The sequence below is a fragment of the Dendrobates tinctorius genome, unplaced genomic scaffold (assembly GCF_039654945.1).
Source record: "Dendrobates tinctorius isolate UK_male_01 unplaced genomic scaffold, ASM3965494v1 ptg000154l, whole genome shotgun sequence".
Taxonomy (NCBI): Eukaryota; Metazoa; Chordata; class Amphibia; order Anura; family Dendrobatidae; genus Dendrobates; species Dendrobates tinctorius.
In genome coordinates, this window is record NW_027361821.1 from 2274535 (window position 1) to 2346623 (window position 72089).

The 72089-nt window shown below is 44.8% G+C and overlaps 2 protein-coding genes and 1 long non-coding RNA gene across 4 annotated transcripts; all 3 read right to left on the bottom strand.

The window, feature by feature from the left end:
- Positions 1-7023: 7023 nt before the first annotated feature.
- On the bottom strand, positions 7024-9048 carry LOC141050891 (uncharacterized). The gene is made up of 2 exons (XR_012220553.1): positions 9009-9048; positions 7024-8917 (listed from the first exon to the last, which is right to left on the bottom strand). It is a non-coding gene; the product is annotated as an uncharacterized lncRNA (long non-coding RNA).
- A 4721-nt stretch (positions 9049-13769) lies between these two features.
- AMER1 (APC membrane recruitment protein 1) lies at positions 13770-42293 on the bottom strand. The gene is made up of 3 exons (XM_073547564.1): positions 42138-42293; positions 22277-22428; positions 13770-20672 (listed from the first exon to the last, which is right to left on the bottom strand). Exon 3 carries the CDS (start codon positions 20587-20589, stop codon positions 17317-17319), a length of 3273 nt encoding a protein of 1090 aa, XP_073403665.1. The 5' UTR covers positions 20590-20672; positions 22277-22428; positions 42138-42293; the 3' UTR covers positions 13770-17316.
- Positions 42294-58677: 16384 nt separating this feature from the next.
- On the bottom strand, positions 58678-71893 carry LOC141050892 (ankyrin repeat and SOCS box protein 12-like). Of its 2 annotated transcripts, none has more exons than XM_073547566.1 (3): positions 71485-71893; positions 66812-67578; positions 58678-59579 (listed from the first exon to the last, which is right to left on the bottom strand). In XM_073547566.1, the coding sequence occupies exons 1-3, from the start codon at positions 71685-71687 to the stop codon at positions 59443-59445; spliced, it is 1107 nt and encodes a 368-aa protein (XP_073403667.1). In that variant the 5' UTR covers positions 71688-71893; the 3' UTR covers positions 58678-59442. The 2 variants fall into 2 exon arrangements, with proteins under 2 accessions (XP_073403667.1, XP_073403666.1); XM_073547565.1 differs by having other exon boundaries at positions 66812-67581; positions 71485-71890.
- Positions 71894-72089: the final 196 nt, after the last annotated feature.

Genomic DNA, 72089 nt, shown 5'->3' on the forward strand with positions numbered 1-72089 from the left:
TATTGACAAGCCACAAAGCTTCTGGCAGAATGTCCTTTCGACAAACCTGGAGGTTTTTGGCAAGTCACAACAGCTCTTTGTTCACAGATACAAAAATTCAGTATGCGAAGAAAAGAAGATCGCACGTACTGTGAAGGATGGAGGGGGCTCGGTTATGTTTTGGGAATGCTATCTGGCACAGGGGTCTTGAATCGTTGAAGGGTACAATGAAATCTCAAGACTATCAAGGCATTCTGGAGCAAAATTTGATGCTCAGTGTGAAAAAGCTTGGTCTGAGTTGCAGGTCATGATCCTCCAACAGGCTGAGCCAAAACACACAGCTAAAAACATCCAAGAATGGCAATTAACAAAACATTAGCTTATTCTAAAGTAGCTTCTATGAGCTCTGATCTAAATCCTATTGAGCATCTTTAGAAAGGGCGGAAAAATGACTGGAGAATGCACCCTCAAACTTAAGACAGCTGCAGCAGTTTGCTCATGAAGAGTGGGCCAAAATACCTATAGACTGGGGTAGAAGTCTCACAGACTTCAGATACAGAAATCCTTTGTTTACTGAGATTGCCTCAAAAGGTGGTGCAACAAAATATTAAGAAAAGGTACCAACATTTTTGACCAGGCCATTTTCATTAGTTTTTTTTATTGTTGAACCACAATTCAAAAGCAAAATCAAATCAGTATTTGGGGTGCACACTATTTGCCTTCAAAACAGCATCAATTCTTCTACACAATTTTATAGGGACTCGTAAGGGAGGTTGTTCCAAACATCTTGGAGAAATAACTACATATATTTTGGGGATGTAGGCTTTGTAAGGTGGCTGTCGGACACCTAATAGTTGGGAGATAAACTTGAAGGAATGTTTTAGCATATATATAGGAAAATGCTCCAGCACACTAAGTGCTGAGAGAGGTTAATTGGCCATGGCAGATTGAGTGGAAGAAGCTGATGATTTGGGAGAGACTGCTGCTCACCCACCCTTGGGTGTGGTTCACTTGGTAAAATTGAGAGCTGTTTTGTCTCACAGGGGGCTGTGTGTGTGGAGGTTGCAGATCTCCTGGACTGAGTGCCTTTGCTAAAAGGCCTAATAAGCTGGACTCTAAGGCTAAGTGCACACGTTGCAGATTTAGATACGGATCCGCAGCGTTTTTGGCCGCACAGATTCGCATCAAATGCGCAGTGTAGTGCACAGCCAATGTACAGTAAATCTATGGGAAATGGAGATTTGTTGTGCACATGCTGCGGAAAAATCCAAGCAGAAACGCAGCAGGTTTTTTTCCGCAGCATGCCAATTGTTTTTGCGGATCTGCAGCGTTTCTGCACCCATTGACTTCCATTGAGTCAGGCACATCCACAGCAAAACCGCAGATGTATAAAAGATCTGCGGATTTGCTGCAGATATTGGTGCTAGAAATGCTGCAGATCGGAAGGAGGGAAGTGTATGGGCGGTGTGTGGGCGGAGCCTGTGTGCATGTCTGTGTGCGGGGCAGGGTCTGCGTGTATGTGTGTGTGCGGGTCTGTGTGTGCGTGTGTCTGCGTGTGTCCCTGTGTGTGTGCGTGTCTGTTGTGTAAGCAGCTATTGTCTGATGGGACTACTGCATTGCCGATGATGGGAAAGTAGTTCCATCAGACAATGCATGTCAAGTGTAAAAAAAAAAAAGAACATACAGTACATATACACATATATTGCAGACAGTACATACAACATATAACATACAGTACATCCTCACCAATCACCTAGTTCCTGAAGCCCTCGTTCCCTTGAAAGAAATAAACCAACCTATACATTACCTTTCTGCCATAGTCCAGTCAATATCGAGTGTCCCACGACGATCTCCCGTGTAGAACACTGACATCGGGTGATGTTAGTGCTCTACAGGGGCTCCCACGATGAACTGACGCAATGTATCCCTCTGACACTCATTATTAAATGGACTACATCGGAACAGGGAGTATTTGCTTGTTTATTATTTTTTTTTTTTCTTCAGAAGATCGAGGGCGTTGCATGGATTAGGCGTATAATAAAGATGGCAAAAGTGTGTAGTGTTTTATTTCATTAAAAGACTTTTTTCTGGCTGTCTTTTTCAACCGTTTTTTAACCCTTAACAACTATAGGATTAGTAATGGAGAGGTGTCTTACTGACACCTCTCTATTACTAACTGGGCTTAATGTCATCTTACAATACAAAGGTGACATTAACCCCTTATTACCATATGCCACAGGGCAGTGGGGTGAGGCTAAGTGCCAGAATTGGTGCATCTTACTGGGGCGGCTGGAGGCAGATGTTTGTAGCCGGTGGGGGGCAATAACCATGGTCCCTTCCTAGGCTAGGAATATCTGCCCTCAGTCATCAGCTTTCCCTCTATGGTGCAGAAAATTGTGCGGGAGCCAATGCCATTTCTTTTCACGTTTTTTTTTTGTTCAAAATTAAACATATTGTTCATTAATAAACATCGGCCTTGCTATTATCTATCTATCTATCCATAGATATATATGTATAGATATAGCTATCTATCTATAGATATATCTATCTATAGATATGTGGAGACAAATAAAGATAAATTTACATGCTGCGGTCTGGAGAGACGCGCCACATGTCTGACTCCAGGGATGAGCCGTGGGCGTCTCTGGATGCATAGTGAGCATGGATATTTATTTTTAAATCACATCCACTATGCTGTTACAGTTGGACGCTGCACATGAACTTATTACTTTTTGTTTTACCTTTACATTTTCTGGTCACGTGGTTTATGAGGCCTGCAATAAACTAGCTGGACTTTAAATAGAAATGGTCCCCATGTCTACCTCTTTAAGAACCTAAGTGACTCAACCTACTACAGCTTGTAAAAATCCTTTTGTCTCTTCATGTAATCCCAGAACGATTTGATGTCGAATGTCGATGAAGCTGCATGGGTATTAGAGAGAGACACATAACTTGTCTGGTATTAGCCCAGGATGACTTCTCCTTCTCGTTGCTTGACAGGTCTCTTCCTTATACGTGCACGGGAGAAATCCGTCAATGAACTGGAGAAGGGTGGTAAAAATCCTGTCGGTGCCTGCTCCAGACTAGTCCAGTCCCTCTCTATAGTCCCAGAATGGATTTTCCAACTTGGCTGTCTCTAAAACATAAGCGTGTTTCAGAGTAAGGGCAGAGACACACTGCCGTATTTCTCATGCGAGAATCGCATCGTAAAACCCGTAAAACTCGTACTGGCTCTCGGCGCTCCTGACCTGAGCTTGACAGCTGCATAGTAATCCATCACGTGGTAATGCTCAGCTCAGGAGCGGTGCCGGGCAGTCCGAGCAGTGCGATGCGATTCTCGCACGAGAAATACGCAGTGTGACTCCAGCCTTAAACAAACTTTTTATTGCAGTTTTGTTCTGTTTGGGTAAAATAAATCTGACAGATTCCCTTGAAAGCAGACATTGCGCTTTTTCAACTGCAGAAAATTAGCCCATCCCTTTAAATGATAAAATGACATTGTGAACTTACCTTAAGTGGCATTAATAAAAGTCAGCAAGTACATTTTCAGCTCTAAAAGGAAAAAAAAAGTACATTTTTCTTAAGGTGTTGGTGTTCAAAAACTTATTAGATCTGTAAGGTAATGTTATAGCTAAATAGCAACAGATACTTGATACCTTTTAACAAAATCCAAAAAAGCCCAAGCAACTATAAATGTAATAACAAAAATGTTATGGCCAAAAGGAATTTTATTTTTCTAGTTAAAGTTGCTGAAGTGATTTTTCATCTCCTTTTTTTTCAGTTTATAGAGGTAGAGTTCTCAATTGTCATAAACAAAAGGTAATTATTCCTCACTTCACAGCAAAGAAATTAATTTAAGCTAATCATGCTAATAATCCTAGCATGGGCCTAACAGAAACTCTATGGTTATAAAATACCAATTAAAAAGGGATTTTGCTGCAGAAACATAGTATCCCTGTTCTGCAGTCAATAAAAATCTTTAATGTCTAATTTAGTAACTTGGGAGTCAGATCCCACGGGCGCACTAATCTGCCTCATCAGTGACAGTTCAGAAACTAATTTGGCAGCTTGTCATATGTCACAGCTAATTAAGTCTTCTTCCAATTTCGCTTGTCTTTAAGTGCAACTCTTCCACTACTCTTTCCCATCTGTTTTCCGTTCCTCTGGGACAGCACAGGTTCCAATACAAAATGTTCAGAAAAGGTTGGAAACCAAGTAAAGCTCATGGAATTGTATGTGTTAGAACAGTATTTCCTAGTACCCCCTGCTCCAAACTACAATGAAGAAACACCAACCCCTATGATCATACAGAATAAGGAGCTGTAAGTATTAAACAAAAGTATTCAAAGCGATGCATGAAGATAGTGTGAAGTATTAAAAGAAAAGCATGTGCAAGTATTTAAAGGAAAGCATGAAGATAGTGTGAATATTCCTAAAGACATTACATGTAGCCCGTGGGGTATACGTTTGAAACTACAAGTTTACACACACTATATAAAAATATTCATGTTTTTCTCAATATCTGACATGAAATCAGAATAAACCTTTCCCGTTTTAGGTCAATTAGGATTGGGTGCTCTCAAGAACACTGTTATGGTACCCTCCAAAAAGCACTGTTATGGGTGCTCTCAGGAAGGCACTGTGTTATGGGTGCTCTCAGGAAGGCACTGTGTTATGGGTGTTTTCAGGAAGGCACTCTGTTATGGGTGCTCTCAGGAAGACACTGCGTTATGGGTGCTCTCAGGAAGGCACTGCGTTATGGGAGCTCTCAGGAAGGCACTGCGTTATGGGTGCTCTCAGGAAGGCACTGCGTTAAGGGTGCTCTCAGGAAGACACTGCGTTATGGGTGCTCTCAGGAAGGCACTGCGTTATGGGAGCTCTCAGGAAGGCACTGCGTTATGGGTGCTCTCAGGAAGGCACTGCGTTATGGGTGCTCTCAGGAAGGCACTGCGTTATGGGTGCTCTCAGGAAGACACTGCGTTATGGGGGCTCTCAGGAAGGCACTGCGTTATGGGTGCTCTCAGGAAGGCACTGCGTTATGGGAGCTCTCAGGAAGGCACTGCGTTATGGGTGCTCTCAGGAAGGCACTGCGTTATGGGTGCTCTCAGGGAGGCACTGTGTTATGGGTGCTCTCAGGAAGGCACTGCGTTATGGGTGTTTTCAGGAAGGCACTCTGTTATGGGTGCTCTCAGGAAGGCACTGCGTTATGGGAGCTCTCAGGAAGGCACTGCGTTATGGGTGCTCTCATGAAGGCACTGTGTTATGGGTGCTCTAAGGAAGGCAGTGTTATGGGTGCTCTCAGGAAGGCACTGCGTTATGGGTGCTCTCAGGAAGGCGCTGCATTATAGGTGCTCTCAGGAAGGCACTGTGTTATGGGTGCTCTCAGGAAGGCGCTGCATTATAGGTGCTCTCAGGAAGGCACTGTGTTATGGGTGCTCTCAGGAAGGCACTGTGTTATATGTGTTCTCAAGCAGGCACGGTGTTATAGGTATTCTCAGAAATGCACTGTTATAAGTGCTCTCAGGAAGGCACTATGTTATGGATTCTCTCCAGAAGGTACTGTGTTTTGGGTACTCTCAGGAATGCGCTGTTTTTGGGTTCTCTCAGGAAGACTTTTATGGTACCCTCCAGAAAACAGTTATTGTACCCTGCAAAAGCCACTGTTATTGGTGCTCTCAGGAAGGCACTGTGTTATGGGTGCTCTCAGGAAAGCACTGTTATGGTACCCTCCAGAAAGCACTGTTATGGTACCCTGCAAAAAGCACTTTTATGGCAGCTCTCAGAAGGCACTGTGTTATAGGTACTCTCTGGAAGGCACTGTGTTTTGGGTGCTCTCAGGAAGGCACTCTGTTATGGGTGCTCTCAAGAAGGCACTGTGTTATGGGTGCTGTCAGGAAGGCATTGTGTTATGGGTGTTTTCAGGAATGCACTGTGTTATAGGTGCTATCAGGAAGGCACTGTGCTATGGGTGTTTTCAGGAAGGCACTCTGTTATGGGTGCTGTCAGGAAGGCACTCTGTTATGGGTGCTGTCAGGAAGGCACTCTGTTATGGGTGCTGTTGGGAAGGCAGTGTTATGGGTGCTCTCAGGAAGGCACTGTGTTATATGTGCTCTCGGGAAAGCACGGTTATGGGTGCTATCAGGAATGCACTGTGTACTGACTCCTTGACAAGTCACTCTGGTGGCCTCCAGCTAGATAGGGAGCAATAACTTCTTATTCTTTGACCACTTGACTTGTGAGACTTGTTACAGGACATCAGCAGAAGCACATCTGGTGATGTTTTGTTCCAGTCAGCTGAGGGTTTGGCGGTCAGGTGACTAAAGAATAGGACATCATTGCTTCTTGTCCTGCTGGAGACCACTAAGCAGCTTGTACTAGACCAGGGGCAGGGAAACTTTTTTTCTACTAAGAGCCATTTGGATATTTATAATATAATTCATGAGTCGTATTCAGTTATCAACTTGAAAATTATCCTGGTATTTTTGGTCAAAAGGATTTACTTCCACCTAATGTGATGGTTGGAGCTGCTTCTCTTTTGTGCAGCTGTGATGATAGATGGTATTGACGATGTTGCTACTTGCAACTGCTTTTCCAGGTTTGCTTCAGTCTGAAGTGCAGGCGCCTCTTTGTGATAAGTTTTGTAAAAAACTGATGCAGTAAGTTGCTCTGAACACATGTATAATACACTAAGAAATTCATAATTGCTCATGTTGAAATTGATGCCTATACATCAGACACCTGGGCTGGAGCATATACATCACATGAGACACATGCATATAGAATAGGAGACACCTTGTGGCTGACGTATATAGGAGACACCTTGTGGCTGACGTATATAGGAGACACTTTGTGGCTGGCATATATAGAATAGGAGACACCTTGGGGCTCACGTATATAGGATAGGAGACACATTGGGGATGGTGTATATAGGAGAGGATACACCTTGGCGCTGGCGTATATAGAATAGGAGACACCTGTAATGGACTTCAAAGGTAGACCGCAACTATGAGAGTCAAAATGAGAAAACAAATCCGGAAAATCATCTTGTATGATTTGGCAAGATTTATTTTGTAAAATATGGTGGAAAATATGTATTTGGTCATTAACAATAGTTCATCTCAATATTTTGTTATATATCCTTTGTTGGCAATGACAGAGGTCAAATGTTTTCTGTAAGTCTTCACAAGGTTGGCACACACTGCTCCTCTAGAGCAGTGATGTTTTGATTCTGTCACTGGGCAACATGGACTTTCAAATCCCTCCAAAGGTTTTCTATGGGCTTGAGATCTGGAGACTGGCTAGGCCACTCCAGGACCTTTATATGCTTCTTACTAAGTCACTCCTTCGTTGCACTGGCAGTGTGCTTGGGATCATTATCATGCTGAAAGACCCATTCACGTTTCATCTTCAATGCCCTTGCTATGGAAGGAGGTTTGCACTCAAAATCTCATGATACATGGCCCCATTCCTTCTTTCATGTACACGGATCAGTCATCCTGGTCCCTTTTCAGAGAAACAGCCCAAAAGCATGATGTTACCACCCCCATGCTTCACAGTAGGTATGGTGTTCTTTGGATGCAACTCAGCATTGTCTCCTCCAAACACGATGAGTTTTGTTTCTACCAAACAGTTCTACTTTGGTTTCATCAGGCCATATGACATTCTCCCAATACTCTTCTGTATAATCCAAATGCTCTAGCAAACTTCAAATGGACCCGGACATGTACTGGCTTAAGCACGGGGACACGTCTGGCACTGCGGGATCTGAGTCCCTGACGGCATAGTGTGTTCCTGATGGCAGCCTTTGCTATGGTGGTCCCAGCTCTATGCAGGTCATTCAATAGGTCCCCCCATGTGGTTCTGGGATTTTTGCTCACCACTCTTGTGATCATTTTGACCCCACAGAGTGAGATATTGCGTGGAGCCCCAGATCGAGGGAGATTATCAGTGGTCTTGTATGTCTTCCATTTTCTTATTATTGCTCCCACAGTTCACACCATGCTGCTTGCCTATTGTAGATTCAGTCTTCCCAGCCTGGTGCAGAGCTACAATTTTGTTTCTAGTGTCCTTCAACAGCTCTTTAGTCTTCACCATAGTGGAGTTTGGAGCGTGACTGTTTGAGGTTATGATGAAAGAAATTTTTGGCACTCAACTTGTCGCAAAGTGAAGATTTTATTTGCAGTCTCAAATTTAGACGTTTCGGCTTATACAAACAAGCCTTCATCAGTATGCTGCAAATCAGATACAGGTATAGAATACAAGTCAGATGCTACATAATGTACAATCAATATGGTTCAAACATCAAGTAAATACCAAAATAAATATTCAAAAAAGTGCAATAGTGATGGGAGGGATGGGTTGAGGTATGAGGGATTAGGGAAAAAAAAGGAAAAAGGCGGAAGTATTGTAACCTACCCAGACTGCTCTCTTGGAAAGATTTGCAATGTATCTAGAGTAAACAGCATATATATGTGTGAGATAATCGTATCAATTGTGTAGACGAGAAAGCGTAAACTAATCTTAGATTTGTTACTACTCACTTAATATCTAGTCACCACTATATTGATGGTGGGGATAGTGCAATCCTTTTAAAGATTATCCTTGCGTTTATCTTGAAAAGATATAATGAAATAAAATAAAAACAAAGAAAAATGTCCACAACAAAGTGCTGCCATATGGTTGCACCTTGATAAAGTGCTAAGTGTATGTAAGATACCAACCGGCAATAATTTGTGGCTGGACTAGCAGGAAGTAATTCCATAAGAGGTTTAAATAAGAGGTCTGTAGATCAAAACAAAGGATGAGAGGAATTCACTCAATATGCTCAGAAATACATGATCATCATATCCCATATGTACCCGCTCACTTGGTGTTAAGTCTGTTGTCGCTTAGGACTCAATGCTGCATAGGATCAGGTATGTCACTCTGAGTGATGTAGCTGTATGGGACAATATATATAGTGCATGAGGGGTTAAGTCTCCCTGTAAACTATTTACATGCCTGAATGCACGCAGAGGAGATGTGCTTACCGTTAGTGGGTGGCGGCGTAATGTGTCCTGGAAAACGCGGCATAATATTATACTGCGTTTTCCAGGACACATTACGCCGCCACCCACTAACGGTAAGCACATCTCCTCTGCTGTCTCCTGCCTGATCCTGCATTTTTCAGTTAAGTTGTTCATTTGCTAATCCTTTCCATCTGATCTGGTTTTGCCTTTCTTCTTTGCTGTGAGGGTTCAGCGTGCTCCTTCTCGGGCAGTGCTGGACCCCGCTCCATGTTACAGCTTGTGTCAGTTTGTTCAGTCCCGTTATATTAGTCTCTTTTGCTTTGCTGCCAGTTCACATCAGAATGCTGATATAGTGGGGGAGAGGTCGTGAGACCTCAGTGTTTTTTGTGCATCAGACATGTTGGATTTTTTAGGGTTTTTGTGTGATTGCAGACAGTCTTTCCTATCTAGAACGTTTGGGCCCCATCATTTGCTCAGTCTATTTTCTGCGTTTGTGCCTCATCTTGTCTCACTGACAATATGTTTGGGGGCTATTTCTTTGGGGTTCTACTCCGGGGCAGTTTAGATTTCACCTTTCTTGCTTTAGGCTGTTAGTTCTCCGGCTGTGCCGAGGCATCTATCGCATCGTAGGTACGCCCCAAGGCTACTGCTAGTTGTGTTGTTAGGATTAGGGGTCTGCAATCCGCTAAGTTACCAACCTTTCTGGCTTCCTGGTGGCCTAGCCTATACCTGCCATCCTCCTCGGTGACCTATTCATAGCAGAATCACCAGCCTAAACTGTAGACTCTATGGTACTCTAAAGAAGGAAAGAATTGTAAAAAAAAAAAAAAAAAAAGGGTGTCCGAATTTTTTTTATATATCTTTTCCTCTTTTTCTCTGGGGCCGTAGGAGGATTTTTTCTTTAATGGAGACTAAGCAATTGTCCAATCGTGTGGAGCAGCTCGCTGCTGAAGTGCGGGGAATTTCTGCCTGTCTCGCTCAATCATCTGCTGTATAACCAAAGGTCCCAACTCCTGATGTGTTTTCAGGGGATCGGTCTAAATTTTTGAATTTTAAGAATAATTATAAAGATGAACCTAATGCTATTGATCAAGCTGAGATAACCTTATGGGCCTTGAACCAGGGACAGGATTCTGCAGTTATATTGTCAAAAATTCCAAAAGTGGGGGGTCCTTACTAAATGGAATGATGATGCCCTACCAGCACTCTTTCAGAAAGGTCTGGCAGAAACCTTAAAAGATGTTATGGTGGGATTTCCTGTCCCCTCTGGTCTTAACGACGCTGTCATTAGCCATTCAAATTGATCGACGTTTACGTGAACGTAAAACTACGGAAGTGGCGCTGCTGCCTTTCAAACAAACTTCTGAACCCATGCAATGTGATAGGGTTTTGTCTAGGGCACAATGTCAAGAATTTAGAAGGCGTAATAAGTTGTGCTTCTTTTGTGGGGACGCCTCTTATACTTTTTCTGTCTGCTGTAAACAAGAAAAATGTTTTGCTCACTCATTTGCGGTGGGCAGTGTACAGCCTGAGTTCCTTTTGGCAGCTACCTTGATCTGCTCCTTGTCTACATTTTCTGCTAAGGCTTTTGTTGATTCAGGAGCAGCTTTGAATCTGATGGATTTTGACTTTGCCAAACATTGTCGTTTTCCCATGGTGCCCCGTGGACCCCTATTCCTTTGAGGGGTATTGATGCTACCCCTTTGGCGGAGAATAAACCCCAGTTTTGGACCCAGGTGATAATGCGGGTCGCCTCGGACCACGAAGAGAATTGTAAATTTTTGGTGTTGCACAATTTACATATTATTGTACTGGGTTTTCCTTGGTTGCAAACCCATAATCCTGTTTTGGATTGGAAATCTGTGTCTGTGGTGAGTTGGGGTTGTCAATGTGTTCTTAGTGACACTCCTGTTTTCCCCACCTCTCCGCAGTCTCATGAAGTTCCTATTTGGCTGATTTTTCTGATGTATTTAGTGAGAATAAGTCTGTGTCTTTGCCTCCTCATAGGAGTTATGACTGCGCAATGGAGTTAATGCCCGGTTGTAAATTTCCAAGGGTCGGCTTTTCAACTTATCGGCACCTGAACATGATGCGATGCTATCTTATATCAAATCTTATATCAAGGAATCATTGGAGAAGGGTTATATCAGACGATCCGCTTCACCTTTAGGTGCTGTTTTTTTTGTGGCCAAGAAAGATGGCTCATTAAGGCCATGTATTGACTATTGTTCCCTTAACAAAATCACTGTTAAATATCAGTACCCGTTACTCCTGATTACTGATTTATTTTCCAAAGTTAAAAGTGCTTGTTGGTTTGCCAAACTTGACCTCAGGGGGGCGTATAACCTTATTCGTATCAAGCACGGGGATGAATGGAAGACAGCGTTTAAAACTCCAGAGGGACATTTTGAGTACCTGGTGCTGCCTTTTGGGCTCACTAATGCCCCTTCCGTCTTCCAATCTTTTAATGAACGATATTTTCCGGGACTTTGTGGATAAGTTTTTGATCATTTATCTGGATGATATTTTGATCTTTTCCAGTGATTGGGATTCTCATGTGGAACATGTCCGGACTGTGTTCCAGATTTTGAGGGAAAATGCTCTATGTTAAGGGATCGAAATGTCTCTTTGATGTACAGAAGATTTTGTTTTTGGGATTCATTTTGTCCCCGTCTATTGAAATGGACCCGGCCAAGATACAGGCCATTTATGATTGGGTTCAGTCCACTTCTTTGAAGGCTCTCCAGAAGTTTTTGGGTTTTGCTAATTTCTACAGTAAATTTATAAGTAATTTTTCTGGTAGTGCTAAACCACTGAAGGATTTGACCAAAAAGGGCACTGATGTGGTGAATTGGTCTCCAGAGGCTGTCTCGGCATTTCAGGAGCAGACTATAAAGTATTCAGACCCCTTTAAATTTTTCACTCTTTGGTTCCTTGCAGCCATTTGGTAAATTCAAAAAAGTTCATTTGTATTCTCATTAATGTAAACTCTGCACCCCATCTTGACTGGGAAAAAAAACCAATGTAGAACTTTTTGCAAATTAAAAAAGAAAAACTGAAATATCAAATGGTCATAAGTATTCAGGTCCCATCATATTTTCAGTTATTTAGTAACTGTAAATTGTCTGGTACAAGATATCTCAGGTCCGTGTCTAAGATGCTGTAAGGCAGCTATCCATGTTACAACTATACTTCCTGATCCAAAAAAAAAAAAAAAGTAAAAAAACCTACCCATTTATACAAAGGCACATGAATGGCACAGGTATTGTGAAATGTGCCTTCATTCAACTTTGTAACAACTTTATTTTTAGGGGAGAATTCATGATCTTAATTCTGCATCATGGGGCGGCCGACCCTAAGAGGCTCTAAATCGACAGTAAGTTCCTCCACACTGGTTTAAGGAGCTTTTACGTGAGCATTTCTTGGGGAATAAACACATTTATATGATTCTTCAGTTTGAATATTTTTGCAAACCCCTGGTGATGCACTTCTGACAATGATTTTTTAGGAACCCTTAAACATTCTCATCACCCAAAAAAACAGATTTGGTTGTTTTACCCATATAATCTAGACACTGATCAGCCAATCAGGAATGTGTTCTTATGGATACCCATTCAGCCAATTATAGGGTCAAGTAGCAATGCCCTTTACTGGACTGCATGGACACCCATAAAATAACTGTTATGCTGTTGCCATGAATAAACTGACAACTGGCTATTATCCCTGTTCCTGAGCAGAAGTGCAACAATATCAGTCTCTGAAGAGGCATTCTCCTAATATTAACACCCAGTTATCAATCTATTCACAAACGCATAGGATGAATAACAGAATGACAGCAAAACCTAGAGTTGTAAGAAATGCTCCAGAACTTATGCTTAATGGGCAATACAATCACTGACAAGACACTTCTGAAAAGCTGGCAACAGTATTCACAGTTTCAATGGCCAGCGCCAAGGCGAGAATAATAAAAATCAGTGTTACTCGCTCTTTCAGTTCCAGCACTGCGAATCCATCATAGCTCCTGTTCTGTGCAGATCGCCTGCAGCAGTGATACCACGACTACAGCACATAGAACCACCGACCGCTGCCCTCTACATTAACAGAGCTGGTATGGATACAGAGCTGGATGTGGGGAGAGTGAGAAACATCCAAGTTTATTATTTTAAACTAGCAGAAGCCAGGGAGGGTAAAGTTTTCCAAGAAAATCCTTTTAATGCTCTGTGCATTGGTCAGGACTGGAGATATTTATGTATATATTTCATGTACTGCACCCCACCCCCACCAAACCACTCGGTAACTATCTTTCATACAACATATTAAAGTAAGAGCCCTTAGTGTATATACTCTGATTTAGCCCAAATCTTAATTTCCACAAATGATAAAATTGGGATCCACATAATTAAGACTGCAAGATTCTTGAGTAGGAGGCGTACGAGTAAGTTGTAGAGCAAGTGTGTGCATCAACTATAAAGTGGGTGGAAGTTGTATTCATAATGTGCCCATTACTAATGTCTTTCAGACAAAAGGGAAACAACTCTTCGCCACACATGCTGAACCTAATGTAAAATAATCTACTGTACATATGGACGGTCCTTGCAAAATAGAAAGGGGAGTAAATTAATCTACATGGGGATTAGAGCAGCATTCTGAATAAATGGCAGCAACCTGCTCTCTAGAGAAAAACACATTAATCCACCAACCATCACATACGGAGAAGAGTCTACGAGCCACTGCATGGAGGAGAGCATCTGCACCAACTACTAAAATCACAAGACAAGTGGCTGTACACAACTTTCTTTATTTTTCTGGTTTAACCATCTTTAAAAAAAGTAACAGTAATAAATTACATTTCCTTCTGTACAACCATATATTGTATATAAAAAGAAAAGTGTTGGCTTATGAAAAGACAGGCGAATATCAGAGAATGGACACAAATGTATCCTACAGTCACTATAATGGGTAACACCAGCAAGTTCCATTACATTGAAACAAGAAGCATGCCACCACCTCCGCTGACAGATGTTGTTGGGGGTCACCACTGGAGTTTGGTCTGATTACAAAAAAAAAAAAATGTAGCAGTCCGTATAATCTGGACTTGTGACCATTGCCTGTGAAGTCATCCTGGTGGCTGCATCAGAAGACAGATCTAAAGACCATGGTGCTAGCTAGAGTCCATAGACAGCGATGCCCAATTGGAGGTCCAAACAGTAGAGCTTCTAAAATGTAGACTGTGGCAAGGCTGGGTTTATACATGACAATTCTGCTAAGAGTCAACATGCACTGCAAGAACTATACTGGACATGAATAAACTCCCAGGCTCATCCATATATCCACAATTAGAATATGGCACCGTGTGGGGTCACGTGGCACAAGTTCACACTGCTGTGTAGTGTAGAACTGTTTTACGTGAGTATTGTCAGACAGCTCAGTGGAAAAGCCTATGTTTTATCTCTCCTATCCAATTTATACACAAATTTGACAGAAGAAACTTACGAATGTCATTAAATCACAGGCAAACTGTTACAGGAGGCTCCATGCTCATGAGCATGTCCCCATCAGTCGGCAGTTTCACAGGCAGATGCCAATAATCCCTTCACACTGTTCATATTCCACGGTGTGGACTAGGTTTATAGGTAGCATAACAACCAGAATCTGTGAATTACATTAGGGCATTTCACTCGTCCCAAATGTAAGTTTACAGGGTGCTCTGCAGACATATCATTAGCAGCACAGGAAATAAATACTTGTCCATATAGCAGGGTTGTACAGAACTGCCAAAATTAACATCCAGTAAAATTGTGAAAAAAATGCAATTCTGCCATTGTGATTCGGGGGTTTAGCTTTCCAGCTTTAATTGGGCAATAAAAAAAATAACTAGTCATAAAACCCTTTTTTATTTTTTACTGTATACAACAATACTGCAGTATGTATATAGTACAAAGGTTCAAGTACCCTAGGGATACTGGGAGGAGAAGAGAAAAAAAAAAAAAAGATTGGAAGAATATTAAACCAAACATCAAGTGTGTATATCATTTTGACATCCTTAACTACACAAAAAAAAGTGGGGCGATTCTTATTTTTTGTTTGGATTAATATTCTCCCAGACTTCCCCCCCCCCCCAGCTCCCCTAGGGGACTTGAACCATTGATCACTTGTACTATATGCAGCAATACTGCAGTATTATTGTATATAGTAAAAAAAAAAAAGTGTTACTACAAAGGAGAATTAATACGGCCGGAATGGGGGAATAAGCCTTCACCAGCAAAAGATGGAGCTGATCAAGAGATTAAATTCTTTTGTTATGCACGATTTCTTCTAGACTGACAGTTGCAGCATCCTGTGGGAAAAGTTTCAACCTCCCCCCCTCCCAAAAAAACCCAAAACTATAGATATTCATATCCACGGTTAGCGTTCCACTTAAGTGCACAGATCACGCAGGGACCAGCAAAGTCTAATGGTACAACTACACTTCTCTGCTCAAGTGGTACGGACATTATTTTGCCAACTTCTGCTCTGCAATTAATAATATACAGTAGAACTTATTGCCCGTTGTATCAAAGCCTTGTAGAAAAAGCACCTTGGAAACTTTCATGTGAGGGATGTGAAATAATTAATGTCCTTGGAAAGTAAAATTATCCTATTTTACTTTACTTAAGAAAATGTATAAAATTGTGTTCATTTTTTTTTGTCCAGAATCACAATCTGCACAGGCCAAAATCGGAAAACTTCTAAGTTAAAATATTAAATTACTGATCAAATTCAGCTTTTTTTTCTATGGCCTAGCCTGGGCTTCTATTAATGGAGTGCAGATGTGTCAACTGGCATAAATGACTTTTCAAAGGGGGGTCCGACTATAAAATTCGATACTGGAATATGTTTCTTACACTGGTGCTCAGAACATGAACGACGTGACATTCATTGAGAGGCGCACACCTAATGAATTTGGTTAACCCAGCGCACCCCTTCATCCAGTCTTGATTAATCGGGGCCTAGGTGTTCATTTTAAAAACATACATCAATAGAGGATTTAGTAAAAGTATAAAATTAGGTGACAGAACCATCATTTCAAAAAGGAATGTATGAGGGAGGGGGTATGTTTCCCTTCCAAAGAAATTATGTCATTCTTCTCCATGGACTGTCTCTGGAATTACAACATGACCCTGTCAATTTCAAAATGGGGCTGAGCCGTGACATCAGACAATTGTTGGCTTTTTTATAATCTCATGCAATAATAAGTTTAGGACCATGTCTCTTGACATTCTCTAAATCAGCTTCATTTCCAACATTTATTTTTTCTTATTAACAAGTCACGATGAAAAGTTTAAAGCACTGTGGTGTAGTAATCGATTGCATTAGAAGTTAGTAGACTAAACTAGTGAAACAATCAATGCATACGAGGCATGACTCACCTCTGTACTAGTTAACCCAAGATCTAGACAACCTGATAAAATAAATAAACCACAAAATGTAGTGACATTGGCAAACATTTTGCAATGATGTGGTTAAAGCGCCATTTCCATCTCAAAGATCCTATTTCAATATGTACTATGTGTAATAATAATATTAGCAATTACCTCCAATTAGATATTCTGTATAGTTTTATTCTTCGTTGTAATGCTTACCCCATGTCCAGGGTATCGCACTCACTCAGGTATCTATGGATAAGGCCACCATGGCGTTCCTGGCCACGCTTGCCCAGTTAGTAAGGAGTTTATCACTGGCAGGGTTTTTGGGATTGCAGATAGTTAGAGTCTGCACAGTATCTCCCTGCCCGGCCACCTCACTCCTGCACTGCACATTATCAACAGTCGAGTTCTATGTGCCCTGACTACATAGCCATCCAGTCTGGAATCTCTAAAGAATTTGGTCATTGATAGTGTGCAGTGCAGGAGTGAGGTGGCCGGGCAGGGAGATACTGTGCAGGTTTGAACTATGTGCGCTTCTGAGAACCCAGCCTTATTAACTGCGCAAGTGTGGCCAGGAGCACCAAAGTGTCCGTAACCATGCATACCTGAGTGACAGAAACCCTGCACATGGAGTAAGCAATATAACATATAAAAAAAAACAAAACCCCTATACAGAATATCTAATTGGAGGTAACTAATCAATATTACACCTAGTACATATTGAAATAGGATCCTTGAGATGGGAACACCCCTTAAAATACTAAGTAAAATAAATAATGGAAAAAAAATATTGCATTTGTAAAAACAAATACAGTATGCTTCAAATTTTCTTTTGGCTTGGCTATTTAAGCCACATCAGAAGCATATATAGAAACCTTAATTCCCTACTAGGACATAGAATGAAAGTCTGATTATAAAATAATTTAGCCGTTTGAGCATTCGCTGTAGCTGTTACACCAGTCATCTGCTGATGTTCCCCTATGGTCCAAGCTCCCCTTCTTTGTCGGCCCAGACCTTTCCAAATAATCTGGTAATAAATTCAAGTCTTCTTGTTTGATTTGTTGGGGCATCGCTTGTGTAATGCCCACTGGTTTAATCCTGGTTTGTTTTTGACGGGTGTGATGATCATAAGTGTAATCTAGATTTAGTCCCCTCTGCTCTTCCAGTGGTGGGACACGAGCAAGTTTCTTTGTAGAGTTTTCTCTGGGGTATCGAAAGGAGATGGAGCCCTCTTGGGACCGTCTAGTGTTACTCTGTAAGAGGTCTGTAGTGTTCGCCATCTGTCTAGTGTTCACTGGCAGCTGGCTACTTGAACTAGAACCCGTACGCTCTCCGGTATAACCCTGTTTTGAAGGCTGAACTGGTGCATAGGATTCGAACTGTCCATTTTTTGGAACAATCTGCTGTAACATGTCACACCTAGTAAAAGCGGACGCTTCCCCAGGTATACAAGAGTCTTCACACCGCCAAGAATTCTTTCCAGCCTCCCACGGAACAAGATCATCATAGGATTTCAAGCCACTCTTGGGCAGATGCAAAGCGCCAAGCTCTAGTTCTAAAATCTCTGTGTCTAGCGACTTGCTTCTTCTGTTAAGTGAAAGTGGAACTGGACTTGAAGGAGTTAATTTATATTGGTCCAAATGACGAGGAAGACTTGTCACTCCCCAGTTATAACTATGGAAAGAATGATGAGAGTCCATCTGCATTAGTTGTTCATCACACTCAGCCAGTGACTCTTGTACATAGCTGTGATCAAAGCCCTCAAAAGATGAAACAGCATCATCTTCTGGACTTAGGTCTAGTTGTTCCTCACACTCACCTTCATTTTCTACATCTACAATATCAAAGGTCACCATAGTAGGAAGAGCATTAAGATTGTGATGGAATGAGGAGCTTGAACCAGCACTGCCAAGTCTTTCAGAAATACTTGAAAATAACATGCCATTATTGGCAAGCTCAACAAGCGTCTGAGAAAAGTTTACAACTTGCTCACAATCGTTTTCCTGACTATATCCAGAAATGGAGGAAAAGTCAGAGTCAAATACATTCTGAATGTGGTTAATAGGGGTAACATTCGAATTGGAAAGCTTGGTAACATTTGCCATCATCGTGACATTCTGGTCTTGGGTTCCAAGGCTATCAACATTCAACTCAAAACCAGAATCTTCTACAAAGCCATTTCCCTTGAGGTCCTGTACATAACTTCCCTTTTTTATATAGTCAGTTTCCTTGAAATCTTTCCAGCCAAGTTTCTCATGTTGAGCATGTAGAATTCCTTTGTCAGCTTCATCTTTGCTCACATTTGGTAATAAATATTCTCTAATATGACAGCCATTATTCTTGCCGGTTGAGCTAGCACTTCTAATTTCACATTCAGCGGTTTGCTTTTCTTTGGAAAATATTTCTTTACCTAGATGATCCATTCCTTTCATTGCCGCTTCTCGCTGCCTCTCCCAGAACAATAACTGTTTCTGAATCATGGCCAACCGTTCTTCTTCGGTCTCGGTTGCTCCCTTACTCCGATCAACATTCTGAATTAACCCATTGTCTAAGGGAAGACTAAAGTCTAAAAACTGATCAAATATTTCTGAGCACATCGTTTTGCTGTCATAGAGGGTCTCTCTACCAGGTGCAGGGCTCATTAGTCTGTCATCAGGTTCAAAAAATTCATAAAGTGCATCTCCACTGTAGCTGTCTCTAGGAAGACGCTCTTTTTGGGAAAAGCCCTCTCCACCATCGTCATCAGGGCCAGGAGTGGTAGAGTCATAGTACCCTTCATCACTATTCGGCGCAGACTCCTGTTGATCACTTTGAGGTGTTAATAATTCAGGGTTACTAAGGACACTCCTGTCGACAAAGGCATCTTCAGCTGCCATAGCATAAGCAGTAGGTTCTATTTCAGTAAAGCTTTTAGACCTACTGTCATGCTCCTTTTCATCTTCCACTTCATAGCCTGCTTCTTCATGGCCATTTTCTAACAGCTGCTGTAGGTACTCTTCCTCCATATCATCAGGTGTTGCCATTTCCTCACCACCTCCTTGATAAGTAACAAGACAAGAACTTCTCTTTGTTGCCTCTCTACTTCTTTCAACAGAAACTGAATGGTCACTGATGTTATCGATATCTTGTTCAGCAATGATATCCCCACAACCTGTAAGAGAGTCGAAACTCTTCAGGGATGAAACATCCTCAAACATCAGGCTTAGCTGGTCACCAGCAGAATTAAGAGGGTCCCTATCAACACAATCAGATTTTTCACTGTCAGCAAATAGATCTTTAGGATCAGAACAATCGATACGGCAATCAGGTTTAGAGTCACTAGTATGATCTTGGCCCAAAGAAGGGACCTCATTGGTTTCCATAAGCAATTCATCTGTTGTGTGTGGTGCAACATCAGACAAGCTTAGTGAGCATATTGGCATTTCGTCCTTGTCACATTCAGCAGTTACATTCAATGAAGACTCTGTTGATATATCGGAGTGTAGGCTGCTGATCTTTGGTTGCTCACTTTCTTCTTGCAGACCATCTTCTGATGAATATTTATTTAGCTGTTCTAATATAACACTCTGTGTTATATGGTCATATCGCTCGCACTTTTCAGGATCGGGGGTTTTGTTTTTCTTGTGACGGCGGATGCTACTAAATAACCCCTTGAGCCCTTTCTTTGGTCTGGGAAAAGAAAACGATTTATCACCATTAAGTTTTTTCTCAAAGCATTCTGTGCTTCCCATTGGGGATACATCATGGAAATTAAAGTCAAGCTTAACTGGTGACGTAATGCCAGAGTCTGCACTAAGGGAACTGGGAAGGGTACTTGTTTTGGAAAGATTATTTCCATGATATCTGCTGGTATCTGGATAACCTTCTTTATCATTTTCAGCATGCACATCACTGAGGCCATCATGGGTCTTGCTTTTACTCACTGATTTCCTTGAGTTACCTTTCCCTAAACCCTTGTGCTTTCCACCAAAGAAGCTAGGCAGCGTACAAATACTCTTTCTCCCTCCAAAGAATTTGAAGGGATTTTTTTTCTGTTTTCCAGTAGTTTGCTGGTCAACGCACAATCCCATCTGAATTGGGAGGTTATCCATTTTGGAAGATTCTCCATTATTAGTAGCCTCAATCAGTGTTTCACGGACTGAAGAGGATGGCCTTAAGCAAGAAGTTTCTTCTTGGCAACTACGGCTAGATTCCATGACAACTCTTATATGCCGATCTGAAGAAATTGTGGAGGTGCTGGAGGCCAGCTAGTATGAGCAATGAAACATTCCGTGTATGCCTGCATGGATTAAAAAAAAAAAAAATATATATATAATGTCAGTTGATTGTACATTCACATAGCTGCATCAAACAAAAGTTTCTTGCGTTTTTAAACTTTACTGACAAATTAATCAAGTTTATGCAAAGACTCAATATTTACAGTGATGACTCATTTTTTAAGACATCTGTAATTCTTCCTTGTGCAGCTGGATATAAGCTTTTTGGTCACATTCTGACTGATGGCAACTCATTGTTACCTAATCAGTGTTTGGAGTTTATCACAATTTGTGTGTTTTTTGACCCACTTTTTGAAGATTGGCCATCTGGGGAGTTTCCTGGCATGAACAAAACAAAATTCAAAGTTTTTATTTACAAAGGGACTTTTGTCTTGTGACATGGTCTCCATGCTAAAACATGGAGAGAAAAAAAAAAAAAAAACATTGCTGCAGGATTCTAGAAAGCTAAAGGTCAACTCTGTAAATGTTGAGTCTTTGGATAAACTTGATGGATTTGTCAATAAAAGTTTAAAAACTGCTTATAATTGTTCTTCAGTAACCAGAGAAGCTTGTCGCAATCACGGTATTCAGTGTAGGAGGTATACCCCTTCCTTGCCTTAGACACTGACAGTGAGGGAGAGGATGTCACCTTCCTTTACTTTTCCTCCTCCTCATCTTCCTAAAATTATACTGAACCGCCACAGGTCAGAAAATGAACTAGCGCCCACCGTTACTGACCCCTTATGGACCTCACCCCCTTGAAGATCATGAGCCACCGATTCCTGATTTTGTGGCGCAATCAGGAATCAAACTGACACCATCAACCTTCCAGAAATAGATTTTTTCAAAGCTTTTTTTCCTGATAATTTTGTAAACCTCATCATGACCCACATAAATTTGCAAGACCAGCAATTTTTGGCACAAAAATGACCTTTATCAATTTTTAACTGGACCCCTGTAGAAGCAGTAGAAATTATGACCTTTTGGGGCCTGGTCCTTCACATCGGGTTAGGTAACTTTTAACCCCTTATAATTTCCTAACAATAGTTATTTATTAACTATTTTGGGTGACATGACTATCTGGTTTAAGGGCATAAAAATTAAAAGTTTGAAAATTGCAACATTGGTCATTAAAGAGCACACAGGCTTGGGGGCCGAAGAGGTTTTTAAAACAAGAAGGGGGGGAAAAAAAAAAAAAAAAAAAAAAAAAAAAAAAAGGGTGGCCGACCTAGCAATCGCTATGTTGTCACATTATTATACAACTGAACACAAATAACAGTGAGCTTCAAACATCAACGATTATTCTTATATGCAAAAAATGTTCTAACTTTCAGTGTGCACAAGTTTACTCCCTCCCCTACCAGTGATTTTGCAAAGCTTCTACAATTGATTGCAATGTTAAAATAGGATGACAATGTAAGCTGTCAGTGATTTTTCAAAGACCTATAGACAGGTTTGATCTGTGACTAGGATCAAAAATGGACATCTCTCTGTAATTCTTTTGTGGACAGACGGAAAGCAAAAAAAACTACAGATATGTAAATGGGAAGGGTACTCTTTATATCTATGAAAAACGGATGTCTGAAGGAGACCCAACAAGGATTGCTCAATTTAAAAAAAAACTTACTGCGTAAAATGAAAGTCGAAGTAAGTGTGAGGTGTGTTCGCAGAGGAGCCAACAATCCGGACGTTCATCATCTTTTTTTAACAAATAGCTGACACATTGCAAATAATCGCTGTCACCTCAAAGCTGTCAATTACTATGGCCATGTCCTAAACCTGGTAAAAACACAGAAAAATATGGTTAGTGAGAAAGTTCTTAAATACTTTACTTGGCATCAGTCTGTAAGCACCAAATATCTAAACATCTAGATAACATCTATATAGTATGCCCCCGATTTATTAAAAGTTAATTCGGCAAGAAATCTGGCATAAATGGATTTAAGCCATGCACCTGTACTTAACGTACAAAGTGTTTTTGAGATTCGAAAACCCCAATCTTGATAATGGTTGGAGGAGAACATGTTTTTCTGGGAATGACCCTTTAATAAAGATTGAAACTATTGTATATATGAGATTTGATCTTGGTTTAGTTTCCATTTACCATATTTGGCCTTCATCAGGCAACGAATTCAGTAAAAAAAATATGATATACAACAAGAGGGTACTATGCTTACATTTCAAAGGATCTGAGGGCATTGGCTAGATACCCCCTGGGACTTATCATGAGGCACAATTGCCAGCATCAATGGTGAACTGTTCTTATGCAAGTCAGTTTATAGAATGATGAGACTGTGACTTTCATCTGAGAACTTGTTGATATGGAACATGGATGTAAAGTTTGAAAAAATTAAGGAAAGATTACCCAATGATCTATGGACTGAAACTGTATTATATTATATTATATATATTGTGATGCCAGCACTTTTTTTTTTTTTTGTTGATAAAAAAAACCTTAAAGTATGTTAAATATTTTTCTTGTTTGTAACATGTAAAATACCTAGGTATTTATAAATCACTTACAAAATGAACAACTCCCAACATAAACACAAAAAACTGAAACATCTGTAACTTGCAATTTAACTGTACTAATCTAATCCAAGGCCTTGTTCTGGAGATCCGCCAGTGTTCGCTTCCCCCTACACTTGAACTGGAGAAATTCCACAAGATCTCAGATGTGACGAATATAATAATATAAAATTCTGCTATTTAGTTCCAATAGATTAGGCGATACTCAGCTTTCCCAAGTTGAAAGTGTTTACATTCATAGAGTAGGAGAAAACCTTGCGGATCATTGGCGGTTCTGAGAACAGGACTCTGCAGAGCTGTCTTGAATGAGGTGAAGGTGCAGATGAAACCTCTGCTCAGTTCTGCGTCTATGGGACGGCTGGAGAAAGCAGTGCTCTGTACTTGGCCCTTTCTGGTAGTTCAATTTACAATATAGGTGCCACTCCATTCAAGACTGTGCTCTGCAGTGCCCTGTTGTGGGGGTTGATGGTGGTCCCAGTAGTAAGAAATCAAGCAATAGGTTATAATGTGATTTTGGGTTTAACCCTTACACCAGAATTTAATACATTGTCCATTTCAAAGAAAACAGTAAACACTGAGCAAAACTGGAGAAGTTCAGGTTTTTGTATAAGGGGGAATTATACTCAGCACTCCACCAACAGCGGCTGATTGTTCAGTGTGACAGAACAGAACATGGCAGCTTGATCATACTGTTTCCTGGCTGCTCTCTGGTACAGCAGATTAGCTCCTACTCGCTGTATTAAAGCATTTGTACTTGTTTTTCTTTTTTTAAATAGGAGCTGACCAACAGTACCCAACAAGAATGGTCCCTACACTGTGCGACAGACACCAAACTAAAATCCTACAGTTAATGCTGGTTTGAAGGCAGAGGAAAATAATGATATGATTTAGTTTTCATTTTGTTCATTCCCTTTGCATTTGGCTAGTTCATAAAATAAAAAACTAAAATCGAAGTGTTGATATCATATACAGCTCTTGCAGATATTAAGAGACCACTGCACAGTTTTATAAAAGTCAGCTTCTCAACATGTCTGACAGCCATTCCATTCCAGTGTCAGTTGAATTCCAACCAGAGTACACTTCATTCTACTTAATGCGCTTCTGATTAGGTGATCACCTGAGCCAAATCTTATTTAACCCCTTAACCCCCAAGGGTGGTTTGCACGTTCATGACCGAGCCAATTTTTACAATTCTGACCACTGTCCCTTTATGAGGTCATAACTCTGAAACGCTTCCATGGATCCTGGTGATTCTGACATTGTTTTCTCGTGACATATTGTACTTCATGTTAGTGGTAAAATTTCATTCAAATAACTTGTGTTTATTTGTAAAAAAAAACGGGAATTTGGCGAAAATTTTCGCAATTTTCCAACTTTGAATTTTTATGCCCTTAAATCACAAAAACTTAAGTAACATTTCCCACATGTTTACTTTACATCAGCACAATTTTGGAACCCAAATTTTTTTGTCTTAGGAAATTATAAGGGTTAAAAGTTGACCAGCGATTTCTCATTTTTGCAACACCATTTTATTTTTACGGACCACATCACATTTGAAGCCACTTTGAGGGGTCTATATGATAGAAAATACCCAAAAGTGACAACATTCTAAAAACTGCACCCCTCAAGGTGCTCAAAACCACATTCAACAAGTTTATTAACCCTTCAGGTGCTTCACAGGAATTTTTTGAACATTTAAAAGAAAATGAACATTAACTTTTTTTCACAAAAAAAAATACTTCATGTTCAATTTTTTTTATTTTACCAAGGGTAACAGGAGAAGTTGGACTGCAAAAGTTATTGTGCAGTTTGTCCTTAGTACGCTGATACCTGATATGTGGAGGGGAACCACTGTTTTGGCGCATGGCAGAGCTCCGAAGGGAAGGAGCGCCGTTTGACTTTTTCAATGCAAAATTGGCTAGAATTCAGATCGGACGCCATGTGACGTTTGGAGAGCCCCTGATGTACCTAAACAGTGGAAACCCCACAAGTGACCCCATTTTGGAAACTAGACCCCCCAAGGAACTTATCTAGATGTGTGGTGAGCACTTTGAACCCCCAAGTGCTTCACAGAAGTTTATAACGCCCGGGCATGAAAATAAAAAAAAAAATCATTTTTTTTCCACAAAAATGATATTTTTGCCCCCAATTTTTTATTTTCCTAAGCGCAACAGGAGAAATTGGACCCCAAAAGTTGTTTTGCAATTTGTCCTGAGTACGCTGATACCCTACATGTGGGGGTAAAACACTGTTTGGGCGCATGGCAGAGCTTGGAAGGGAAGGAGCACCATTTGACTTTTTCAATGCAGAATTGGCTGGAATTGAGATCAGACGCCATGTTGCATTTGGAGAGCCCCTGATGTGCCCAAACAGTGGAAACCCCCCAATTCTAACTCCAACCCTAACCCCAATCTCAGCCCTAACCCTAGCCCCAACCCTAACCCTAACGGGAAAATGGAAATAAATATATTTTTTAAATTTGATTATTTTTCCCTAACTAAGGGGGTGATAACGGGGGTTTGATTTACTATTTATGGCGGGTTTTTATGTTTGGCAGCTGTCACACGCTAAAAGACGCTTTTTATTGTAAAAATAGTTTTTGCATCACCACACATTGAGAGCTATAATTTTTCCATATTTTGACCCACTGAGTCATGTGAGGTCTTATTTTTTGCGGGACGAGTTGATGTTTTTATTGGTATCATGTTCGGGCATGTGACATCTTTTGATCGCTTTTTATTCCGATTTTTGGGATGCAGAATGAACAAAAACCAGCGTTTCATGAATTTCTTTTGGGGGGGGTGCGTTTACACCGTTCCGCGTGCGGTAAAATTGATAAAGCGGTTTTATTCTTCGGGTCAGTACGGTTACAGCGATACCTCATTTAGGTCTTTCTTTGTTTTGGCGCTTTTATGCAATGAAAACAATTTTATATAAAAAATAATTATTTTTGCATTGCTTTATTCTGCGAGCTATAACTTTTTTTATTTTTTCACTGATGACGCTGTATGGCAGTTCGTTTTTTTGCGGGACAAGATGACGTTTTCAGCAGTACCATGCATATTTATATGCGTCTTTTTGATCGCGCGTTATTGCACTTTTTGTTCGGCGGTATGATAATAAATCATTATTTTTTGCTTCGTTTTTTATTTTTAATTTTTAAGGGGTTCACCAATGGGACAGTTTTACAGGGCAGGTCGTTACGGAGCGGCGATACCAAATATGTGTACTTTTTTTTTTTTTTTTATTTCCAAAAAGTGAATTAGGGAGTTTTTAATTTAGCGATTTTTCTTAAATTATTTTTACACTTTTGTTTTTAACTTTATTACATTGTCCCAGGTGGGACATCACTGTCCTGTGACAGATCGCTGATCTGTCACATCACATATCACTGTGACAGATCAGCAATCTGTCACAGGCAGTGCACAAGGCTTCCTCCTTGCCTGCGCTTGGCAGGCATGAGGAAGCCAGCAACCTGCAGGCCCCCAAAGGTCCCCGTCGTCATCTTGGATCCGGGGACCTGCAGGGATGGAGCCCCCCGCAGCAGCGCTGCACATTGCGCTGCTGTGGGGGGCTCAGGGAAGCACAGAGGGAGCCCCCTCCCTGCCAATGCTTCCCTTTAACCCCCGATACACCGCGATCGTGTTTGATCGCGGTGTGCAAGGAGTTAACGTGTCGGGGGCGGTCCGTTATCGCCCCTGACACACTGTGCCGGGTGAGAAGCATACAAGGCACAGTGTCTTCCGCCCACTGTGAAATTTGGTGGAGGATCGGTGATGATCTGGGGATGCTTCAGCAAGGCTGGAATTGGGCAGGTTAATCTATGCGAAGGACGTACAAATCAAGCCACATACAAGGTTATCCTGGAAAAACAGGTGATTCTTTCTGCTCAGGCAATGTTCCCCAACTCTGAGGACTGTTTTTTCCAGCAGGACAATGCGCCATGCCACACAGCTAGGTCAATCAATGTGTGGATGAAGGACCACCACATCAAATCCCTGTCATGGCCAGCCCAATCTCCAGACCTGAACCCCATTAAAAACCTCTGGAATGTAATCAAGAGGATGATGGATAGTCACAAGCCATCAAAGAAAGAACTGCTTAAATTTTTATACCAGGAGTGGCATAAGGTCACCCAAAAGCAGTGTGAAAGACTGGTGGAAAGCATTACAGAATACTGTAGATAAGCCCCTGATAGCGGTGGCTGCAGCTTATAGTCGAAAAAATAGGTGACAGATTCCCTTTAAAAGCAAATGAGCAAAACAATGTGGAAAAGTTCACGGGTATGAATACTTTTTCAAGGCACTGTATATGATTGTGTGTGACTCCAAGCATATAAAACTAGGACATTGGCTTATGGGTGCTTACAATAGAGTAGAAGGCACAGAAAAGCAGTCAGCGACATTGTAACATTGTTCTCTGTGGTGTGCAGACATCTGGCCGTCTTCGCCACTGACGCTTTACTGTGCGCCAATTGTGATTAGCATTTCTCAAAATAGCTGGTGAAAGGAAGATGTCAGGGACATGATAAGTATTGGTAGTGGCAGGAAAAGGGTCTGGGATTCTTTCACAAGGTCTAACAAAACAGTTGTGTAGAGACTAGACATAAAGGGTAAGATGGCCTGTGAAACCAGAGAGGAACATGAGAAATTCTTCATTTATTTTGGTTGTGGGTCAGCTCTCAAAACTACATTCGGCAGCTGTTTTTAGACGCAGGGGTTACTGCAGTCCTAACAGACTAGAGTTGAGCGATACCAGCCGATACTTGAAAATATCGGATCGGAATGGATCGGCCGATCTTAAAAAAAAAGTATCGGTATCGCCGATTCCGATACCGGGAACCAATGCAAGTCAATGGGGCCAAAATATCGGAATTAAAAAAAACCCTTTCTTTCCTTGTAGGTTAATTCTACATGAAGAAAAACAACTAAGAATAATGTAGAATGTATTGTGGGAGGTGGAGGAGACATTAAACCCATAGAGGTTTAGCCCAATCAAATGGAATAGCAGGAATTAAACTTTTTTTTTTAAAGATGTTAGGAGTTACAAAGATATTGACTATGTTAGCCTCATTTATATTTTGCCAGACATGTATGTCTTCTTCTTCTTTCTTATTCTTCTTCCTTTTTTTACCTTCTTCTTATTCCTTTTTTTACATTCTTCTTCTTCTTCTTCTTCCTTTTTTTACATTCTTCTTCTTCTTCTTCCTTTTTTTACATTCTTCTTCTTATTCCTTTTTTTACATTCTTCTTCTTATTCCTTTTTTTACATTCTTCTTATTCCTTTTTTTACATTCTTCTTCTTCTTCTTCCTTTTTTAAATTCTTCTACTTCCTTTTTTTACATTCTTCTTCTTCTTCCTTTTCTTACATTCTTCATATTCTTCTTATTCAACAATTATTATTCTACATATTCAACTTCTTCATCTTCTTCCTATTCTTCTTCATCATATTCTTGTTTGTGTCAGGCATTCCTGTAGTTGTTATCTGGAAAAGTTAGAAGTTTACACCTTCCGTTCTGCCTGTCACAAAAGATTTACAACAGGATTTGTCCGCGTTCAGTTTGGCCTGCAGCAGCAGGCCTTTTCCAGGGGCACCACGAGGAGGAACGGACTCACCCCCATACACTGCTTAGTCTTCTTCTGCTTATAAATAAGATATCATTTGCTCAGAGTATTAGTCTTATGCTTAATGTTCTTCTGCTTTGTTTTTTTTATGCTTCTTTGTCTTCTCTCTCTTGTTGTTCTGCATCTTGGTGGTTGTCTTCCTGTTCTTTGTCCTCTTGAACCAGCTGACGGTACTGGCACCGGGAGGGGCAGCAGAAGGAACAAGAGCCAATGGCACTACCGAGGACCAGCTGACGGTGCTGGAACCCGGTTACTAAGCAGGAGGTACCTGTGCTACAAAGCACTACCAAGGACCAGCAGACGTTGCCGAAACTCGGATACCGAGATGGAGGCACCTAGGCCAAAGGCTCTGACGAGAACCAGCTGACGGTGCTGGAACCCGGAGGGGTAGCATAAGCTGCAAGAGCAAATGGAAATAGCGAGGACCATCTGACAGTGCTGGCACCCGGAGGGGCAGCAGAAGGAATAAGAGCCAATGGCACAACCAAGGACCAGCTGACGGTGCTGGAACCCGGTTACTAAGCAGGAGGTACCTGTGCTACAAAGCACTACCAAGGACCAGCAGACGTTGCCGGAACTCGGATACCGAGATGGAGGCACCTAGGCCAAAGGCTCTGACGAGAACCAGCTGACGGTGCAGGAACCCGGAGGGGTAGCATAAGCTGCAAGAGCAAATGGAAATAGCGAGGACCAGCTGACAGTGCTGGCACCCGGAGGGGCAGCAGAAGGAATAAGAGCCAATGGCACAACCGAGGACCAGCTGACGGTGCTGGAACCCGGTTACTAAGCAGGAGGTACCTGTGCTACAAAGCACTACCAAGGACCAGCAGACGTTGCCGGAACTCTGATACCGAGATGGAGGCACCTAGGCCAAAGGCTCTGACGAGAACCAGCTGACGGTGCTGGAACCCGGAGGGGTATCAGAAGTTACCCCTGAAAAGCAAAGTTGGCATGCCGCAAGCTGGCCGCAGTTACCGAATCACACAGTCCTACAGGGGGTGCTTGTCTTACTGGCACTATGGAACAAGCCTTTCTTACCAGAACCCGCAGTCCACATAGGAAGCACCTAAACTGCTGGCACCCTAGCCTCGGCTAACCCAACCGCAACACGACATGGCAACTTGGGGTGGCAAACTGACATTGACACTTCCCGGAAACAGCAGGCAGGGCTGGAACCAAGCTGGGCAGGAGGGAGTACCCGTGCCAAAGTCAGTTATGAGCAGCAACTGGCGATGTTGGAGCCCAGGACAAGCACTTAGCAGGCTGAGGCCTGATGTGCTGTCAATTTGGAGGCAGCAGGACAGATTGCCATCAAAACAGCAGGGGAACAGCTGACGTTACTGAACCCCACAAACACAGGAGCTAGTGTTTTACTCTGTGAAGACGGCACTTCCGAGCAACAACTGGCTGTGTTGAAGCCCAGGGACAAGCACGGAGCAGGCTGAGGCTGCATTGAAGAAATTTTAAGATCGGTTGTAGACTACTAATTTGAACCAAGCTCCACTTAGGCCTGTGGCTTCACTGATTTTCGTATTTCCCCTGTCCTCCAACCCCGCCAGTTACAGCTCCGAAGTGGCGTCTGCACAATCCACACTTGTTCCTGTGTTACAGGTGTTCAGTCCGGTCAGTTAATCCCCTGATGTGTGTCCGGCAATGTCGCCTGCTCTGTCCACATTCCCATTATGGGAATGTGGACAGAGCAGGCGACATTGCCGGACACACATCAGGGGATTAACTGACCGGACTGAACACCTGTAACACAGGAACAAGTGTGGATTGTGCAGACGCCACTTCGGAGCTGTAACTGGCAGGGTTGGAGGACAGGGGAAATACGAGAGACAGTGGAGCCACAGGCCTAATTGGAGCACGGTTAAAAATCAGTAGTGGTATGACTGTGTAGGCAGCAGGAGACTTTGCCATCTACACAGCAGGGGATCAGCTGACGTTACTGAACCCCACTGAGACACGGGAGCAAGTATCTCTTTCCGTGTGGACGGCACTTCCGAACTACAACTGGCTGTGTTGAAGCCCAGGAAATAGGAGGGTGTAGGCAGAGGCCTACTGTATTTTGAATGAGGTGACAGCAGGAGAGACTGCCATCCACAAAGCAGGGGATCAGCTGACGTTACTGAACCCCACTGAGACACGGGAGCAAGTGTCTCTTTCCGTGTGGACGGCACTTCCGAACTACAACTGGCTGTGTTGAAGCCCAGGACATAGGAGGGTGTAGGCAGAGGCCTACTGTATTTTGAATGAGGTGACAGCAGGAGAGACTGCCATCCACACAGCAGGGGATCAGCTGACGTTACTGAACCCCACTGAGACACGGGAGCAAGTGTCTCTTTCCGTGTGGACGGCACTTCCGAACTACAACTGGCTGTGTTGAAGCCCAGGAAATAGGAGGGTGTAGGCAGAGGCCTACTGTCTTTGTAATGCGGAGACAGCAGGAGAGACTGCCATCCACACAGCAGGGGATCAGCTGACGTTACTGAACCCCACTGAGACACGGGAGCAAGTATCTCTTTCCGTGTGGACGGCACTTCCGAACTACAACTGGCTGTGTTGAAGCCCAGGAAATAGGAGGGTGTAGGCAGAGGCCTACTGTATTTTGAATGAGGTGACAGCAGGAGAGACTGCCATCCACACAGCAGGGGATCAGCTGACGTTACTGAACCCCACTGAGACACGGGAGCAAGTGTCTCTTTCCGTGTGGACGGCACTTCCGAGCTACAACTGGCTGTGTTGAAGCCCAGGAAATAGGAGGGTGTAGGCAGAGGCCTACTGTCTTTGTAATGCGGAGACAGCAGGAGAGACTGCCATCCACACAGCAGGGGATCAGCTGACGTTACTGAACCCCACTGAGACACGGGAGCAAGTGTCTCTTTCCGTGTGGACGGCACTTCCGAGCTACAACTGGCTGTGTTGAAGCCCAGGAAATAGGAGGGTGTAGGCAGAGGCCTACTGTATTTTGAATGAGGTGACAGCAGGAGAGACTGCCATCCACACAGCAGGGGATCAGCTGACGTTACTGAACCCCACTGAGACACGGGAGCAAGTATCTCTTTCCGTGTGGACGGCACTTCCGAACTACAACTGGCTGTGTTGAAGCCCAGGACATAGGAGGGTGTAGGCAGAGGCCTACTGTATTTTGAATGAGGTGACAGCAGGAGAGACTGCCATCCACACAGCAGGGGATCAGCTGACGTTACTGAACCCCACTGAGACACGGGAGCAAGTGTCTCTTTCCGTGTGGACGGCACTTCCGAACTACAACTGGCTGTGTTGAAGCCCAGGAAATAGGAGGGTGTAGGCAGAGGCCTACTGTATTTTGAATGAGGTGACAGCAGGAGAGACTGCCATCCACACAGCAGGGGATCAGCTGACGTTACTGAACCCCACTGAGACACGGGAGCAAGTGTCTCTTTCCGTGTGGACGGCACTTCCGAGCTACAACTGGCTGTGTTGAAGCCCAGGAAATAGGAGGGTGTAGGCAGAGGCCTACTGTCTTTGTAATGCGGAGACAGCAGGAGAGACTGCCATCCGCACAGCAGGGGATCAGCTGACGTTACTGAACCCCACTGAGACACGGGAGCAAGTGTCTCTTTCCGTGTGGACGGCACTTCCGAGCTACAACTGGCTGTGTTGAAGCCCAGGAAATAGGAGGGTGTAGGCAGAGGCCTACTGTATTTTGAATGAGGTGACAGCAGGAGAGACTGCCATCCACAAAGCAGGGGATCAGCTGACGTTACTGAACCCCACTGAGACACGGGAGCAAGTGTCTCTTTCCGTGTGGACGGCACTTCCGAGCTACAACTGGCTGTGTTGAAGCCCAGGAAATAGGAGGGTGTAGGCAGAGGCCTACTGTATTTTGAATGAGGTGACAGCAGGAGAGACTGCCATCCACACAGCAGGGGATCAGCTGACGTTACTGAACCCCACTGAGACACGGGAGCAAGTATCTCTTTCCGTGTGGATGGCACTTCCGAACTACAACTGGCTGTGTTGAAGCCCAGGACATAGGAGGGTGTAGGCAGAGGCCTACTGTATTTTGAATGAGGTGACAGCAGGAGAGACTGCCATCCACACAGCAGGGGATCAGCTGACGTTACTGAACCCCACTGAGACACGGGAGCAAGTGTCTCTTTCCGTGTGGACGGCACTTCCGAACTACAACTGGCTGTGTTGAAGCCCAGGAAATAGGAGGGTGTAGGCAGAGGCCTACTGTATTTTGAATGAGGTGACAGCAGGAGAGACTGCCATCCACACAGCAGGGGATCAGCTGACGTTACTGAACCCCACTGAGACACGGGAGCAAGTGTCTCTTTCCGTGTGGACGGCACTTCCGAGCTACAACTGGCTGTGTTGAAGCCCAGGAAATAGGAGGGTGTAGGCAGAGGCCTACTGTATTTTGAATGAGGTGACAGCAGGAGAGACTGCCATCCACACAGCAGGGGATCAGCTGACGTTACTGAACCCCACTGAGACACGGGAGCAAGTATCTCTTTCCGTGTGGACGGCACTTCCGAACTACAACTGGCTGTGTTGAAGCCCAGGACATAGGAGGGTGTAGGCAGAGGCCTACTGTATTTTGAATGAGGTGACAGCAGGAGAGACTGCCATCCACACAGCAGGGGATCAGCTGACGTTACTGAACCCCACTGAGACACGGGAGCAAGTGTCTCTTTCCGTGTGGACAGCACTTCCGAACTACAACTGGCTGTGTTGAAGCCCAGGAAATAGGAGGGTGTAGGCAGAGGCCTACTGTATTTTGAATGAGGTGACAGCAGGAGAGACTGCCATCCACACAGCAGGGGATCAGCTGACGTTACTGAACCCCACTGAGACACGGGAGCAAGTGTCTCTTTCCGTGTGGACGGCACTTCCGAACTACAACTGGCTGTGTTGAAGCCCAGGAAATAGGAGGGTGTAGGCAGAGGCCTACTGTATTTTGAATGAGGTGACAGCAGGAGAGACTGCCATCCACACAGCAGGGGATCAGCTGACGTTACTGAACCCCACTGAGACACGGGAGCAAGTGTCTCTTTCCGTGTGGACGGCACTTCCGAACTACAACTGGCTGTGTTGAAGCCCAGGAAATAGGAGGGTGTAGGCAGAGGCCTACTGTCTTTGTAATGCGGAGACAGCAGGAGAGACTGCCATCTCCACAGCAGGGGAACAGCTGGCAGTGCTGAACCCCACTAACACTTGAACGAATGTGTTTGGCTCTGTGGAGACGACACTTCTGAACACCAACTGACGCTGTTGGAGCCCAGGATTAGGCGAGGAGCAGGCTGGGGCCTACTGGATTTTGGCAGGTGAAGGCAGCAGGAGACTTGCCATCTCCACAGCAGGGGAACAGCTGGCAGTGCTGAAACCCACTAACACTTGAACGAATGTGTTTGGCTCTGTGGAGACGACACTTCTGAACACCAACTGACGCTGTTGGAGCCCAGGATTACGCATGCCGCATGCAGAGGCCAATGGGCAGCGATTTTTATGGAGGTTGTGGACTACTACTGATTCTAACCATGCTCCACTTAGGCCTCTGGCTCCACTGTCTCTACTATTTACCCTGGCCTCCAACCCCGCCAGCTACATCTCTGAAGTGGCGTCAGCACAATCTACACTTGTTCCTGTGTTACTGGTGCTCAGTCCCGTCAGTTGATCCCCTGATGTTTGTCCGGCAAGTTCGCCAGCTCTGTCCTCATTCCCACTACTGGTTATGGGAATGTGGACAGAGCAGGAGACCTTGCCGGACACACATCAGGGGATAAACTGATGGGACTGAGCCACAGGAACACAGGAACAAGTGTAGATTGTGCTGACGCCACTTCAGAGATGTAGATGGCGGGGTTGGAGGTCAGGGGAAATAGTAGAGACAGTGGAGCCAGAGACCTAAGTTGGGCACGGTTAAAAATCAGTAGTGGTTTGAATGTTGATGGAGCTGGTGACTCTGCCGTCCACACAGCAGGGGATTAGCTGGCATTACTGAACCCCACTAACACAGGAGCTAGTGTGTTTCTCTGTGCAGACGACACATCTGAGCGACAACTGGCTGTGTTGAAGCACAGGGATTATAGTTCAGGTGGTAGAAAAATGAACACACCAGCAGACCTGGATACAGTTGCCAACCACTAATTTAGTCTGTAAGAGGAATGGCAAAGTCTTTGGAGATCCAGGCCTTGTTCATTTTCAGAAAAGTCAGCCGGTCAACATTATCGGAAGATAGTCGCGTGCGACGGTCTGTTAGTACACCACCTGCGGCACTAAAGACACGTTCCGATAATACACTGGCAGCAGGGCAAGCCAGCACCTCCAATGCATACTGGCTAAGCTCTGGCTATGTATCCAGCTTTGAGACCCAAAACTTGAAGGGGGAAGAGCCATCTGGGAGTACAGCGACAGGGCAAGACATGTAGTCTGACACCATCTGACGGAAGCGTTGCCTCCTGCTGACTCGAGGCGTCGCTGATGGTGTAGACAATTGTGGTGGACACACAAAACTTTGCCACATTTGGGCCATAGTGGTCTTGCCTTGTGCTGCGGCACTGCCTCTGCTCCCTCTTTGTGCAGAGTTTCCTCCACTGCCTCGACGCACAGAGCTGCTTTGTAAAGCACTAGCAACAATGCTGTCGGGTGGAATGGAAAACATTATGGACTGCACCAGTGACTCTTCGTACTCCCGCATTTTACGCTCCCGGTTCAACGTTGGTATGAGCCTTTGTACGCTGTCCCGGTAGCGAGGATCTAGGAGGGTGTACACCCAATAATCAGCCGAGACGAGAATGTGGGCGATGCGGCGGTCGTTTCTCAGGCACTGCAGCATGAAATCAACCATGTGCTGCAGACTCCCAACTGCCAAAGAACCGCTGTCCCCTGTTTGAGGCGTGACCTCGGCCTGCTCTGCATCACCCCACCCTCGCTGTACATACTGAGTAGAGGTTTGTGTACCTCCCTCCTCTGGAGAGATGTCTTCCTCCTCCATCGACTCCTCCTCATCCTCCTCACAAAGTGTCCCCTGCCTAGGCCTTTGTGAGGAAACACGTAGCGCAGACTGTCCAGAAGCAGATGGCATTTGGGACTCCTCATCCTCCACCTCTTCTGAAACCTCATCCCTTAGTGCTTGCAGTGTTTGTTGAAGCAGGCAGATAAGGGGGACAGTCATGCTGACTAGTGCATTATCTGCACTCGCCATCCGCGTGGATTCATCGAAGGCACGCAAAACGAGGCAGATGTCCTTCATAGAGGCCCACTCAATGGTGCTGAAGTGTGAACGGCGCACAGTGCGACTTGTTTGCGCCTGATGCAGCTGGTACTCCATGACTGCTGCCTGCTGCTCACACAACCGCTCCAACATATGTAACGTTGAATTCCACCGGGTGGGTAGGTCACATATGATGCGATGTTCCGGAAGGCCAAATCGTCGCTGCAGAGCAGCGAGGCGCGATCTTGCCGTGCTGGAACGTCGCAAGTGAGCGCACTCTATGCGGACCTTGTGCAACAGTGCAGCAAGATCCGGATAGTCCCTCAGAAAGCTCTGCACGACCAAGTTAAGAACATGTGCCAGACATGGGATGTGTGTGAGGTTGCCTAGGCCAAGAGCTGCCACCAGATTTCGGCCATTGTCACACACTACCAAGCCCGGCTGGAGATTCGCTGGCCCAAACCACACATCGCTCTCCAGCTTGATAGCATTCCAGAGCTCCTGCGCTGTGTGGCTTCGATTCCCCAAAGAAATTAATTTGAGTACAGCCTGTTGACGTTTGGCCACGGCTGTGCTCATATTGGTCGTAACAGGCTCCTGCTCTGCTGTTTCTGAGGAACTTGAGTAGGAGGAGGAGTCTATGTGTACAGACTGGAGTCCTGCAATCCGTGGCGTTGGAAGAACACGTACAGCGCCACTCTCCAGATCGGTACCCGGCTCCACAACATTGACCCAGTGGGCAGTGAGGGAAAGGTATCGTCCCTGTCCATGGTTACTGGTCCACGCATCGGTGGTCAGGTGGACCTTGCTACTAACGGCGTTTAGTAGCGCATGTTTTATTTTGCCCTCAACATGTTTCTGCAGGGCAGGGACGGCTCGCCTGCTGAAATAAAAGCGGCTGGGCACGTTGTATTGGGGGACTGCCAATGCCATTAAGTCCCGGAAGGTGTCAGTGTCCACCAGCCTGAATGACAGCATTTCAACTGCCAGAAGTTTGGCAATGCCAGCATTCAGAGACTGTGCTCGGGGATGGTTTGCCGAGTAAGGGCGCCTTTTATCCCATGCCTGTGCTACCGATGGCTGTGATGGATGGGAGCGTGCTGCTATGGGTGTAATCTGACAGGGTCTCCGGACAACAGTGGCAGAGGTTCTTCCTTGGCGATCCTGTGAGGAAGCCGAACCAGCAGTGTGTGAGCTGGAGGAAGAGGGCCCAACACGAACTGAAGAGGTGGTAGGTGGTGCTGTACGTTGGCCTACGTCTTCAGGGTGTCTCTGCAACTCCAACTCGTGCTTGGTGCGCACATGTTTCCACATATTTGTGGTATTGAGGTTGCTGACATTTCTCCCTCTTTTGACTCTCTGATGACACAGCTTGCATTTGACAAAGCAAATGTCATCTGCAACTGTGTCAAAAAAGGACCACGCACTGCAACTCTTGTGAGCGCCCGGTTTGCCTTTGGAAGGAGGAATGCTCCTAACGGGTGCCGAAGTGGAGGGTACAGGCAACCAAGTCTTCCCCCTCCCTCCTGTTTTGGCCGGTAGGGGAATCTCTTCCTCAGAGCTGCTCCCACCACCTTCCTGTTGCTCACGCCATGATGGGTCAAGGACCTCATCATCTTCCCTCCCCTCTTCAAACAGCTGGTTCTCCGGGGTTGTCTCGCCAGCACCGTACGCACCAGAAAGTGGCAACTGAGTCTCGTCATCATCTGATGCGTACTGAGGTGTGCTGACCATAGGCACTGGCCCACTCGCCTCTTCAGATTCAGAGGGACAAAGAAGTTGCGCATCACTGCATACTCCCTCTTCTTCACATTCAGGAATGCTGCTTGGCTGGCCCCCTCTTTCCAAGCCATCAGATTCCGAGAACAGAAGTAGAGACTGTGATGGCTCCTGTCCATGTCTCTCTGACTGCCTGGGCACTTTGGCAGGTGGTGAAGAGACAGATGGTTGCTCTTCGGTGCTCTGACCCTGAGAGGATGCGGAAGTAATTGAAGTCGATGCGTTAGCTGCCATCCATCCGACAACGGCTTCAATTTGTTCCTCCCGCAGCAGTGGGGTACGTTGAGGTCCTACAAAGCTGCGCATAAAGGACTGTTGCCTGCTAAAACTGGGGGATGCTGATCCACTGGTGCCCGCAGCAGGCCCAGAATCCCCACGTCCTCTACCTGTAGAATCCCCACGTCCTCTCCCTGCAGAATCCCCACGTCCTCTCCCTGCAGAAACTCCACGCCCACGCCCCCGCGCCTTACTCCCTGCCTTCTTCATCTTGCAAGACTGCTTAAGATAGGCAAAAAAGTACAAAGGGGGGCCTTAGTGTGCTTATTCCTGAACAGCTGGTTACAGGTACAAGAAACACTAATTTTATGAAGTGTGTGTGTGTGGACTAGACTTTAATAGGAGCTGATGTGGCCTACACAAGTTCAAAATGTAGTGTTTGGTGAACTTTTTATGTGGTTTCTTTGTTTGAAACAAACTCAAAGTATGTGAACAAAGAATTGAAACTGATAGTATCACCAACTTTTTGGAGCTATTACAATGCAGGCAGGTAACCTACAATGCAAAAGATGAGGCTCCCAAAAAATTGGGTAATACTAATCTGGCTGCGCCGGCAGGGCACAAGCCAGAAAAAAAGGCTCCTCTATCTACTCCTATATAGTGTTTGCAACCAACCAATGTTGATGGATACGGATGGATGCACACTAATAGGAGAAGAAAAAATGAGCTGCACTCAAAGACAAATATGTGTGAGGCAGTGACGCACGTTGAGCGTCCTACAACCAGACGTAGCTGCAGGACACTCTACTCAGCGTGAGCTGCACTCACACACAGTCAGAGACCTCTCAGACAGCCGTCAACAGTGCAGCTAAGTGGGCACTGGCACTGACAGGCTGCAGAAAGGCTCCGCTGTGTACTCCTATATAGTGTTTGCAACCACCGTAGATGGAGACGGATGGATGCACACTAATAGAAGAAAAAATGAGCTGCACTCAAATAAAAATATGTGTGAGGCAGTGACGCACGCTGAGCGTCCTACAGCCAGACGTAGCTGCAGGACACACTACTCAGCGTGAGCTGCACTCACACACAGTCAGAGACCTCTCAGACAGCCGTGAACAGTGCAGCAAAGTGGACACTAGCACTGAAAGGCTGCAGAAAGGCTCCGCTGTCTACTACTAGTGTTTGCAACCAACGTATATGGATACGGATGGAAGCACACTAGATTGAAATTATGTAAAAAATGCAGCTCAAAAAATAAAAGATGTATGAGGCAGCAGTGATCACACTGGGTGGCCTACAGCCTGACGTGGCTGCAGGACCCACTCCACAGCGTGAGCTGCACTCACACAGCCCTTGCAGACAGCTGTGAACACTGCTGCTAGGGCAAAGAACGCTACAGTGGTGGTTTATGTAGCCTGGGTAAAGCACTAGATGTTTGGTGGAATCGCTATTTCTAACTGTCCCTCACAGTCTTCTACAGCAGCCTGTCCCTAACTGAATTCACAGCAGAGTGACCAGAAATGGCGGCTGCGGTGGCTTTTATAGTGCATCATGACATCATTTCGGCAGCCAATCACAGCCATGCCAATAGTTAACATGCCTACATGCCTAACAGGATGTGCCCACACTTCGGAGGATTCCCATTGGCTTAATCAAAGCAAGCAGGCTCATAGCATGATGGGAACTTCCTATTCCGATTCCGATCCCGGAATCCGATATGACAAAAGTATCGGAATTAAGTATCGGAATTCCGATACCGCTAATATCGGCCGATACCCGATACTTGCGGTATCGGAATGCTCAACACTATAACAGACCAATCTCATAAGGAGACGTGTAAATGTGCCACAAAGTCCAGACGTGCAAATCCCTTTGTCCCAAATGGTTTTATTTTGGGAAGAATCTTGCCAACAAACAAATAGATTACAGCAGAACACATCCGGCAAAGACCAGAGTGTCAGACTTCTTACACAGAGAAGCGTTCACTGATGCTACAGATTTCGGTGAGAAAGCCATCCATCACATATGCATGGGGGGGGTTTCTCAGACGCAGATATTAGGGGAAGGAACAATCAGGTAGTATGAATGTCAGCACCTTTTGTTCGCAGAGAAGATAAGCTCTCAACTGAAAACTGGGGCATTGTAGCCAAGCTCAGAATGAACGTGACAGGAGAGTGTAGATATAGCAATTGGCCATCTGTAATCCAAGGTGTATGTCTGCATTGACTAAAGGGGGCTTCACACATAGCGATATCGCTAAAGCGTCACCGGCTCCCCCGCTGGCTATCGGTGATCGCGCGAGAACGTCCTGAGAGAGGCGTGGACGCAGGCGGGAGGACGCCTTCATCGCCTCGTCTGACAGGTAAGTAACGCCCGCTGCTGCGTTGCTGGTGAGATCTGCCTGTGAGGCAGCTCACTAGCGACCATTTAGCGATGCACCAGCGATCCTGACCGGGTCATAATGTTGTCGGGATCGCTGGTGCATCGCTAAATGTAAAGGGACCCTAAGGCTGCATCACCACACGATCACTTGGAGTTTACCGCAAAGGGAAAAAAAAAAAAAAAAAAAAATGTAAATCAAGGTGGATTTATAAACAGTCACACACTGCTTCCATGCATCAAAACCCTGAAAGTATTGGATTCAACTATGGCACCACATATATTAAAAAGAAAAGCCAGCCCATGGCTTCATCAGCAGAGTCCACTGCGTGGAAGATGAAGGGCAAAAGCATACGCCATTCATCTTCCTCTTTAGTGACAGGCGACCCTGTGTCGCAACTAAACCTGTGCCGCCTGGCGTGGTTTACAAACTGATGGCAGAGAAAACCCATTCCATTGGTAATACACTGCACGGTTGTGCAGCTTTACAGCACTATACAGCAAGGCCAGTTACCCAACTTCTTATAAGAAGCCGATCTGAACAACTGCAATTTTAGCCACCACGTAGGGACCCAGAGCCCACTTATACACACATGGGAGAGATTTTGCAACCGATTCATGGAGCAAAGAAAAAAAAAAAAAAAAAAAATGTTGCAGCACCAGCTGCCCCTGGTATATACACAGGGGGGGACAGGCTCTGATCTCTGCAGCACCAGCTGCCCCTGGTATATACACAGGGGGGGACAGGCTCTGATCTCTGCAGCACCAGCTGCCCCTGGTATATACACAGGGGGGGACAGGCTCTGATCTCTGCAGCACCAGCTGCCCCTGGTATATACACAGGGGGGGACAGGCTCTGATCTCTGCAGCACCAGCTGCCCCTGGTATATACACAGGGGGGGACAGGCTCTGATCTCTGCAGCACCAGCTGCCCCTGGTATATACACAGGGGGGGACAGGCTCTGATCTCTGCAGCACCAGCTGCCCCTGGTATATACACAGGGGGGGACAGGCTCTGATCTCTGCAGCACCAGCTGCCCCTGGTATATACACAGGGGGGGACAGGCTCTGATCTCTGCAGCACCAGCTGCCCCTGGTATATACACAGGGGGGGACAGGCTCTGATCTCTGCAGCACCAGCTGCCCCTGGTATATACACAGGGGGGGGGGGGGACAGGCTCTGATCTCTGCAGCACCAGCTGCCCCTGGTATATACACAGGGGGGGGGGGGGACAGGCTCTGATCTCTGCAGCACCAGCTGCCACTGGTATATACACAGGGGGGGACAGGCTCTGATCTCTGCAGCACCAGCTGCCCCTGGTATATACACAGGGGGGACAGGCTCTGATCTCTGCAGCACCAGCTGCCCCTGGTATATACACAGGGGGGGACAGGCTCTGATCTCTGCAGCACCAGCTGCCCCTGGTATATACACAGGGGGGACAGGCTCTGATCTCTGCAGCACCAGCTGCCCCTGGTATATACACAGGGGGGACAGGCTCTGATCTCTGCAGCACCAGCTGCCCCTGGTATATACACAGGGGGGACAGGCTCTGATCTCTGCAGTATACCAGTACCCTGTGAGGATGGCACCGCTCAGCCACGAGAAGGAGCCCCATTGTACACACGAGTGGCCTGGTTACTGCGGCCAGGACCTCGCAGAGGCAGTGACTGGCTGCACGCCCCATATGACCGTCCCCTTTCCCCCGTACACAGGTGCGCTTCTCACACAGCCCCAACCCCGTGCCCTTACCAGCCGCTCCGCTGTAGGCCTCGGTGCCTCCGCGGTGTCCTGCTCCTACTGCCCAGACTCCTGTGTCCCAGCACCGCACACTGATGCTCCTGTACTACGGCGGCCTCTACCTGCCACCACCCCCGGCCTGCGCTGAGTGACGTGCACGTGAACCAATCAGAGCTCTCAAAAACATCAACGGATAATCCAATTAGCTACAAGCCGTAACATCACAAACACTACGCTGATTGGCCTTCCGTATGACTGACAACAGATACAGCCAATCGGAAAGGAGACTGAGTGAGCCGTACTGGGTGTGGCTAACTGTGTTATTGTAGTGGTGTAGTAGTCGGCCAGTGCAGCAGAGACTGCTGTGGGGAAGAGAGGCTGCAAATAGCTGCTGTCAGAGCAACAGTGCTGAGGCACTGCCATAATCAGCACAGCCTACAGACTCAAGCACAAGTTGTGGATTTGGCCCTGCGGATCCACAGCAGTTACTGCTGCGTTGTACAGTACCTTTATAGTCAATGGAAATTGAAAAACGCAGAGCACATGCTGCAGATTATTCCGAGCGGATTAGCTGCGCTTTTAAATCCGCAGCATGTCACTTCTTTGTGCGGATTCTCGGTTTGGCACCTGCTCCATCACCAGGTGTCAAAATGCAGGCTAATCCGCAGATAATACACAGGTCATTTGACCAGCGGATTTACCAGCAGAGTTAGCTAAATTTGCACAGCAGAATCTGCAACGTGTGCACACACCCTAAGGGCATGTGCATACGATGGTGATTCTACTGCGGATCCGGCCCTGCAGCAAGAATCTCCTGCGTTGTACAGTACCATGTTATCCTATGTAAAACAAAAAACGCAGTGCACATGCTGCGGAAAAATCCGTGCGGAAACGCTGAGGGTTCATTTCCGCAGCATGTCAATTCTTTGTGTGGATCTGCAGCGTTTCTGCACCCATTCACTTGCATTGAGTCGGGCACATCCGCGACAAAGCCGCAGGTCTGAAAAAGCTCTGCGGTTTTGCTGCGGATGAAACGCTGCAGATCGGGAGGAGAGGAGTGTGGGCGGTGACTGTGTGCGTGTATGGGCCTATGTGTGTGCGGGGGTCTGTGGGGCTGTGCGGGGGTCTGCCGAGGCTGTGTGGGGGGTCTGCGGGGCTGTGCTGGGGGGTCTGCGGGCTGTCTGGGGGTCTGTGGTGCAGTCCAGAGGGGGTCTGCCGGGGCTGTGCGGGGGAGGGGTCTGTGGGCTGTCTGGAGTTCTGCTGGGACTGTCCGGGGGTCTGCGGGGATTGTGCAGGGGGGGGTCTGTGGGCTGGCCGGGGCTGTGCGGGGGTCTGTGGGGCTGTATGTCTATGCAGGCAATGTCCGATGGGACTGTATGTCTCATCGGGTTGTGCCTGCTACACTGACAGTGATTGACACATTAGCCAATGATGGGACAGTAGTAGTCCCATCATCTGGCTAATGTGTTGAATAAAAACAACGAAAACACCGAAAAAATATCCAAAATTTATTTATTGATAATTATCATACATATGAATAAATGAAATATAAAAAGGGGGGAAAAGGGCCAATGCCATGTATAAGGCACTACCGGGGACAAAAAATGTACAATAAAATGCAAATACACGTGCAAGGGTACATTATATGAGTAAATAAATGAATACATATATAAAGTGACCATGCAATAATGTACTTCCAAATTAGTACTTTAAAAGTGCTTGATGCAAAAACAGTGCAGCAAAAAATTATATATATAGTGCAGCAAAAAAATATATATGTGTGGTAAATAAGAGGGCAACCTGAAGCTCAACTAAACACAATAGAGGTGACTCAAAGGTGTAAAAAATGCCTAAAATAAGCTGTGAAAAAAATAATCAATAAAAGCTAAGTACCTCTATGCTGCAGGGGTCCCCGGGATGTGCCAGCCCCGACGCGCGTTTCAGCGTACGAGAACACTGACATCTGGTGATGTCAGTGCTCTACAGGGGCTCCAGCGATGAAATGACAGGCGGAGATAATCCTCCGCGATGTATCCCTCCGCCGCCGGGAAAGAGGTCCCGTAACCCCAACCCTAATTCTCACGCAGCATTGCTGTAAAGTGAGAGCCTGAACTCAGGTAACCTCAGTGATGCACTGCATGAGCCATTGTCTCCTGTCAGTTCATCACTGGGAGGCTCTATAGAGCAATTACATCACCTGATGTCACTGTTCTATAGTGGAAATCGTCGTGGGACACTCGTTATTAATTGGACTGCGTTCGACAGGGAGTATACAGTTGGTTTACTTTTTTACTTTTTATTATAGGAGACCGAGGGCGTCACTTGGATCTGGGCGTCTGTTGTGAGTTTATTTTTCCCTTCACCATTGAGGTCTGATGAACTCCCTCCTCTGGTGAAGGAAGGTAGTGAGGCTGATTACCAAACACCTGGGCAGCTAGATGATGACTGGGTGGCTGGAATTGAGGACTGGATATAAGGCTGCTGACGCCCTTCTTCCTGGCTGGTGATTTTCCTGCTGGATTCTTGGAGACCAGTCTGATTCCTGCATCTCAAAGCTAAGTTTTTCTGCTCTGCTTTGTACTCTTCAGTTTTGTTTTTGTTTTGCCTTGTTTTTTTGGGAGTTCTGCCATCCCCGGCCGGGGGTGAGCTGAATTCCATTTTTGTCTCTGATCTGTTGATCTTTTGCTCTGTCTTCAGAATATACCTGAGTGCTGATATAGTCTTTTGAAGCCTAGCGACTTCAGGGCCTGTTTTTCCTATCAGTCGGTTGGCTCATTTTGATAGGGTTTTTGCGGATGGCAGACAGCAGCTTTCCTATCCTGTCCTATGTAGTTAGCTTGGGCCCCATCATTTGCTCAACCTATCTTTCTATCTGTGTTAGTGTTTTCATCTTGCTTCACCGTCATTATATGTTGGTGGCTGCCTATTGCTTTGGGGTCTGCTCTGGGGCAGTTTAGTTTTTCCCCTTTCTGTCTTTAGGCTATTTAGTTCTCCGGCTGTGATCGAGGGGTCTAGGGCACCGTAGGAACCCCCCACGGCTACTGCTAGTTGTTGTGAATAGGTCCAGGGGTCTGCAATCCGATAGCTGCCAACCTCTCTGGTTTTTCTGGACTTAGCTGGTATTTTGTTTTTTCCTCCTTCGGTGACTCATCATAACAGAATCACCAGCCATACCGCAGATCCTAGGGTACGCAATAGCAGGAGAGAATTGTAAAAAAAAATAAATAAATAAAAAAGTGTCAGAATTTTTTTTTTTGTGTGTGCATATTTTTTCCTCTATATCTCTGAGGCCGTAGGGGGAATTTTTCTCTCAATGAAGATGAAGCAATTGTCTGATCGTGTGGAGCAGCTCGCTGCTGAAGTGCGGGGAATTTCCACCTATCTTGCTCATTCACATGCTGCTGAACCAAAGATTCCCACTCCTGATGTGTTTTTTGGGTATCAGTCTAAATTCTTGAATTTCAAGAATAATTGTAAATTATTTTTTGCCTTGAAGCCTAACTCATCGGGGAACTCCGCGCAGCAGGTTAAAATTGTCATCTCTTTGCTGCGCAGCGATCCCCAGGATTGGGCGTTTTCTTTGAAACCTGATCCTATTCTGAATAATGTGAACGCATTTTTTCAAGCCTTGGGGTTGTTGTATGATGAACCTAATGCTATTGATCAGGCTGAAAAGACCCTGTTGGCATTAAGCCATGGTCGGGATTCGGCAGAGTTGTACTGTCAAAAATTCCGAAAGTGGGCGGTCCTTACTACCTGGAATGATGGTGCCTTGGCAGCCCTCTTTTGGAAGGGTTTGTCAGAAACTGTAAAAGATACTATGGTGGGATTTCCTGTTCCCTCTGGTCTTGACGATTCTATGTCATTAGCCATTCAGGTGGATCGGCGTTTACGTGAACGCAAAACTACACAAGAGATGTTGCCACCTGTTGAACAAATGTCTGAACCTATGCAATGTGATAGAGTTTTGTCTAGGGCGCAACGTCAGGAGTTCAGAAGGCATAATAAGCTGTGTTTTTTTTGTGGAGATGCCTCGCATATTATTTCTGTCTGCCCTAAACGAGAGAAACGTTGTGCACACACGTTTTCTGTGGGTGGTGTTCAACCTAAGTTTCTTCTGGCAATTACTCTGATCTGCTCCCTGTCCACATTTTCTGCCAAGGCTTTTGTGGATTCAGGAGCAGCTCTTAACCTGATGGACTTGGATTTTGCTAAACGTTGTGGATATCCTATGACACCTCTGCGGACGCCTATCCCTTTGAGGGGTATTGATGCTACTCCTTTGGCGAAGAATAAACCTCAGTTTTGGACCCAGGTGGTAATGCGGGTCGCCCCAGACCATCAAGAAAATTGCAGATTTTTGGTGTTGCACAATTTGCATGATACCATTGTTCTGGGGTTTCCCTGGTTGCAAATCCATAATCCAGTTCTGGATTCGAAATCTTTGTCTGTGGTGAGTTGGGGTTGTCGGTGTGCCCTTAGTGATGCTCCTGTTTTCTCCACCTCTCCCCAGTCGCATGATGTTCCTGACTATTTGGCTGACTTTTATGATGTATTTAGTGAGAATGAGTCTGCGTCTTTGCCTCCTCATAGGAGTTATGACTGTGCAATTGAGCTGAACCCGGAGTGTAAATTCCCCAAGGGTCGGCTTTTCAATTTATCTGTACCCGAGCACGAGGCTATGCGATCCTATATTAAGGAGGCATTGGAGAAGGGTCATATTAGACCATCCTCTTCACCCTTAGGTGCTGGGTTTTTTTTTCGTGGCTAAAAAGGATGGTTCATTAAGGCCTTGTATTGACTATCGTGCCCTCAACAAAATTACTGTTAAATATCAGTATCCGTTACCCCTGATTTCTGATCTATTCTCCAGAGTTAAAGGTGCTTGCTGGTTTACCAAGCTTGACCTCAGGGGGGCGTATAATCTTATTTGCATTAAGCATGGGGATGAATGGAAGACGGCGTTTAATACTCCGGAGGGACATTTTGAGTACCTGGTGATGCTTTTTGGGCTCACTAATGCCCCTTCTGTCTTCCAGTGCTTCATGAACGATATATTCCGAGACTTTGTGGATAAATTTTTGATTATCTATCTGGATGATATTTTGATCTTCTCCAAGAATTGGGACTCTCATGTGGAACATGTTCGGACTGTGTTCCGGATTTTGAGGGAGAATTCCCTGTATGTCAAGGGATCGAAATGCCTTTTTGGGGTACAGAGGATTTCATTTTTGGGATTTATTTTGTCTCCGTCAACTATTGAAATGGACCCGGCCAAGGTACAGGCCATTTATGATTGGGTTCAGCCCACTTCTTTGAAGGCCCTCCAGAAGTTTTTGGGTTTTGCTAATTTTTATCGGAAATTTATAGCTAATTTTTCTGGTATTGCCAAGCCATTGACGGATTTGACTAGGAAGGGTGCTGATGTGCTGAATTGGTCTCCGGAGGCTGTTTCTTCCTTTCAGGAGCTGAAGCGAAGATTCACTTCTGCTCCGGTTTTGCGGCAATCTGATGTCTCACTCCCGTTTCAGGTGGAGGTGGACGCTTCTGAGATTGGTGCAGGAGCGGTGTTGTCCCAAAAAGATCCTGTGACATCTAAAATGAATCCTTGTGCTTTCTTTTCCCAAAAGTTCTCCCCATCCGAACGTAACTATGATGTGGGGAATCGGGAACTGTTGGCCATGAAATGGGCATTTGAGGAGTGGAGACATTGGTTGGAGGGAGCCAAACACCAAGTCGTGGTCCTTACTGACCACAAGAATTTGATTTACCTGGAGTCGGCCAAGCGCTTGAATCTTAGACAGGCTAGGTGGGCCTTGTTTTTCACACGTTTTGATTTTTGTGGTCTCTTTTCTTCCGGGCACTAAGAATGTCAAGGCAGACGCCCTCTCTAGGAGTTTCCTTGCTGATTCTCCTGTTGTGACTAAGCCTGCTACCATCTTAGGCGTGGGGGTAGTTCTTTCTGCCATCTCGCCCGATTTGAGACGTGCTCTGGAAGAGTTTCAGGAGGACAAACCTGAGCGTTGTCCCAGTGGAAAGTTGTATGTTCCTGACCAGTGGAGGAAGAGAGTGATGTCTGAAGTTCATTGCTCTGCATTGGCTGGTCATCCAGGTATTTTTGGTACTAGAGATCTGGTGAGTCACTCTTTTTGGTGGCCCGCCTTGTCTCATGATGTCAGGAATTTTGTGCAGTCCTGTGGGACTTGCTCCCGGTCTAAACCTTGTTCTCGCTCTAGTGGCTTGTTGATGCCTTTGCCGGTGCCCAGGAGGCCATGGACCCATATTTCAATGGATTTTATCTCTGATATGCCTGTCTCTCAGAGAATGACTGTTATTTGGGTGATTTGTGATAGATTCTCTAAGATGGTCCATCTTGTACCACTCCCTAAGTTGCCATCTTCCTCTGAGTTGGTGCCCTTGTTTTTGCAACAGGTGGTTCGCTTACACAGGATTCCTGAGAACATTGTATCTGACAGAGGAGTTCAGTTTGTGTCTAGATTTTGGAGGACTTTCTGTTCCAAGCTGGGAATTCAGTTGTCCTTCTCCTCTGCGTTTCACCCTCAGACCAATGGGCAGACGGAGAGAACAAACCAGACTTTGGAGTCGTATTTGAGATGTTTTATTTCTGCCGATCAGGATGATTGGGTTTCATTTTTGCCCTTGGCCGAATTTACTTTAAATAATAGAGCTAGTTCTGCCACTTTGATGTCACCTTTTTTTTGTAACTTTGGTTTTCACCCTCGATTTTCTTCAGGGCAGGTGGAGCCTTCTGCCTGCCCAGGTGTTGACACTGTGGTGGAGAGAATGCACCAGATCTGGGACCAAGTAGTGGATAAGTTGTCTCTCTCCCAGGAAAAGGCCCAGCGGTTTTCCAACCGGCGTAGGACCGTTGGTCCCCAGTTTAAGGTGGGTGATATGGTTTGGTTGTCATCAAAAAATATCGCTATGAAGGTGGCTTGTCCTAAGTTTAAGCCTAGATTTATTGGACCTTACAAGATTTTGGAGATTATTAATCCGGTCTCTTTTCGGTTGGCTCTTCCTGTCACATTTAAAATTCATAATGTGTTTCATAAGTCCTTGTTGAAGAGGTTTGTTGAACCAGTAGTTCCTGTGGTGGCACCTCCTGACCCTATATTGGTTGAAGGTAACATGGAATATGAGGTAGAGAAGATACTGGATTCCCGTCTGGCTAGACGGAGACTCCAGCATTTGGTTAAGTGGAAGGGTTATGGTCAGGAGGATAATTCCTGGGTCTCTGCCTCTGATATTCATGCCGAAAGATTGGTGCGTGCCTTTCATCGGGCTCACCCGGATCGCCCTGGTGGCATGGATGAGGGTTCGGTGACCCCTCCTCAAGGGGGAGGTATTGTTGTGAGTTCATTTTTCCCTTCACCATTGAGGTCTGATGAACTCCCTCCTCTGGTGAAGGAAGGTAGTTAGGCTGATTACCAAACACCTGGGCAGCTAGATGATGACTGGGTAGCTGGAATTGAGGACTGGATATAAGGCTGCCGACGCCCTTCTTCCTGGCTGGTGATTTTCCTGCTGGATTCTTGTAGACCAGTCTGATTCCTGCATCTCAAAGCTAAGTTTTTCTGCTCTGCTTTGTACTCTTCAGTTTTGTTTTTGTTTTGCCTTGTTTTTTGGGAGTTCTGCCATCCCCGGCCGGGGGTGAGCTGAATTCCATTTTTGTCTCTGATCTGTTGATCTTTTGCTCTGTCTTCAGAATATACCTGAGTGCTGATATAGTCTTTTGAAGCCTAGCGACTTCAGGGCCTGTTTTTCCTATCAGTCGGTTGGCTCATTTTGATAGGGTTTTTGCGGATGGCAGACAGCAGCTTTCCTATCCTGTCCTATGTAGTTAGCTTGGGCCCCATCATTTGCTCAACCTATCTTTCTATCTGTGTTAGTGTTTTCATCTTGCTTCACCGTCATTATATGTTGGTGGCTGCCTATTGCTTTGGGGTCTGCTCTGGGGCAGTTTAGTTTTTCCCCTTTCTGTCTTTAGGCTATTTAGTTCTCCGGCTGTGATCGAGGGGTCTAGGGCACCGTAGGAACCCCCCACGGCTACTGCTAGTTGTTGTGAATAGGTCCAGGGGTCTGCAATCCGATAGCTGCCAACCTCTCTGGTTTTTCTGGACTTAGCTGGTATTTTGTTTTTTCCTCCTTCGGTGACTCATCATAACAGGCGTGCTTATCTACTTTAGTCGTATGGGTGTGTTTTTTATTGACGCCTCTCCATTATTAACTGGGCTTAATGTCACCTTACAATAGCAAGGTGACATTAACCCCATATTACCCCATATCCCACTGTTACACAGGAGTGGGAAGAGGGGGGCTAAGTACCAGAATTAGCGCATCTTAGAGAAGTGCCATTTCTTGGGCGGCTGTGGGCTGGTATTTGTAGCCGGGGGGGGGCAATATCCATGGCCCCTTCCTAGGCTATGAATATCGGCCCGCAGTTGTCTGCGTAGCCTTTCTGGCTAAAAAATATAAGGGGACCCCACGTCATTTTTTGGGGGGGTCCCCCTATTTTAATAGCCAGTAAAGGCTATGCAGACAGCTGCTGGCTCATATTCCTAGACTGGGAAAGGGCCATGGGTATTACCCCCTTCCCAGGCTACAAATATTGGCCCCCAGCCGTTGGATTTCTCCCTCTGGCGCAGAAAATTGCGAGGGAGCCAACACCATTATATTTTTCTTTTTTTTTTTTTAAATGAAACCTATTGTTCATTAATAAACATGGATATGGATAAATCTATGGATATATCTATGGAAATATCTATGGATATATCTATGGATATATCTATGGAAATATCTATAGATACAGTGCCTTGCGAAAGTATTTGCCCCCCCTGGAACTTTTCAACCTTTTCCCACATATCATGCTTCAAACATAAAGATACCAAATGTAAATTTTTGGTGAAGAATCAACAACACGTGGAACACAAATGTGAAATTGAATGAAATTTATTGGTTATTTTAAATTTTTGTGGAAATTAAAAAACTGAAAAGTGGGGCGTGAAATATTATTCGGCCAATTTAACTTAATACTTTGTTGTGCCACCTTTTGCTGCGATTACAGCTGCAAGTCGCTTGGGGTATGTCTCTATCAGTTTTGTACATCGAGAGACTGAAATTCTTGCCCATTCTTCCTTGGCAAACAGCTCGAGCTCAGTGAGGCTTGATGGAGATCGTTTGTGAACAGTAGTTTTCAGCTCTTTCCACAGATTCTCGATTGGATTCAGGTCTGGACTTTGACTTGGCCATTCTAACACCTGGATACGTTTATTTGTGAACCATTCCATTGTAGAATTTGCTTTATGTTTGGAATCATTGTCTTGTTGGAAGACAAATCTCCGTCCCAGTCTCAGGTCTTTTGCAGACTCCAACAGGTTTTCTTCAAGAATGGTCCTGTATTTGGCTCCATCCATCTTCCCATCAATTTTAACCATTTTCCCTGTCCCTGCTGAAGAAAAGCAGGCCCAAACCATGATGCTGCCACCACCATGTTTGACAGTGGGGATGCTGTGTCCAGGATGATGAGCTGTGTTGCCATTACGCCAAACATATCGTTTGGCATTGTAACCAAAAAGTTTGATTTTGGTTTCATCTGACCAGAGCACCTTCTTCCACGTTTGGTGTGTCTCGTTGCAAACTTTAAGCAACACTTTTTATGATATCTTTGAGAAATGGCTTTCTTCTTGCCATTCTTCCATAAAGACCAGATTTGTGCAGTGTAATACTGATTGTTGTCCTATGGACAGACTGTCCCACCTCAGCTGTAGATCTCTGCAGTTCATCCAGAGTGATCATGGGCCTCTTGGTTGCATCTCTGATCAGTCTTCTTCTTGTTTTTTAAGATGAAAGTTTAGATGGACGGCCGGGTCTTGGTAGATTTGCAGTGGTATGATACTCCTTCCATTTCAACATGATCACTTGCACAGTGGTCCTTGGGATGTTTAAAGTTTTGGAAATCATTTTGTATCCAAATCCGGCTTTAAACATCTCCACAACAATATCACGGATCTGCCTGTTGTGTTCCTTGGTCGTCATGATGCTCTCAGTGCTTCAAACAGAACCCTGAGACTATCACAGAGCAGGTGCATTTATACGGAGACTTGATTACACACAGGTGGATTATATTTATCATCATTAGTCATTTAGGACAACATTGGATCATTCAGTGTTAGGCGTCAGGTTCCTGCAGTGGCTCAGCAGGAATCCAGAGCCTCACATTCTGCGGTCTATCATTGTCTATCGACCGCAGAGGATATTGCTCAGCAGTGTCAGCGCCCCAGACGCTCTGCCCAGACCTGCTCTGTGGGTCTGGCTGTTGCTGCCACCTTTGGGTCAGCAATAGCAATGCAGGCTGCTTTGCAGCAAAACGCTCCATAGGCTAAGTCCTCTCGTCGCGCAACTGGGCATGCTCACGAGACGATCTCCCATTGGAGATTGGGAGTCACATGCTCAGGTCCTTCTCCTGATCTCATTGGTCCATCTCAGAGATCTGGAAGGTCCCGGAAGCGCACGGCTATAAAAGGTCCATATGGCTGCTTGGCCATGCACTAGTATAGTCTCTAGTTGCTACTGTGTAAATGATGATGGTTGCATGAACCTGCAAATGACTCATTAACAATGGACAATCTATCGGTGGCTCTCTAGAAAGGGTTAAAGGGAAAAGTACTGGCGGGACCCCCCGACTACCACTATGGGTAAGAAAACCACCCTTGCTATATGTGGACTAGTGGTCTGTTGATGGGAGCTCAGGATTTAACATCTTAGGGTTAATTGGTGGGCCACTGAGCCTTGTACTGAGTTATAATAATCCTCCATGTTCATGGCACTATAATGTGATATATTTAGATGGGTAGTTTAACCCAAGTGCCTGATTAGGAATTGGAGGATGTTCTTTTCCCTTTAACCCTTTCTAGAGAGCCACCGATAGATTGTCCATCTAGTCCTGGTATCATATACTGATGTCGGGTGGTTTGGTCATATTGTTCTCCACTATTTATGTCTCATATTTTGTCTTTACTGATATTTTAGAGGATAAAAGAAATTTTTCGAATAAATATTTATACCTTTTTGCACGAGCTAAAGCTCTGTGTGTATTTAATTGCTGACTATATAATGGTATAATTTGGGCATTTTTGAACTCATTTGGTTCTCTGTTAGTGTGTCTGCTTATAGAGTTGCCCCTTTTGGACTTAAGTCCAACAATTTGATAAAGTACAGGTATGATATTCTGTATTCATATTTAGTGTTCGCCATTATTTAGCAGCAGTGATAACACCTTCTGCACCGTGGACTCCGAGCGGCAAACGCACTTTATTATTTATTTATTTAGTGCGTTCTGCCGTTCCTAACATTCAGAGATCAAGAATTAACTTCTGGAGTGAGTTTGCTGCACTGAAAGTAAAGGGGCTGAATAATATTGCACGCTCCACTTTTTTATTTTTACTTTCCACAAAAATTTAAAATAACCAATAAATTTCATTCAACTTCAAAATTGCGTTCCACTTGTTGATTCTTCACCAAAAATTTACATTTGGTATCTTTATGTTTGAAGCATGATATGTGGGAAAAGGTTGAAAAGTTCCAGTGGGCTGAATACTTTCACAAGGCACTGTATATCTATGGAAATATCTAATATCTATATCTTTCTTTCTTTCTCTCTGGTCTTTCTTTCCCCTCTTTTTTTCTCTCTCCTTTTTTCTGCCCCCTTTCTTTCGCTCTCTGTTCTTTTTTCTTTCTCTGTTCTTTCTTTCTCTCTCTTTCTTTCTTTCCCTCTCTAATCTTTCTTTTTTCTCTCTCTGTTCTTTATTTCTTTCTCTCTGTTCTCTTTCTTTCCCCTTTCTTTCTCTCTCTCTGTTCTTTCTTTCCTTCTTTCTCTCTGTTCTTTCTTTCTTCCCCTCTTTCTTCCTTTCTTTCTCTGGTCTTTCTTTCTCTCTGTTCTTTTTTTCTGTCCCCTCTTTCTTTCTCTCTGTTCTTTCTTTTTTTCCCCCTCTTTATTTCTCTCTCTGTACTTTCCTTCCCTCTCTCGCTCTGTTCTGTATTTCCCATCATTCTTTCTATCTCCCTCTGTTCTTTCTTTCCCCCTTTCTTTCTCTCTGTTCTTTTTTCTGTCCCCTCTTTCTTTCTCTCTCTGTTCTCTTTCTTTCTCTGTTCTCTTTCTTTCTCTCTCTGTTCTTTCTTTCCCTCTCTAATTTCTTTTCTCTCTCTCTCTCCTTTCTTTCCGTTTTCTTTTTTCTCTCTGTTCTTTCTTTTCCTCAGTACCAGTCAGTATGCCCACAGTACCAGCCATTGTGTCCATAATGCCAGCTACTGTGCCCATAAAGCCAGCCACTGTGCCCTCAGTGTGATCAGCAGTGCTAAATGGGTGCACTTCGGGCATGGACATGGGTGTGGCTAGTTGTGAAATGGGTGTGGTTGGGACGTGGCCTTAAATTTTCCGCGGCGCACTGCGCGCGCCACAGCCTTTGTCCCTCTTTCCCTTCAAAAGTTGGGAGGTATGGTTAACCCTGTAATCCCTGACTAACAGGAAACTGCAGCCTCCAGGAGAATAAAAGCATGCAATATAATACATGTTGAACATATTAAAACAGGGGTCTTCAGAGCGGTGTTACCGCCATCTTCTCCACCTTTATATGCTGAGGTGGTGATGTGCCAGAGATAAATCTTAGGGACAGTTTTGAGAGGAACATAACAACGGTAGAAGAAAGAAGATTTTGAGGACCAATTATTAGTTATGGGAAGATATAGGGAGACTAGGTTAGAGATGTATGGATGAGACAGATGGACAGCCTTGTATGTCACTAATAGAAATTAAACTGCATTCTCTGGGTAATGTGAAGTCAGAGAAGGATTTGGCAGATGGCATAAGTAGAAAAGTAGTGAGGGGAGTGGTGAAGTAATCATGCAGCGAAGCGAATCAAGTGCTTCCAAGAATTGTTTTATTCCCTAAACCTGTGTAAATGTGAAAGTAGTGTACTTTAGTATAAGTGCAGTAAAATACTGATACCCGATTTCTAGTGCCACTTTGGTCCTCTTCTCACTGATGTGACTTACATTTTTAACCCTATCACATGACATTTGACATATATGTTATTGTCTGATAGGGGTTCTCAACCAATGACGTATAGGTACATCATGGCAATCTTGCATGGCACAGGAGCTGTGCCAGTGCCGCCCCAGTCTGTTTAACCCTCTAAATGCAGTGATAATGATTGCAACTATTCCGTCCTCAGCAAATGCACGGGGTTCATATAGCTTATACGGGTAGCTAAACCGCTATACCGGGGGTCCAATAAGAAGACTGTAGGTTGAATCTGTATTTATTGAACGCGATGGTATATAGATGTACGGTGAAACTACAAATAAGACATACAATGTAATGAATCAGTATGGACACATAAAAATACATATATACATATACAGACTACCTGCGCTAACAGCTAACAGGGGAGCTGACTAAGGCTGGTTTCACATTTGCGTTTTTTTTCGTAGTATTTTAGCGCTAAATAGCGCATGCGTTTTTTTTCCCTATACTTTGCATGGGATGCGCTTATGTGCGCATACACATGCGTTTGTATGCGTTTTTCCGCGCATGCGTTTTTTTGCGGTATGCGCTCGGGCGCACAAAATGCAACCTGTTGCATTTTTTTGGCGTCCGACTTGCCTCAAAAAAACGCATGCGCGCGCAATGCGTTTTTTTACAGCAAGACACATAATATGGCACTCATTTCAGTTTGCGCTTTGCACGGTGTCTGAAAAGTATTTCCCGATTACATGTATTACAGGTTTACAGAATACTGGTATTGGCGCACGCAGGCGAAATTGCACAACAAACAGAGAGGTTTATTTTTTTCTACTAGCTCTGACAAAAAATAAAAATGTGGGGCTAAAAGAAAAATTTAGCAGTAAAAATGTAATTATTCTTTCTTCACGATCTAATGGTATAAAATTCTTTGAGGCACATGTGGTGTCTACATGCTCATTGTACAACTAAATAAATTCATTGTGGGATGTAGTTTGTAAAATAGGATCACTCATAGGGGTTCTGCTGTTCTGGCAGCTCAAGGGCTCTGCCAATGTGACATGGCACCTTCAAACCATTCTACCAAAATTTGAACTCCAATATGACGCTTCTTCCTTTCTGAGCTGTGCACAGTGCCTCAAAAGTAGTTTTCAACCACATATAGTGTATCACCGTGCTCAGGAGAAATTGTATAACAAATTGTACCATTCATTTTCTCCTATTACCCTTTTTGAAAATTAAAAACTTGGGGCCAAAGCAACATTTTAAGGGAAAAATTGTAATTTTTAACTGACTCAGCCCATTGTTATACAAATCTACGAATTGCCTGAGGGTTAAAAATGCTTAATACACCTCTAGATGAATACTTCAAGAGGGGTAGTTTTCAAAATGGGTTCACTTGTGAGGGTTTCTGCTGTTTTGGCATGTCAAATGTGACATGCCATAATTGTGCTCCAGAATTCAATTGGTGCCCTTTTCCTTCCGAGCCCTGCGGTGTGCCCAAACAGTTGTTTTCCACCAGATATTGGGTATGAGTGTACTCAGGAGAAATGGCACCACAAATTGTACTGTCCATTGTGAAGTACCTGTGGGTTCAAGGTGCTCACCACACCTCTAGATAAGTTTCTTGAGAGATGAATTTTCAAAATTTGGGTCACTTGTGGGGGGTTTCCATTGTTTAGGCACATCAGGGGCGATGCAAACGCGGCATGACATCAGCTATTTATTCCAGCCAATTAAGCAAAAGTCAAATGGTGCTCCTTTCCTTCTGAGACCTGCCGTGCGCCCAAATAGTAGTTTTCCACCACAAATGGGGGGGATCAGCGTACTCAGGAGAAATCGCACAAATTTTGTGGTCCATTTTCTTGTGTTGCCCTTGTGAAAATAAAAAATTTGGGGCTAAAGCAACATTTTTTGTGAGAAAAAAGGAACAATTTAACGTTTTTCTTCCACATTGCTTTAATTCCTGTGAAGCACCTGAAGGGTTAATAAACTTTTTGAATATGGTGTTGATTACTTTGACAGGTGCAGTTTTTAGAGTGTCACTTTTGGGTATTTCCTGTCATTTAGGCCCCTTAAAGTCAATTCAAATGTGATGTGGTCCTTACAAAATATGGTTTTGTAAATTTTTGTTGGAAAAATAAGAAATTGCTGATCAACTTTTAACCCTTCTAATTTCATAACATAAAAAAATATGTTTCAAAAATGATGTTGATGTAAAGTAGACATGTGGTAAATGTTATTTATTAACTATTTTTTGTGATATAACCATCTGGGTTAAGGGCATCTGGTTTTACGCCAATGTTGGACTCCCTTATCGCAAGAACTGCCGTGCACGTGACCGGGGGTTATCTCCGGTCACTAGGCTAGTTTTCACGGTCAGCTGACAGTAAGAACTACAGAGTAGATGATCGCCGGAGATCTCCAGTGGTCATCTACAAGCTCTGCTATATCTGGAAGTCATGCATCCAGATATAGCAGAGCTGGACTCGTCGTGGGACACTCATGATTAAATGGACTACGTCAGAACAGGGAGTATTTGTGTTGGTTTGTCATTTTATTTTTTTTTCAGGTGATCGATGGCTTCACTTGGATTTGGGCGTGCAATAAAATATTAAAAACTGTAGTGGTTTATTAAAATACTTTTTTTCTGGCTGTTTTTTTAACCCTTTAACTATAGGATTAATAATGTATAGGTGTCTTATTGACACCTCTCCATTATTAACCAGGCTTAATGTCACCTTACAATCAAAGCTGACATTAACCCATTATTACCCCATATGCCACCTCTACACGGCAGAGGGAAGAGAGAGGCTAAGCGCCGGAATTGGCGCATATTAGAAATGCACCATTTCTGGGGCGGCTGAGGGCTGGTGTTTATAGCCAGGGAGGGTCCAATATCCATGGACCCTCTCTAGGCTATGAATATCAGGGCTTATATTCATAGCCTGGAAACCTCCATGGGTATTATCCCCTTCCCAGGCTACAAACATCGACCCTGGACGTCGGCTTTCCCTCTCTGGCGCAGAAAATTGCATGGGAGCCCATAGCATTTTAAAAAAAAAATTATTCATTAAAAAAAAAAAAAGGAAAGGACATCACATATTAGGCCGGGGTCACATGCGAGAAACTCGCACAAGTCTCGCATGTCAATACTCGGCACTGCCGCCGGCACTCAGACAGGAGTGTGCAGCTGCATGTATTTCTATGCAGTCGCACGCTCCGGTTCCGAGTGCCGGTGGCAGTGCCAGGTATTGACATGCGAGACTCGTGCGGGTTTCTCGCATGTCTGACTCCGGCTTAACGCAGATTTTGTGTATGTGTGTCTTTAATTCTTTATGTACCATATTATTATGTTTATTACTAAACATCGGGCTTAGTATTATCTATAGTTAGATCTATCGATATATTTATCTATCTATCCCATATCTATTTATCTATCCCATATCTGTCGGTCTGTCTGTTATTCTTCAATGGAGTACAATATGTAAAAGAGAAGATTGGACAAGGAAATGGCATCACAATTCTTTATTTTTTTGTTAAATAGTATATCTTTATTTAGCTTACAAAAACGCATGTAAAAAAAAAAACGCATCAAAAACGCAGGTGACCTGCCAGTGACCTCAGATGCGAATTTGGTGCAGATTTCACCTGCGTCAAATCCTGAGCCATTCCTGACCGTGGAAACATACTCTTATAGTAGATAAAGTTTATCAGCTAGACACGAAATGCAGAAGAATTTCTCTATGCCCATGCTAATATTTTAATGAAGTCACAATAAAGATTTTTTGCTTTTAATTTGCTTTGCTGGATTGAAAAACCTTTTTTTCATCAGTTTTGTCTCTGTCGAGTTTTAGAAGATGTGATGAAAAGAAAGATATGGCTGATAGACACTCTTGAGATTCTGGACAGCAGAAAGGTGACATCTGGACCAGAGAGTCATCAGGATATAGGTTGTCCCAGGCCAAAAGTATAGAAGAGTAGTTATCACAGGACACCCAACGCTGAATAATGTCATTAGAATAGATGGCAAAAGTGTTGCTCTGATGAGAATACTGTAGCCATTCACTTTTCTTAAAGTGTGGTGGCCAAGTGACTGATGATTTGGCAAAATGAAGTGTGTGCACATTTCCATGTTATTAGTGCACTATGAAAGAAAAGAGCAAGTGTAAAAGAGTCAAAATACCCTCCTCTTCCTATACAGATGACATAACACCAGGATTATATAAAATTATTATTGTAATTGATCTGTCCATGTATTTATGTCTCCAGTGAGCATCAGTTGTTTTGGTGCTGTAAGTATTTCACTATCCTTTGTGGAATCTTTAGCCGATCAATGAGACGCAATTTTCCTATTTGGTTTAGCCTTCTCCTTATGGTGAGACGACACTGAGACATCAGGGATCTAGGATATTCTGCAAGGCAACACATATATATACATCAATGTTCAATATACTTGTTTGTATCAATATTATTTTACCATCTGGTCTCTATAATCATGACATCCTGTACCGCTAGCCCACCTGTTGCGAAATGGTGTATCCATAAAAATTCATTGATTCCGGACATTTTTTTTTCCTGATCTGGACACAACTGATGAAGTTGGTCCTTTTATGCATCTGATAAGAGACAACGGCACTTCAGATAGAATCTATAATTTGCCTACGGGTATGGTCTCACGCAGGGCCCGATTCATCAAAGCTTTGAAAAGTCATAAAATTTAGGGAGCAACTCAAGAGTTGCGCCTAAATTTATTGACTTTTAGCATTTTCACACCAGTTTCTTCCAAGTCTGCCAAAATGTACTCAGCTGTGGTGGAACGGGGGTTCCGCGGGGGCATGATGCCACAACCCATCTAGCGTCTCTAACTCACCTCTTCCTCTCTCTGACCACAACCTACTTACAGTCTTTTCCCTCTCCTCCTCAGGTCCACAATCCCAACCTCAAAAACTTGCACACCCTCGCAGAAATCTTCAACACCTCGATCTACACTCATTGTCTGAATCCCTCCTCCCTCTTACAGACATAAGTTCCCTACACAATGCGGATGCCGCTGCCGCTCTATATAACACCACAATAGCTGTAGCTTTGGAATCAGTTGCCCCTCTCAAACATACCAAAGCTTGCAAAATCAACAGACAGCCCTGGCACACCAGTCTGACCAAAGAACTGAGGCGGGCTTCCAGGACTGCTGAGCGGAGATGGAAAAGATCCCACTCCAATGAGGACTCGCATTCAAACAGTCCCTCACTACTTTCAAGGACACACTCGCTGCAGCAAAACAAACCTACTTTTCATCTCTCATATCCTCCCTGTCTCACAACACTAAACAGTTATTCAACACCTTCAATTCTCTCCTCTGCCCCCCAGCACCTCCTCCCTCCCCACTCATCTCAGCTGAAGACTTTTCCTCATTTTTCAAGAAGATTGATAACATCAGAGACAGTTTTGGTCAACAACCCCCAGTGCCCTACCTCCTAACTGCCCTGCCCTCCTCCTCCAAAGCCAACTTCTCCACCATTACAGAAGATCGACTCTCCACTCTACTCTCAAGATCACATCTCGCTACCTGTGCACTTGACCGGATCCCATCTCACTTCATCCCAAACCTCACTACAGTCTTCATCCCAACCCTAACCCACCTCTTCAACCTATCACTAACAACTGGCGTTTTCCCCTCAAGCTTTAAACATGCCTCAATCACACCTATCCTCAAAAAGCCCTCTATTGACCCATCCTCTGTATCTAGCTATCGCCCTATATCACTTCCCTATGCCTCAAAGCTACTGGAACAACACGTCCATCTTGAACTGTCCTCCCACCTCTCTTCTTGTTCCCTCCTTGACCGATTACAATCAGGCTTCCGGTCACACCACTTCACTGAAACTGCCCTAAGGTCACCAATGACCTACTAGCCACCAAGGCCAAGCGACACTACTCTGTCCTCCTCCTCCTGGACCGGTCCTCTTCCTTTGACACAGTGGACCATTCCCTTTTACTACAGACTCTGTCATCTCTTGGTATTACAGACTTGACCCTATCTTGGATTGCGTCATACCTAACAGACCGGACATTCAGTGTCTCCCACTCGCACACCACCTCCTCACCGCGCCCCTATCCGTCGGAGTCCCGCAAGGTTCAGTTCTAGGGCCCCTACTGTTTTTTATTTACACCTTCGGACTCGGACAGCTCATAGAATCTCAAGGCTCTCGGTATCACCTCTATGCTGATGACACACAGCTCTACATCTCTGGAGCAGATATCACCTCCCTACTAAACAGAATCTCTCAATGTCTGTCTGCTATTTCATCCTTCTTCTCCGCTAGATTTCTAAAACTTAATATGGACAAAACAGAAATAATCTTTCCCCATCTCACGTGACCCCCCCCCCCAACGGACCTATCCATTAAAGTAAATGGCTGCCCACTCTCTCCAGTCCCACAAGCTCGCTGCCTCGTGGTTATCCTTGACACTGATCTCTCTTTCAAACCACATATCCAAGCCCTTTCCTGCCGACTTCAACTCATAAATATTTCATGGATCCGTACATTCCTCAACCAAGAATCTGCAAAATCCCTAGTCCATGCCCTCATTATCTCCCGCCTTGACTACTGCAACCTCCTGCTCTGTGGCCTCCCCTCTAACACTCTCGCACCCCTCCAATCTATTCTAAACTCTGCTGCCCGACTAATCCACCTGTGCACCCGCTATTCCCTGACCTCTCCCCTCTGTCAATCCCTGCACTGGCTCCCCATTACCCAAAGACTCCAGTTCAAAACCCTAACCATGACATACAAAGCCATCTGTTAGGAATGGCGGAACGCACTAAATAAAAATAAATTATAAAGTGCGTTCGCCGCTCGGGGTCCAGCGTGCAGTAGATGTTACACTGTTGCTAGGCAATGACAGACAAGCAATATGGCGGTATAATGCGCACGGGTTAGACTTCACCCGAAGTGCGCAAAGCGGGCTCTGTTCACACACAGAGGCGCCGCAACATAAACATACGAAAACGCTGAGCCTGTTAGTGTCACAGACCACAGGGAAATGCACACACGGTATCTGGTCACAGGAGCAGGACCCAAGGCAGAGGAGCTGCGTCCGTCTAGACCTACCGTGTGTGCGGCGTCGCTACTGCAGACGCCAAGGAGGGCTACAACTGCAGCGCGGCGTAGGGCACAGCCGCTAGTCGACAAAGCTAGGAGGCAGGCACAATGTCGGACGCTAGAGTAGAGGTGCGGAGAGCACAGTGGCCTAAGGCTTGCCACTGACTGGCGCTGACTGCTGCACTAATTCCCTAACCACATGCGTAATATCAGAGGGAAGGGGTTTCAAATGAGTCAGTCACCAGAGTCATACATCTGTCACCATTCACACATTAGCTTGAAAAGTCTATACTAGCGCATGGCCGAATGGTCATGCGTGCTTTTTATAGCCGTGCGGGACCCTCCAGATCAACGAGATGAACCAATGAGATCTGGAGCAGGACCTGGGCATATGACTCCCGATCTCCAATGGGAGATCGCCTCATGAGCATGCCCAGTAGGAGCACAGAGGAACTTAGTCTCTGGAGCGGTCTGCTGCAAAGTAATCTTCTCTGCAGTAGATAGACAGCAGGAGACTGCAGAATTTGAGGCTCTGGATTCCTGCAGAGCAGGCGCAGAAACCAGACGCCTAACACCATCCACAACCTGAGTCCTCCATACATCTGTGACCTCGTCTCCTGGTACTCACCTGCACAAAACCTCCGATCCTCACAAGATCTCCTCCTGTACTCCCCTCTTATCTCCTCTTCCCAAAATCGCATACAAGATTTCTCAAGCGCATCCCCCCCACTCTGGAACTCTCTACCACAACATATCAGACTCTCGCCTACCATGGAAACATTCAAAAAGAACCTGAAGACCTACCTCTTCCGACAAGCCTACAACCTGCAGTAACCACTGATCCACCAAACCGCTGCACGACCAGCTCTACCCTCACCTACGGTATCCTCACCCATCCCTCGTAGATTGTGAGCCCTCGCGGGCAGGGTCCTCTCTCATCCTGTACCAGTCGTGACTTGTATTGTTTAAGATTACTGTACTTGTATGTATTATGTATACCCCTCCTCACATGTAAAGCGCCATGGAATAAATGGCGCTATAATAATAAATAAATAATAATGACAAGCTGTGACATTGCATACGTCAGAAATCTCACTGCAGTCCCTGACTGGAGTAAGACTTCTGATGTAGAACACGGAGGCGCACTCTACTGGTCAGATGCTCCAGATTCAGGAAGAGGCGTGCACCTATTCACGGATCAGGAGCATCTGACTCCAGCACGCCTCCTCATCAAGACTGGCATGAACAACACAGGCCGTCATTAATCAGGCCTGTAATTTTTTGAGGTTCATTTTGTTGAATCAGCACCAAAAGTTACTAAAAAAAAAAAATGATTCTGTTGTGCTTAAAATGACCTTCCCACTCATTTTAGTTGGAAAACTAGTTTAGAGTACACATCGTGCCTATTTTTATAGTGGTGTGAAAAAACCACTATATTGTAATCCGAACGCTGCTAACGTATTCTTATTATTATTCAGTTGATTTCCGCAATTAATGCGGCCCGAACCGCTACACGTACAGACTCCATTGAGGTGTCGTTTCGAAGCCAACGTCCACGAGTGGTGTGCTAAGTATTTTTCGTGTCGATCGGATTTGTAGTTTTTGCGCAATTTGCGTTTGAAAATTTTTTTTCCCGTCATTGGAATGCATTGTCTCAATGCATTTGAATGGGAAAATTTTGCCATAGGAAAACATTGGGCAGTCGTGAGGCGATTCAAATGGCAGGGGGTGGGTTGTCAGAGGCTGGAGGCAGGTTGTCAGAAGCTGTCAGAGGCTGGGGGCAGGTTGTCAGAGGCTGGGGGCAGGTTGTCAGAGGCTGGGGGCAGGTTGTCAGAGGCTGGGGGCAGGTTGTCAGAGGCTGGAAGAGCCTGGGGCAGGTTGTCAGAGGCTGGAAGAGCCTGGGGCAGGTTGTCAGAGGCGATCTATGAAGGAGAGGTCACTCTGACCCCGCTGTAGTGATTTGGGGATATTTTTAAGTAATTTTTTACACAGTCAGCCTTTGGGGGGTGCCCTGATCCTAATGCACACACTTAAAATTAAATCTGTGATGAAAAGTCACTTAGACCCCGTTTTTTTCCGGGTATTTTTTCGTCGCAGTGCAATTTTCCCACAAAAAACGCATATGCGTTTTAAAAAACGCATGCGTTTTAAAAAACGCATGCGTTTTTTGCAGGAAAATCTGAGGAATCCTTAGCTGATGCTAATGCACACATTAACATTTAACTGCGATGAAAAAATACCCTGAAAAACGGGGTGTAAGTGACTTTTTCATCACAGATTTAATTTTAAGTGTGTGCATTAGGATCAGGGCACCCCCCAAAGGCTGACTGTGTAAAAAAAATTACTTAAAAACATCCCCAAATCACTAGAACGGGGATGTGTAATGCGAGGGGGCGGGGTTAGCATGATTTGTAGTTTTTGCCATAGGAATACATGGGGCAGTCGTGAGGCGATTCAAATTTGAGCACCAGTTGCGGCAGTTAAGCTCGTTGATATGCGCAGGCAGACCCAGTTACTATGCCAACGCCTACGAAATTTACATGACCCCACCAGGACAGTTTCTGCCAGATAATATCAGCTCTTAAAGCGAAACCCAAAGCACAAATGCAAATCTAGCTTCATCAAATGACGCATGCCCCTGAGAGAGACTGTGTGCCAAAATGGATTTAGAAGCCCAGTGCGCCAAACTGGCTCTTAAAGGGCTGACGCGCCAAAGTGATTCTTAAACGGCCGGCGCACCAAAATGAGTCTTAAAGGGTCGGCGTGCCAAATCGAAAGCTGAGTGACCCCAGGCTCCAAATCGGAGGCTGATTGACCCCGCCCACCAAATCGGACCCAGAGTGGCCCCGCCCACCAAATCGGACCCAGAGTGGCCCCGCTCACAAAATTGGACTGAGGGGCCCTGCCCACCAAACCGGACCCTGAGGGGCCCCGCCCACCAAATTGGACCCAGAGGGACCCAAATCGGAGGCTGAGCCACCCCGGCCTCCAAATCGGAGGCTGAGCCACCCCGGCCTCCAAATCGGAGGCTCATCGACCCCGGCCTCCAAATCGGACCCAGAGGGGCCCCGCCCACCAAATCGGACCCTAAGGGGCCGACTCACAAAATCGGACCGAGAGGCCCCGGCCACAAAATCTGACCCTGAGGGATCCCGTCCACCATTTCAAGCCCTGAGGAGCCCAGGCCACCGAATCGGATCGCGAGGGGCCTCACCCACCAAATCAGACCCTGAGGGGCCCCACAGGCCAAAGTGGCCCCTGAGAGGCACCCACAGTTAAAACGGATCCTGAGTTGAAAGTCTTGCAGGGTCAGCAGGCAAGTCTCTTTTAAAGGGGCAGCCCGGGCACCATTTCAAAGCACTATCTGTACTTCCTTCAGGAAATACACATCTAGCTTCTGCATGTTTTCTTGGCCAGTAAACAAAAAATATTAATTATTAGATTGGGATGAGCACCAAAGGCAGCCTTAAAGGGAACCTGTCACCAGAAAAACGCTATTAACCTGCAGATATAGGGCTATTCTGCAGGTAATAGCGTTATTAACATGCCTGATGCATGCCATTAGATGAACGCTGTGGGGAGGAAACTTTATTCTTCCTGGCAATGTTCGGGTTTCAGTCCCGGGGTCAGCACCTATGCGGATTGAGTCACAGAGCACCAGCTGTAACCCCGGCCCTGACTGACACAGGCTCTGCATTTTTCTCCATTTTTACACCATCAAAAATTTTTGATAAATTTTCCCCAGCATGTATAAAATACTCAATATTCTCCTATTAACTATCTGGGACATAACTACAGGCCTCAGAGCCCCATAGCCAAGACAGTCATATGCCACCACCTTTATAGATCGTTCCCACACCATATTGTTAAGGCTACTTTCACTTTAGCGTTTTTTCAGCACAGCGCTTCGTGCGCAATAGAAACGCATGCAAAAAACGCATTATGCGTTTTGCATGCGTTTTTTAGGCGCATGCGTTTTAACCAGTTTCTAGCCATGTTAACTCTTAAAATGCATGCTTTTTTCCCATAGACTGTAATGTGTTATTTTGTTGCATTCCGTGCGCAAGTGTGCGCATGCGTTTTTTTGACGCCGTTGGACGGACCCAAAAATGCAACAGGTTGCGTCTGGCGCACCTAGGCGCACACCTTAAAAAAACGCATGAGCACGAAAACACATACGACTGCGTGCAAACGCAAGACCATGCACCCCCCATATTAAACATAGGTGCACATGACGCATGGACGCGCACGATGCGCTGCGCTAAAAAACGCTAATGTGAAACCAGCCTAATAGAACTGTATTAATAAAAAACACAACTACTCCAGCATCAAAGGATGGGTAATGTTATATATCGGATTTTCTTCACAATGGAATGTCCACAATTTTTAGTAAAAAAAAGTAGGAAGTTATTGTTGCATTGTGTTCCCCAGGAAAGAATGACACCCGACTGTGGCAGTGGTGCCGTTTTCAGCATATGGCTGGTCACCGCATAGAAACACTGGTCATTGAAGCCTACGGATGAGGTGTTTAACAGCTTTACCTTTTTCTTTCTCTAGAAGCTCCAATGAGTGTCGGTGTGCCAATGTCTGGTATCTATGCACATTGGGTAAATATAAGTGTGCTCCAAAATCTATGAGAAGTTGTATAAACTCTGGGCTACAGCCATGCTTCAGACATATCTCTAGCACTGATACAGGATGCTTACTTCTTCCTAAAATGTCCTGGTCCATGCAATTATAATTAGGCTCGGCTCCATAAAGGAGAAGAGTCCTGAAGCACTCCAACTGGCCATACACAGCAGCGAGGTATAAGGGTCCGCTGCAGCCTGTGCCCGGTATAGTCCCCTTGGGTGACTTTTTCAATCTAACGTTAGCGTCTGCACCATAATCCAGAAGCTCCTTCAGAATTTTATCCCAACCATCCCGAGATGCTGTCAGCACGGGGGAGCAATTATTATAAACACTGCCACAAGGGTTGGCGCCAGCTTTTAATAATTCTCGAACGCAGTCAAAGTGTCCAGCACTCACAGCTGCGAAGAGTGGAGTCTGCGCTTTTACATCTAAGCAGTCCACTTCTGCCCCATTGGCCAGAAGTATCTTCAGACACTCCCGAGAGCCCCGGGAAGCCGCCAGGCGGAGAGGGGTGACTGGCACGCCCCAGCCATTTCTGCTCTCTATATGTTCCTTATATTGGTCCTGGCACAGTAGCTCTGATAGGTGTTGTGGTTCGTCCATCTGCACGGCCAGGTGGAGCTCCCAGCTCTCCGAGTGGTCATCTTCAGCTCCTCTGTATTTTAGCATAAAGAATCTTCTGGAAAGAAAAGTCACACCATTACCATACAATGTGTCAAAATATTTACTCTTTGTCTTTTTCATATTGGTCCAACGCGCCTAAAATAAATAAAGCAACTTTGCAATAGGCCTTAATTAAAACTATGGTATACTAATGTTTTGTGTTTCCAGCTTTTATGCAGACCAATGATTTCCCATGGGGCTGGCTCGTTTCTTGCATTGGCAAGTATTATTTCCCCCTTACCTTTTCTCTCATGTTTGATTCTGCCTATTAGGACAGTTTCACACGTCTGTGTCTCCGGTACGTGTAGTGACAGTTTTCTCACATACCGGAGACACTGACACACGTAGACACATTCTACACTGTGTTCAAAATTATTATGCAAATTGGATTTAAGTGTCATAAAGATGTAATTTTTTGTTTATCAAATAAACTCATAGATGGTATTGTGTATCAGGGCTCTTTGGATCACTGAAATCAATCTCAAATGCCTGTGATAATTAGTTTACCCGGTGAGCTCAATTAAAGGAAGGCTACTTAAGAATGATGTTCCGCATTATTAAGCAGGGCACAGGTTTCAAGGAATTTAGGAAATAAAAAGGATCTCTCTGCTGCTGAAAAGCATCAAATAGTGCAATGCCTTGGTCAAGAGATGAAAATATTAGATATTTTCCAAAAACTTAAACGTGATCATTGTACTGTTAAGAGATTTGTGGTTGATTCTGAGCACAGACTTGTTTGTGCTGATAAAGGCAAAATGAGGAAGATTTCTGCCAGGCAAGTTCATTGGATTAAGAGAGTGACTGCTAAAAAGCCATTACTATCCAGCAAACAGATATTTAAAGCTGCTGGTGCCTCTGGAGTCCCTCGAACCTCATGGTGTAGGATCCTTCAAAGGCTTGCTGTGGTGCATAAATCTACTATTCGGCCACCCCTAAACAGTGTTTACATGCAGAAATGGTTGCAGTGGCCCCAGACATACATGAAGACTAATTTTCAAACAGTCTTGTTTACTGATGAGTGTCGAGCAACCCTGGATGGTCCAGATGGATGGAGTAGTGGATGGTTGGTGGATGGCCACTATGTCCCAACAAGGCTACGACGTCAGCAAGGAGGTGGAGGAGTCATGTTTTGGGCCGGAATCATGGGGAAACAGCTGGTAGGGCCCTTTAAGGTTCCTGAAGGTGTGAAAATGGCCTCTGCAAAGTATATAGAGGTTCTGACTGACAGCTGTCTTCCATGGTATAAAAAGCAGAAACGTGCCTTCAGGAGCAAAATCATCTTCATGCATGACATTGCACCATCTCATGCTGCAAAGAATACCTCTGAGTCATTGGCTGCTATGGGCATAAGAGGAAATAAACTCATGGTGTGGCCACCGTCTTCCCCTGACCTCAACCCTATGGAGAACCTTTGGAGCATCATCAAGATCTATGAGGGTGTGAGGCAGTTCACATCAAAACAGCAGCTCTGGGAGGCTATTCTGACTTCATGCAAAGAAATCCAAGCAGAAATTCTCCAAAAACTCACAATTTCAATGGATGCAAGAATTGTGAAGGTGATATCAAAGAAGGGTTCCTATGTTAACATGTAACTTGGCCTGTTAAGCTATTTAACTGCAAAATATCATTTTTGTTCAGTGAATGTGACCTCCTAATGCTGCAAATTCCACAAATGAGCATTTTCAGTTCTTTAAAACATATCAAATGTTTAGAAATTCTACTGTGCCTAATAATTTGGAACAGTGCAATTTGAGTTTTTATTCATTTTGGAGATTATACTGTTATTATTGGGAGGTGTCTTCAATAAAATTTGATGTATACTCTAACGGGTGATGACTTTTATTAGACTGACTGTCATTTGTACCGACTATTTAGGAAAATCAGAGAAAAATATCATTTGCATAATAATTTGGAACACAGTGTAATGAATGTGTCTATGCAGATGTCAGTGTGCAAAACATGCTGACATGTCCGTTTTTGTGCAACAGCACGGATCACACGGACCCATACAAGTCAATGGGTCCGTGTAAACACGTACCGCACACGGATGCTGTCCGTGTGCGATCCGTGTGCGTTTTTAAAAGTCAAAGGGTTAACATTAAAAATAATTTTTCAAAAACACGGACACACAGACAGCACACGGATGGTACACACGGACATACGGATAGCACACGGTCAGCTCCGGTACCGTTTTTTTCCGGTACTGGAATTATCTGGACGTGTGAAACTGCCCTTGTGATTTTCTTGACCGTTAATAACTTGTATGCTGCCGGCAGCATACATTCCTAACAGGGCTTCGGTTGCAATAGGGTTTTTATGTTTTCACCCTATGCTATAATATTGGCACATTGAGCACTGAGGATTATGCAAGTTGAGTATGCATTATATTGATCATTTACTGATTGTTATAAACAACTTTTACAGTTATTAGGTCAGCAAGTATTGAATATTTCATTATGGATCATTTGTTACAGTCCATCAACTATTTCTCCTGGTCACGTTTCAATTAGTATGCATTAGGTGATCCCATAACTATTGAATGGTGCCCGCGATATATATATATCTCGTTAGTGTGAGTGTGTGTAAAAGCGCATGTAAAAAAAAAAACTCACTAAAAACTAAGTGTAAAAAAAAAAAAACCGCAAAAATAATGAAATTCTCCTGGTGGTAACGTAGCCATATAGGCAATTGGCGGTTGTATAATGCTGATGTAAGATAAATGTTACATCCTGGTGGAGAAAGGTTATGGAAGATGTAAAACACAGACCCATTTCCCACGTAAAGCCCACTAAAGTGGTTTCTTTTTTTAATATTTCAGTGCTGGAGAGGCCCCGCTAATGTAAGGTCCTACACGTAGTCTTACAATTACCAGCCACCATCTTCTGCTCTTCCTGGTGCCGCTCTGCTCCCACGCCGCCATCTTGTGACCTCAGCTCCTGACAGTGTGTGCACACGCTGTGGATTCTGCTGTGGTTCGGCAGTGGATTTGGCCGCTGCGGGTCCGCAACAGTTTCTGCTGCGGTGTACAGTACCATTATTCCCTATGGGAATAAAAAACCGCAGTTCAGATGCTGCAGATTTTTCCGCGCGGTTTCTAAACCGCAGAAAGAAATGACATGTCATTTCTTTCTGTGGATTCCGCTGCGGTTTGCCATCTGCTCCATTGTGGAGATAGTGAATCCGCAGGGCAAAACCGCAGGATACTCCGCAGATAAAACCGCAGGTCTTTTGACATTCAGATTTACCTGTGGATTTTACAAAATCCGCGCGGCCAAATCCACACTACAATCCGCAGCGTGTGCACGTACCCTAAGGGTACGTGCACACGCTGCGGATTCCGCTGCGGATTAATCCGCACGGATTTTGCAAAAACCGCAGATAATCCGCAGGTCCAAAGACCTGCGGATTATCTGCGGTTTTGCCTGCGGTTTGTTCCTGCGGATTCACTATCTCCACAATGGTGGAGAGAGGAACCCGCAGCGGTTTCCACAGAAAGAATTAACATGCAATTCTTTCTGCGGATTCAAAACCGCAGCAAATCCGCAGAGGTTTTTTCCGCAGCGTCGGCACAGCGTTTTTTGTTTTCCCATTCAAATGAATGGTACTGTACACCGCAGCTAAAACTGCTGCGTGTCCGCAGCGTGTGCACACAGCCTAAGGGTCACAAGCTCTCAGTGTACGTCTATGAGAGACGCATTCTGGCCCCATAGCCTTACATTGGGTTGTGACCTCCGGGTCGTTAGTGACACCACTCCAGCGCTAAAATATTTAAAAAAAAAACCACTGGAGTGGTGCTTTAAAAATACATTATTCTAAATAAAAGATTTAAAAAAAAAAACCATCATGTGTACGGCTCCAGCCATAACAACATGAAGGCTAATGTGTTTCTACCAGTAAAGAAGCCCAGGCTGGCACATACCTGCTCTGCTGTACCCAGCACTTCCTGCCCAGCGCTGACTGACAGGAGCAGCCGGCACAGAGCCTGGAACCCCGCTGACTGCTTCCTGCTAGTGCCCGGATGATGCCGGCAGTGCCGCCCCGCCTCCACTGTGCACTGCACGACACAGAACCGCAGCAGCCGTGCGATCTGAGTGTCAGCCAGCAGATGGCGCTGTTCGTCATGGTCCGCTCCAGGTTGTGTTCATGTCTTTAAATTGTCGTGCATTACAGTCACAGTTCAATCTGCAGCAAAAAGAATGCATCAGAGATGGGAGTCCACAACCTCAGCGCTGCAGAGAGCAGGAGCCTGTGTTTCTGTAGGGGGAGAGTGATGAGGGCTGGAAGTGATGAATCTGTGTATATTTCCAACGCTTTTGTAGTGATCAGGCAGTCATAGCACCTTCCGCCATTTCCAGGAAACCTGTCACGTGAATAAGCGCTGTTATCCTGCAGATATGGGGTTAATTGCAGGTTAGTAGCATTCTGAACCTGCCTGTCGCCGGCCAATGAGCCCCGCTGCTGGGAGAAACTATTATACCTCACAGCAGCATTTAGTTCCAGTCACAGGGGCGCAGCCGCTGCGTG

Coding starts and splice junctions, on each gene's coding strand:
- AMER1 (XM_073547564.1), bottom strand. CDS start 20,589: ATGGAATCTAGCCGTAGTTGCCAAGAAGAAACTTCTTGCTTAAGGCCA.
- LOC141050892 (XM_073547565.1), bottom strand. CDS start 71,687: ATGACGAACAGCGCCATCTGCTGGCTGACACTCAGATCGCACGGCTGC. Junction 67,582..71,484: donor TGCTGGGTACAGCAGAGCAG/GTATGTGCCAGC, acceptor TTTTCTTTCCAG/AAGATTCTTTATGCTAAAAT. Junction 59,580..66,811: donor GCTTCTAGAGAAAGAAAAAG/GTAAAGCTGTTA, acceptor GTTGCCTTGCAG/AATATCCTAGATCCCTGATG.